At 33.0% G+C, this 72,089-nt stretch overlaps 2 protein-coding genes and 3 pseudogenes across 3 annotated transcripts; 2 read left to right on the top strand and 3 right to left on the bottom strand.

Annotated features, from left to right (window-relative positions):
• The first annotated feature begins 13,362 nt into the window (after positions 1-13,362).
• On the top strand, positions 13,363-13,911 carry LOC114383930. The gene has a single exon (XM_028343629.1). The coding sequence runs from the start codon at positions 13,363-13,365 to the stop codon at positions 13,909-13,911; it is 549 nt and encodes a 182-aa protein (XP_028199430.1).
• Positions 13,912-37,195: 23,284 nt separating this feature from the next.
• On the top strand, positions 37,196-40,967 carry LOC114383929 (annotated as a pseudogene).
• On the bottom strand, positions 38,070-38,850 carry LOC114384683 (annotated as a pseudogene).
• A 1,620-nt stretch (positions 40,968-42,587) lies between the features above and the next one.
• LOC114383192 (sulfite exporter TauE/SafE family protein 3-like) lies at positions 42,588-59,964 on the bottom strand. Of its 2 annotated transcripts, XM_028342807.1 has the most exons (13): positions 59,800-59,964; positions 59,442-59,653; positions 56,577-56,736; positions 52,733-52,933; positions 51,200-51,264; positions 50,521-50,548; positions 50,336-50,415; positions 50,080-50,166; positions 49,900-49,950; positions 48,645-48,866; positions 46,360-46,453; positions 46,076-46,216; positions 42,588-43,022 (listed from the first exon to the last, which is right to left on the bottom strand). In XM_028342807.1, the coding sequence occupies exons 2-13, from the start codon at positions 59,634-59,636 to the stop codon at positions 42,937-42,939; spliced, it is 1,410 nt and encodes a 469-aa protein (XP_028198608.1). In that variant the 5' UTR covers positions 59,637-59,653; positions 59,800-59,964; the 3' UTR covers positions 42,588-42,936. The 2 variants fall into 2 exon arrangements, with proteins under 2 accessions (XP_028198608.1, XP_028198609.1); XM_028342808.1 differs by lacking the exons at positions 42,588-43,022; positions 46,076-46,216; positions 46,360-46,453 and adding an exon at positions 46,737-46,864 and having other exon boundaries at positions 59,442-59,962.
• Positions 59,965-64,086: 4,122 nt separating this feature from the next.
• LOC114383928 lies at positions 64,087-70,152 on the bottom strand (annotated as a pseudogene).
• Between the last annotated feature and the right edge of the window lie 1,937 nt (positions 70,153-72,089).

Here is a 72,089-nt window from a genome sequence, read left to right as displayed (position 1 = left end):
TGATTACATTCATGCTGACTGTTGGGGGCCTGCAAGAGTACCCCCACTAGGAGGTGGAAGGTATTTCCTCTCCATAATTGATGACTACTCAAGAATGACATGGATCTACATCATGAGTCAGAAGAGTCAAGCTTTCAAATGCTTCAAAGAATGGAAGGCACTGATTGAAAAACAAACTGAAAGGAAAGTTAAAAGACTCAGAACTGATAATGGCCTAGAGTTCTGCTCAACAGAATTTAACAAATTTTGCAAGGCTGAAGGAATTGCTAGGCAATTTACTGTTAGGAACACTCCTCAGCAAAATGGAGTTGCTTAATGAATGAACAGAACACTTCTGGAAAGAACAAGATGCCTATTGTCTAATGTTGGTCTCAATAAAAGTTTTTGGGGAGAAGCTATCAATACAACTTGTTTTCTGATCAATAAAACACCTTTTATTGCTATAGGACTTAAAACTCCTATTGAAATCTAGAATGGCAAAACAACAAACTACTCAAATCTAAGAGTATTTGGTTGCAATGCCTATTATCATGTCAATGAAGGAAAGCTGGTACCTAGATCAAGAAAGGGTCTGTTCATGGGTTATGGTGATAGGGCGAAAGGTTATAGGATCTGGTCACCTTCTCAAAGGAAAGTTCTTCTCAACAAAGATGTAATTTTTTATGAATCACATTTGTTTCATCCAAAACTTGAGGTTCCAATCACTGAAACACGGAGCTGTCACTCTCCCAAGAAAAACATGTAGAATCTATAACCAAAGACTCAGAAAAAAGGGGTCATATAGATAAATCTCCTGTGGTTCTTCAAGAAGGTGAGCAATCAGAAGATTCCAGTGCAAATGAGTCTTATCAGAATGTTGAACCTGACTCTGCTCAACTCAATTCTGGAATTAGTCAGAGACCTAAGAGGGTCATTAAGCCTCCTGTGAGATATGGCTTTGAAGACATGGCTACCTATGCATTACATGCAGCTGAAGAAATAGATTCAAATGAACCTGCCACTTACAAGGAAGCTATCAATCATCCTGAAGCTGAAAATTGGTTGTTAGCTATGAAAGAGGAAATGGAATCTCTATATAAGAATCAAACCTGGAAACATATTGAACTACCTAAAAGAAGACATGTGGTAGGTTGCAAGTGGATATTCAAAAGGAAACCTGGTCTTTCAGAAAAGGAAGGGATAAGATACAAGGCTAGGTTAATTGCCAAGGGATTCAACCAGAAAGAAGGAGTAGATTTCAATGAAATCTTTTCACCTGTTATTAGACATACATCCATCAGGGTTTTGCTTGCTATAGTGGCAAACCAAGATTTGGAACTTGAACAACTTGATGTCAAGACTACTTTTCTCTATGGAAGATTGGAAGAAAATATTCTAATGAAACAACCTGGAGGGTTTGAAGTTCAAGGAAAAGAAAGGTATGTTTGTCAACTGCAGAGGTCCTTGTATGGATTGAAACAATTTCCAAGGCAATGGTACATGAGGTTTGGAAGCTTTATCACCAGCCAAGGATTCAAGAGAAGTCTCTATGGTTGTTGTGTTTATCACAACAAGGTGGAGGATGGATCAATGATCTATCTTCTACTCTATGTAGATGACATGCTTATTGCAGCTAAAAACATGTGTGATATACAAAATCTGAAGATCCTCCTGAGTGGTGAGTTTGATATGAAAGATCTAGGGGCTGCAAAGACAATCTTAGGAATGGAGATCTATAGGGATAAAACTCAGAAAAGGTTATTTTTGTCTCAAAAGGATTACATTCAGAAGATACTTGTGAGGTTTGGAATGGATGATTCTAAACCTATCAGCACTCCCCTTTCAGAAAGAGAGAAGTTTTCTGCTACAATAAATGTTCAAGCTCAGGCTGATTAAGATTATATGTCAAAAGTTCCATACTCAAGTGCTATTGACAGTCTCATGTATGCCATGGTATGCACCAGACCTGACCTTGCTTATGCTGTTAGCATGGTTAGTAGTTTCTTAAACCAACATCGGAAGGAACATTCGAAGGCTGTAAAGAGGATTTCCAGATATCTTAAAGGGATTGTAGATGTAGGTTTGATCTATGGATCTAACTCGGATTGTTGTCTCACTGGCTATTTTGATGCTGATTTTGCTGCTAATCTTATCAAGAGAAGGTCCCTAACTGGGTATGCTTACACTCTTGGTGGCTGTTTGGTGAGTTGGAAGGCAACCCTTCAACATTCTACTGCCCTCTCAACTACTAAGGCAGAATATATGGCTCTTACTGAAGCGACAAAGGAAGGAATTTGGCTAAGAGGTCTGATAAATGATCTCGAAATTAATCAAGAATATGCTAATATCTACTGTGATAGCCTTAGTTCTATATGTTTGGCCAAGGATCAGGTTCATCATGATAGAACCAAGCATATAGATGTTAGATATCACTTCATTCGATCAGAAAGAAGAATTAAGGTTCATAAGATCAGTACTCTGCACAATCATGTTGATATGTTCACAAAACCAGTCCCAAAGAGCAAGTTTGATCACTGTTTAAGCTTGCTCAATGTTGATTGTTGGGATTAAGTTCATGTGTGTTTAGAGGGTGCAGTTTGTGTTTTATATGGATGTTAGTTCAAGGTGGTGAATTGTTGGGTTGTGACTAAAAACCATATGGTAGTTAATTTTGTTATTTTACTTTGTTCTGTTTTTCTAATCATTTTCTTATATAAGGAAGGGTTGTTCTATATTGGGAAGCAGTTCCTTTTGAATTGCATCAGAAATAAAATATCTCTGCCCCTCCACGTGAATGTAGCCTGATTAAGGGTGAACCACGTAAATTTTGTGTGTTCTTTTCTCTCCTTACTCTCTTTCATTTTACTGCAATTCTATGTATGACATATTGTTCTGTTGCTATTGTTGTTCTTGTTTGTTCTTCATCACTTTCATAACAAGTGTCTATAGTTACACAAATTTTACCTTAGTTCTTACATTTAAAAATAATTTCTTTTAGTCTTAGTCTCTACACATGCAACTTTCAAATCTTTTTGTTTGTTCATACTGTTACATAAAATTTTATCTTTTAATCATTATCATTTTGTAATGGCATGGATCAAACGGAGTTCAAAAGTATCTATAGCAAAATGAATAAAAGTTTGTGCAAATTTAAAAACAAAATGATGATTTTTTCCCTTTATTTATTTTATGTTCTCTATTGCTTTACTTTTTTTTTTTTTAATTATACTCTCCAAACTACTCATACTTTTCAATCGCACTCTACTAATTATTCACCGCTTTTTAATCTTCATTATTATTTTTTTTATATAATATAGAGATATGCATCATGCATAGATTGCATAGTGTCTCTTTTCTCTTATTAATAAGAAACAAAATATTTGGATACTAAGAAGTGTTTACACTTTCGGCAAGATTGAAAGACACAACAAATGTACGTATAATTGATACAATTTATTAGTGAGATGTAAAAAAGAGAGATAAACAAATGAAGAGTGTGAATGCTATATTTGTTTTGTTTGAAAACAGTACTCATAACAAATAGTGTGTCAAAATGAAGAGAAACATAGGGGTGGGGGGAAGTTGAAAATGAACTGTAAGATAAATTAAATATAGAAACAAAATTTGCGGCGGAAAATGAACTGTTGCACCCTACTACTTTTAATATTTTGCTAAAGTAAATGTTAACTAATATTGAAATGTATAAAATTATATTATTCCTAATTTATATTAATTAAGGAACTAAGAAAATAAATTATATTGGAATGTATAAAATTGTATTATTCCTAACTTTTTTTTATACTTTTCTTGAATACTTATTCACTTCAATTCCCTAATCAATGCTCTAGGTAACACGTTATCAATACTCTTAATTTTAAAGTGTGTTTCACGTTCAGAATTGAGCATCAAATTAAAATTCAAAACTGGAATGCGGGATTTTAATCTAATTTTATTCATGTTTGAAAATTGTTTTAGTATTTAAATTATGTTAAATTAATATTCAGATTCCTAAATTATTTGACAATTTTAATTAGGTTCTTAAATTATTATTTTTTTCAATTGGGTCTTGAACTCGTATTTCTTTTTAATTACAAGGACCTATTTAAAAATGATAAATAATTCAATGACCTAATTAAATTCTTTCCAGTAAAAAAAAAATAAAATTTTTCATTTTTTTTAAATTAAAGTGATTTTTTGTATCTTTAATTTGCAGGACAGTCACTATTAGAAAGTACACTTTTAACATCGGTTGTAAAACGGATGTTGAAAGTGTCGATGTTGAATGTATCAATGTTAACATCGGTTTTGTGAAACCGATGTTAACATATATATGACAACATCGGTTCTCTAAATACCCGATGTTAAACACAATGAACAACAGCAAAAAAAGTGTACGTATGATGAACGTTGACATCGGTTTTGCAGTAAAACCAATGTTAATATGTTATATTAACATCGGTTGTTTAGAAAAATTGATGTTAATGTAATACATTAACATCGGTTTCCTACGATAACCGATGTTAATATATTCCATTAACATCAGTTTTGCTAGAAAACCGATGTCAACGTTGATGATGCATACACTTATTTGATGTAGTTCTTTGTGTATAACATCGGTTATGTGTACATAACCGATGTTAATTATCAAATGTTGGCATCGGTTATTTATAACTAACCGATGTTAATGTAAAAGAGTTGACATCGGTTATCTACAGATGACCGATGTTAAAATACAAACGGTGACATCGGTTATACACAAATAACCGATGTTAATATACAAACGTTAACATCGGTTTTCTACTACAAAAACCGATGTTAAGGTTCATATCGATATCGGTTTTTGTAAATAACTGATGTTGTTTATGATATTAACATTGGTTTTTGTTAATAACCGGTGTTGTTTTCAAGTATTTTTTTATATATATACTTTCTGTTTTTACAGTAAACCTAAAATTGTACCTGTCAAATGCAATTTCAGACCCAATTCACAGCAAATAAACATTTTATTCTGCTTTCAAGCTGTTTTAATGATAATAAACATCAAATAATTGATTTATCATAAAGAACAATCATCAAATGAATTCAATGTTCATGTTACATAGAAAATGTCAAAAATGTTAAACCAAAGTAAACTAAAGCTAAAGATAATATCCCTAAATCCTAGGCCTGATCTCTAACTCGGAGATAAAATTGTGCCCACTGGATCCACAATGCTTTTAATCTCTCTGGCTCCAATGGTCTAGGATAGTTAAAATACTACATGATGAAATAAATCATAATAAGTTAATAATGTAATACAAATTATAAATAAATCAATTTTGTTTGAAATAAACTTACCGCTTCCCAATTATTCCTAAAAGTTCCTAAAATGATGGTGGACATTCAGTGCATGACATAGTAGCCGCACTCAGTACTTCCTTTTTGTCTATTACACTAAATACATAATGAAATTTGGATATTAATTAAACAACTAGTGTACAGACACATAAAGAAATATATATAAGTGGAAGTTTTATGTAAATGACGTGCCTTGACGACAATCCACCTAGCAGAAGCCTTTGATTTAGGCTGTGAAGCATCATCAAGACCTTTGATAGCACTGTTCCATATGAGTAACAATTAAAAACTGGTGTTGTACATTGAGGTATTACAATGCAAATGTATTGAAAAGAACACTAACCTATTAATAATCCCCTTAAGGTAGTTGTCTGGCCTGTTATGCAATGAACAAAACCAGACAACTAGGTGTTCCTTGGGCAGGATGACCACCATCTGCCAGTGTCCGCTGCAGTGGAACCTAAAATGGGTTAGTACATTAGTAAACATTAATTAAATTTATTTATTTTGTGACTTACCCATTTAGGTAGGCTCCAAGATAGACATCGCGTTGTGAACTCTGCATCCAACTCTTTATGTAACTTTCAGACTCAAACTGCGATTGCCCAGACCTCTGAATGGACTGTGGCTCAAGGAATCCATAGATATCATAATTCCCCACTCGCATACATGTTTCAGTGAGATGCCTGTTTATGTTAAGTCAAAGTTAAATATTTATGAATTGAAAGCAATAACTTAGGTAATTAATAGTAATATAAAATGACTTATAGAATCCACAACTGTAACACTGATATGCTGAGACATTGACCACTGTGTGCGATTTCGGAGAGGTATTCGTGCTTTATGTAGAGGGGGAAATCTGGATTAAAGACCCCGAACACGGTGGCATCCCATCTAACCTGATAAGGACTCAAGAAAAGCTCTGGGATGGTCAATGTCATCAGATAAAGCGGATCATCGACCTCTGGATCGAGCTTCGGAGGTGGTTTTGCCCGAGACACAGCTACCTGTTCATGAAACAAAGTTAAATAGCCTAATTTGAGGCACACTTAATGAATTAATTTAAAAAGAAGAAACATATAGTAAGGACAATAAGTACCTGCTGTGATAAAGACTTGACCAGATGTGTCGGCCAAGCAAGGAAGGTGTGAAGTGTCTACCCCACTAAGGAAACCTCATCAGTGGGTACAGGAACTGGAGCATCTGCATCTGTAACCTCATCCACACTCACCTTTACTTGGACAGGCAACAAAGGAGTGTTATGAACAACAGTGGATCCCTCAAAAACTCTCCCCATGGCAACCAGGTGGGCAGGATCTGCTTCTATGTACAAGCCACACCTGTCAGAGTCACCGGTCTCAGGATCGTTTCCTGAGGGATCAACACAACTCCCCTTTGTGCTCACTCGAGGACCGGAGGGACCAACCAGAGGCTCAGGAGGCACTGCAAGTCCCTGAGATTGCATCTGCGACTAAAGCTGGGACTGCATGTGGCTAAAGGATGCCATGACCTGCCTCGTCACTTTCTCTATGATGGACTCCTCTAGCTGGTCCCTAATCTGCTAGGTCAGCTGCTGTAATTCGTCAGGAGGCAGGGAGGAAGCGCTGCGGGACGTCCGTGGAGCCGATCCAAAGTATTGCTTGATGGTGATACCGGCTCCAGCAGCACGGACATGTCCAGGGTGCTCTAAACGTCCAATAGCAGTGGCAAGAACATCCTGACGTCCATCGGGGACGAACGATCCCTGTGTGGCCTGCTCCTCAAACGAATCCTGCACAGAAAACACATAGTGGTACATGGTATTCTCAAAATATTTAAACATAATTGTAATGGTTAGTTGAAAATGACTTACAATCTTCTCAGCGATTTCCTTTGCGGCCTCAGTCGTCATCTCCCCTGTCTTCTTCGTGTGGGCCATCTTCCACTTCATGTGGCGTCTGACCGGGGATGGAGGGTCGATGATGCCATCAACGCTTCCTAACTGTGCAGCTTCCTCCAGCTTCTTCTTCATCTTCTCAGCCAGGAGCTTTTGCTCCAAATAACCATAACCCCCACGAGACAAAACGTGGGGGGCAGTATTCTGCTTCTGGATGGTCTGTGCCTTCTTGCACACATCCTGAAAAAATTAAACAATAATGTTTGAAATGGGTAGAATGAAGTATAACAACATCATGTTTAATATGAAAAACAAGTTAAATGGCAAGGAACATACCTCCCAAGAAGGGTCTCTGCGAGTCTGGCAAAACTGGGTCCGCTTTTCCTTGCTGATGTCGTATTTCTAACAGACAGTGTCCTCGACACCATCCTGATCGGCTGCAAGGGCCCATTTCCTTGCGAGGTCTGGTTTAAACTACCTCCATCTCTCCCCCATGGTCTATAATAACTTCCTTTTCGTCCTACTTTCAGAAGCCTCTGGGATATCAAATTCTGCCTGACAACATCAAATAAAGTTTATTTGTTACAATAATGTATTTTTTGGCTATTAATTAAACAAAATCAAATAAGAAAAGAGAAATACTTGAATATCCTCCCAAATCAGGTCCTTCTAAGCAGTAGGGACCTCCTTTCAGTTCTCGTAGGTGACGTCCACCTTATCACCCGCCACAATCCCCAAATATGTTCTTAATTTCTTCCTGTGGGGATCGTCGGCCTTCCCGGTAGCAGGATCAACATGCACCACTGGCCTCTCAGCACCAGGTGGTCTAGTGGACAACGATCGTAGATGTGAGGCTTTGTGTGTCCGCTTCACGGCAGACGGCGAAGCCGATGCGTCCGAAGGAGGAGGAGAAGGAGGAGGAGGATGAGGAGGAGGAGTGGAGGCAGGTGGAGAACCCATGATCTTTTATACAATAACATACAACAACATACAATATAGAATTAAAGAAAAGAGGATCAGTCATAAGTTTTTTTTGGAAGGCAAAAGTATAATATTATTAAACAAAACCCCACCACAGAAGGAGGCAAGAGAAATTAACCAAAGGACTCTGAAAGACTGGTAGTTGTGCTTTTTAATTGTGATTTCGGGCAACCATGTTATAAAAAGTTTATTACATGTAATGAACAGTCACCTACGGTATGCTTGATGGAATATAAATACTATATCTTCATAAATACACATGTACATGGCATCCTTAGGACTTCATCCAGCTAATGTTTGTCGCCAGTTTCATCATCCACCACCATTTTCTTCTCTGCCTTCTCACGTTTGTTGTTGTTAAATCCATATTTATGCCTTCTTCCCTTCATGTCTTGTTTTATCACAACTTTACCCGAATTTCCTATCTTCAGCACAGCTGAATCTCCTGTCTTATTCTCCAATGACACACTTTGATGGCCTGTATCTCTTTTCTTCGTATGTTCAAGTGGTTCAGCTTCAGAATGCATTGAGCAATCGAAATTTTCCAGTGATCACCAAAGGCTTCTGCATCATCATTGACACTCTCTACCTTCTTTGGTTTATGCTTCTGTGTTGCATTCCGTGCTTCCTCCTTATAATTCTCAGATTTATTGGAGGTCTCACTAGAAGGATCAGCACCAATCTGTGCCTGTTCCTCCTCTACCAGCTCAATATCTTTCGTTTCACCTTTGCTTTTGTAAACTACTCTGTAATTTACAAAACAAAAGTTGAAAGGAAAGATATTGAGCTGGTAGACGAGGAAGAAGCACAGATTGGTGCTAATCGTTCTAGTGCAACCTCTAATAAATCTGAGATTTATAACGAGGAAGCACAAAATGCAGCACAAAAGCATAAACCAAAGAGGGTGGAGAGTGTCAATGCTGATGCAGAAGCCTTTGGTGATCACTGGAAAATTCAGATTGCTTTATGCATTCTAAAGCTAAAGCACTAGAACATACGAAGAAAAGAGATACAGGCCATCAAAGTGTGTCATTGGAGAATAAGACAGGAGATTCAACTGTGCTAAAGATAGGAGATTCAGCTAAAGTTGTGATAAAACAAGACATGAAGGGAAGAAAGCATAAATATGGGTTTAACAACAATAAACGTGAGAAGACAGAGAAGAAAAGGGTGGTGGATGATGAAAATGGCAACAAACATGAGTTGTATGAAGTCCTAAGGATACCATCTAAAACAAAAAACCAATGCCTCAATCAGAGAAAAATGTAGCTGTCACATACTTGCTTTGGTGACCTCTATCTCTACAGAAAATTACATTAGATGATGTTAATTAATTCTCCTTCATCATGATCATTTCGATTAGCATGAACGTCGTCAGCTTCTTCTTCTCCGACAACGTTAGGAGTGATTTGAGCGGTCAAAGGACTAACATAGGTGTCCATGTATAAATCATCATCTTCTACATTAACACCAATTGTTTTGCCCTGCAGAACCACGCACCACCTTTCATCACAAGGGTCTTGCACGTAAAATACTTGTCTAGCTTGTTCTGCCATGATGAAAGGGTCATTGTGGTAACCAAGTTTCTTTAGGTCTACCAACGTAAATCCTATATCATCAGTGCACACACCGGTGTTGCTGTCAACCCATTTACATTTGAAAACACATACCGTAAATTTCACATAGTTAAGCTCCCAAATTTCATCAATGAACCCAAAGTAAGGGATGGAAGCTACACAGGGATTGACGTCATTGACACTTGCAAAGTGTTGAGATTCAGCCCTTAGGGTGACCCCGCTGTTCTGCATTGTACTTTTGTCATCTTGTGCTTTTGTGTAAAATGAATACCTGTTTATGTCGTATCCTTGCCAGGTTATAACATTTCTTTTTGGCCCATCTGCTAGCTTTCTTAATGTTTTTGAAGCATTCTCATCTGCAAAGATTGTATCTTTAAACCAATCACAGAAAGTCTTGTTATGCTTTTTCAACACCCAATTCTTTGACATTTCCGGATTATTCTGTTTGACTAAAGCTTCATGCTTAACTATGAATGGAAAAATTTCATTACTGTTGTTCAAGACATACAAGTAAGCTTGTAACAAATCTTCTACACTTGGAGTGATCACATGAAGTCCTCTTGAACCCTTACCACCCACTCTGTCATCATGCCGAGACTCAGGAAGCCCAACGGGTTTAGCCTTCTCTAAGTATTCTGAACAAAATTCAATGGCTTCTTCTACAATGTACCTCTCAACAATAGATGCTTCTGGACGATATAGATTCTCTGTATACCCTTTTAAGATCTTCATGTATCACTCAACCGGGTACATCCACCATAGATAAACAGGACCACAACATTTGATTTCTCTGACCAGATGCACAATCAAGTGAATCATGATGTCAAAGAAAGCAGGGGGAAAATACATCTCCAACTAGCACAGTATAATTGCGGCCTCATTTTCCAACTCATCAAACTTGACTGGATCAATGACTTTGCTACATATAGCATGGAAGAAAAAGCACAGGCGAGTTATCGCTAACCTGACTTTGTTTGGCAAGATGTCTCGTATAGCCACGACTAACAATTATTCCATGAGCACGTGACAATCGTGAGACTTTAACCCTACCAGCTTGAGCTCCTTCAACTGCACAAGGCTCTTAATATTTGAAGAGTATCCTTGTGGAACCTTCACCCGACGAAGACACTGACAAAAACTTATCTTCTCCTTCTTGGACAAAGTATGGCAGGCTGGGGGCAGGTAAATTTTCTTCCCATCAGACCTTGGATGCAACTATGATCGTATACCCATATCAGCTAGATCTTGACGGATATTCAAGCCATCCTTCGTCTTGCCTTGAATGTTAAGGAGTGTCCCAATCACACTGTCACAAACATTTTTCTCCACATGCATAACATCAATACAATGTCTAACGTCAAGATCACACCAGTACGGAAGATCAAAGAAAATGGACCTCTTCTTCCATATGCAACTCTGACTTTTATCCTTCTTTTGGGTCTTCCCAAATACAGTATTCAGGTTTCGAACCCGCTGATATACCTGCTCACCAGTCAACGGTATCGACGCAATATCATGCTCTTGATTTCCATTAAAAGCTTTTTTCAATCGTCTGTAAGGATGATTGGGTGTTAGAAAGCGGCGATGCCTACTGTGGACTGTTTTTCTGCCATGTTTAAGTTGTATGTAACTTGTGTTTTCTTCACAGATGGGGCATGCATGATGACCCTTAACATTGTAACCGTTGAGATTCCCATATGCTGAAAAGTCATTAATGGTACAAAAAAGCATTGCACGCATTTCAAATGTCTCCTTGCGAAACGCATCAAACACTACAACCCCCTCGTCCCACAACTTTCTCAGATTTTCAACCAACAGACTTAGATAAACATCAATGTCATTTCCTGCTTGTCTTGGGCCCGATATCATCATAGACAACATCATGTATTTTCGCTTCATGCACAACCAAGGAGGCAAATTGTAAATTACTAGCAGAATTGGCCATGAACTGTGTTGAGTGCTTAAGGTGCCATATGGATTCATTCCATCACTGGCTTGTCCAAGTCTAAGATTTCTAGGCTCTTTCCCGAAATCTGGATACAAACCATCAATCTTCTTCCACTGCGAGCAATCAGCCGGATGACGGACCATTCCATCAGAAACCCTTCCATTTGCATGCCATGTAAGGTCTTTTGCGTCATCCTCATTAGAAAAAAGACGCGTAAACCTTGGAATGATTGGAAGATACCACAAAACCTTCGCTGGGGGGCCCTTGTTCGAGTTTTCATCAGAACTGCTTTTTTCTTCATCCTTCACTTTGTACCGTGAAGTCCCACAGATAGGGCATTTCGACATTTCTTGGAATTCATGCCTGTACAGTATGCAATCATTGGGGCAAGCATGAATCTTCCGATACTCCATACCCATCGGACACAATATCTTTTTTGCCTTATAGTAAATTTTAGGCAATGTGTTGTCCTCTGGAAGCAGATTGTGCACTACCTCAAGCAGTGAGGTGAAACTTTTGTCACTCCACCCATACCTGGCCTTCACATTAACCAGACTTAACACAACAGACAATAGGGTTAAGGAATTCTTGCACCCTGCATACAAGGGCTTCTTAGAATCACTCTGCAATCCTTCATACACAGGGGCGTGTGCTTGCTGGAAAGACTCTTGTCCAAGGTCACGAATCATGTCCTCTAACCATCTCCCATTTCTACATCAAACGGTTCAGATTGGGACTCACTCAAAGTGTCTGTGACTTCACCATGTCATATCCACGTCGTGTAATTCTTCTTAATCCCATCACACAATAGATGGTCCCGTATGTCATCGAGTAATTGTCGTCTTCCATTCAAACAGTTGATGCAAGGACAATAATATTTTCCTTCTTCATTTGATCGACCTCTTTCTGATGCAAATTGCAAGAACTGTTCGACGCCATCCTCATATTCTGGGCTCATGCGACTTTCATTCATCCAACTTCGATCCATCTAAGCAATGCCATGCATGAAAATCTCACTTTTTATTTATAGGTGTGGCCCTATCCCATTTAGGAAAACTGTCTTTTATGTTAGCTTCAAACGTCAGGGTTACCATTATTTACAAAATTTTGACTAAATTTCGGCAGCATTTCACATTGGTCTCCAAGTACACGACATGACATCGGTCAAATGAATTTCCCGATAATCAAGTATGCACTCAGAGAACAACTTGAAATCCATTGAACCGAAATTTAATCAAATTAATGAAAATAATAATAACCATCACGAATGAATGTAACATAAAAATACCAATCTCCCCAAACTGTCCAAACGGACAATTCAAGACTAAATACAATGACTAATGAAAACTGTCCGCAAGAATCATTGCATTCAGTCTCAAACGGGAATCTAAGGTTCACTCACCATGAACAACAGTTGTTTATATAGCAAATTACACTGATCACATACAAGAACATACAAAAGGTCAAATTCAATTACAGACAAATATAGACATCAGCAGTTGTTTATGTAACTAATTTCAAATGCTGGGTTTCAAGGGTGCTTATGCTTTATTATTGTAGTTGGGTATATGTGTGTATGTGTGTGTGTATCATGAGGGTTGAGACAAGGAGACCCTTTGGCTCCATTACTCTTTGACTTAGTGGCTGAAGGATTGATAGGGCTAATGAGGGAAGCAGTATCTCAAAACTGCTTCAGAAGCCTCCTGGTGGGGAAGAACAAGGTTCCTGTGGATGTTCTACAGTATGTTGATGATACTGTGTTCTTTGGAGAAGCTTCCATGGAGAATGTCAGAGCTGTGAAGGTCATTCTCAGAAGATTTGAGATGGTCTCTGGATTGAGAATTAATTTCGCAAAGAGTCAGTTTGGTGCTATAGGTCAACCTGAGGAATGGTGCAATTCTGCTGTTGTCTACCTTAATTGTGCACTGTTACAGCTTCCTTTCTGTTACTTAGGAATTCCAATTGGTGTTAATCCAAGAAGAAGGGTGGTCTGGGATCCAATTATAAGCAAGTTTGAGGCTAAGCTGAGCAAATGGAACCAGAGAAATATCTCCATGGCTGGTAGAACCACTCTTATTAATGCAATTTTAACAGCATTACCTCTGTTTTATATGTCTTTTTCCAGGATCCCCTCAACTATCATTAATAGGATCTCTGCCATCCAAAGGCACTCTAGAACAGGATTCTGGTCTCTAAATACAATGGTTGGGTGATTATCATGTTTGTACAAATTTTTTATAAGTAACTCCCTTAGTTAGTTAGTAGAATGGTTAAAGAGTGAGTAGTTAGTTAGTTGGGGGCTGGGATGATTTAGAGAAATAAAGCATGTTGCCTATGAATAAGAGGGAAGGGAAGAGACAAATCATCTCATCATTTGTTAGAGGAATGTGGCCTTAGGGCATTGGGAGATGCAAATCCTCGAAGTTCTGCATGGTAATCATTTTTCTTTCTGTAATTCTGATACAGTTTCTATCAGTTTTGTATTTTCTCTTTGAGCACTGAAGATCTGATAGATTTGTGAGCTCTAATATTGAGACTAGTGTAGAGAGTAGGCAGAAAATTGTTGAGTGTGGAGAGTAGTGTGGAGAGTAGGCAGAAAATTGTTAAGTGTGTATAGAGAGCTAGGCTCAGGACTGGTGTCAGCTTTTTTTCCTTGTAAGAGGTATGAGCTCCTCATAGTGGAATAACACTCGATTTCCAGAATTGTTTCTTGGGTTCCTGTCAAAGCTTAAACTGAACAGTTTATAATATTTAGTTATGTACGAGTAATGTGCTCTCTAATTTGTAATGCTTCTATCATGAGGAGTTGATTGTAATGCTTCTATCACGAGGAGTTAATTTCTAATGCTTCTATCACACAGAAACCCAATGTGGGTGTGTGAGTGTTTCTGTGTGTGTGTGTGTGTGTCTGTGTGTGTTTCTGTGTGTGTGTGTCTGTGTCTGTGTCTGTGTGTTTGTGTGTGTGTGTGTGTGTGTGTGTGTGTGTTTCTGTGTGTGTGTGTGTGTGTTTGTTTCTGTGTGTGTGGCTGTGTGTGTTTCTCTGTGTATGTGTGTGTGTGTGTGTGTGTGTGTGTGTCTTTATGTGTGTGTGTCTATGTGTGTGTGTGTGTGTTTCTGTGTGTGTGTGTGTGTGTATGTGTGTGTGTGTTTATGTGTGTGTGTGTGTCTGTGTGTGTGTTTGTTTGTTTCTGTGTGTGTGGCTGTGTGTGTGTGTGTTTCTGTGCGTGTTGAAGATGCACACGAAGCGATGCACTGTTAAAAGGGTCCAAAAGTTAGAAGTTAAGCTTAACAAGCTTGAATCTATAGCTGAACACAGGCAGCTGACTTCCCAAGAAAATATGAAAAGGAAGAAGCTGCAGCAAGATCTTTGGTCAGCAGCCCAAGCTCACGAGTCTTTAATGAGGCAGAAGGCGAGATCGCGTTGGATTAAGGAGGGGGACTGCAATTCTCGATATTTTCACCTGGTGATTAACTCCCATCGAAGTTTGTAGCTTTTTCCAGCAGAGATTTGAAGAAACTATGAGCAGCAGACCAGTTTTGAATGGCACCTCTTTCAAGAAACTATGTGGTTTGGGGAGGCTACTATGAAAAATGTCAAGACTATCAAATCGATTTTGAGGGCTTTTGAATTGTCATCAGGACTTAAAATAAATTATGGGAAGAGCAGCTTTGGGGTGTTGGGCTAATCTGAACAATGGAAATTACAGGCTGCCAGTTATCTGAATTGCAGAATCATGCCTCTGCCTTTCTCTTATTTGGGAATACCAATCGGGGCTAATCCAAGGCGTTGTGGGTTATGGGATCCAATCCTAAGAAAGACTAAATCTAAATTGTCTAGGTGGAAGCAGAGACATCTATCTTATGAGGGAAGAGTGACCCTCATAAAAGCAACTCTAACCTCTATTCCTATTTTCTATCTCTCTTTTTTCAGAATTCCTAACAGGGTAGCGGAAAAACTGACCCAAATCCAGAGGAGGTTCCTATGGGGGGTGGCCTTGATCAGAAGAAAATTGCATGGGTTAAATGGGATACTATCTGCCTTCCAAAGGATAAGGGTGGTCTGGGGATAAAGGATATCAGAACTTTTAATAGAGCTCTGCTGGGTAAATGGAGATGGAACCTGATGCAGCAGCATGATGATCTTTGGGTTAAGATTCTCATCTCGAAGTATGGAGGTTGGAGGGCTCTAGAGGAGGGAACATCAGTCACCAATGAATCCATGTGGTGACAGGATTTAAGGTCAGTCATCCATGAACAAGTTGTGCATGGTCTGTTTCAATCTACAATAGATTGGAAAGTGGGGTGTGGGGACAAAATTAGGTTTTGGGAGGACTACTGGCTCATGGAACAGGAACCTTTAAAGGCGAAATATCCTAGATTGTATAACATATCCTGTCAATAGCAGAAGCTTATTCAAGATATGGGATGTCACTCTGCAAATGTTTGGGAATGGAAGCTTGAATGGAGAACACACCTTTTTGACAATGAGGTGCAAGCGGCAACCAGTTTCTTGGATGATATCTTGCGGGGTCATATTGATCGTTGGACATCAGACTGCTGGGTTTGGAAACCAGAACCTAATGGCCAGTTGTCTACAAGGAGCGCATACTGTATGCTACTAGAAGGAGCAGCAGATCAGACTGTGGATGAGGCTTTAGAGGACCTATGGCAGCTCAAAATCCCTTTAAAACCAACAACATTTGCTTGGCGATTGATCAAAGATAGAATCCCAACTAAAGGGAATTTATGGAGAACACAGCTGGAGAAAGGCTTTGCCCAGCCCTACAACTATTGGTCTAGTAATTTATCAACAACATTTTTTTATTAGGGTAGCAGTGCAGGGTTATTGTATTCTATTTAGATTGGCACCTGATTCGTAGGACCTATGGTTATGCTAGTCTGTTGGTTTCTACCTTGTATATTTAGTACCTCTGGTACTCACAGTTATTAATACAAACTATAATTTTGCTGATAAAAAAAAGATAATACAAGAGAGAGAGAAGGGCAGTGGCAGTCACAACATATATATAGAGAAGGGCAGCAGATAAAATTACAAAAACATTGAACACTAACAATGAACAAGTTCTGAGAGTTTAAATCATAGTAAATACTTCAAACATATCAGTCCAATGAAAGAAAGGTCATGTAGAGAGGCATGATCATATCAGTCCAATGAAAGAAAGGTCATGTAGACAGGCATAGCATAAGTTACAAATATACCAGTAATGCATACAACAACAATTTCAAATTAGTTTTCGAATCAAAGATATAAATACCTGAGTTCGAGGCTTCAAAGATATAATCAAAGCGCTTCCACAGCAACGCCAATAAGCAATAGTAAATGATAGCCCTAAAAAAAACCATAGAGAAATTAGCCACAGTGTATTTAAAGCCTTTTATCAACAATATGACTCTCACTTTATGGTGATACATTGACTCTCAAAAGACATTATACTGAGAGTGTATTTAAAGCCTTTTTCAGCAATGTGCACCTTTTGCCACAAAATGAGGAAAAGACCCCTCTCAATGCACAGTGTTATGGTGAAGTAGTTAAAGTCTGATGCACAGGTCAGGAACCACTAATGACCTGTTATAGGAGGTAACAGTCAGTTACATGAAAATTATAAAATTTGCAAATGAGGATCTCCTATGTTCATCCTATACTGTTCATTTGTCTTCTTCCAAAGACATTACCTTTGAATACTTTCTATCACATTCAACACAAACTACACTGATTTCAAAGTACCAAGTTTGATTTGTAAGAAAAATAAGTTCAGAATACAACTTTGCAAGAAAATTTCAATTCATTCTCAGTCATTCTATCAAACAGTTCAAGGACAATTTTTTAAGAATACATATCATACTTCTATCAAGTCAAACTAAAGCAATAACTAATTAATTTAATTAAACAGGGACCAATTTAGATGTGAATCATTAAAGGTAGATGATGACATTCAAAGAATGATATCGCCGGTTCAAATTTTAAGAAGAAGAAAAAAAACAATTATACTATATTTCAATTATAGACAATAACAGAGTAGAAAACAAGAAAGAGGTGTTACTGGATATGGGACTCATGATTTAAATGGGAACACATAACCACAAGGACCAGAGAGAGTGAATTATTATGCACAGAAAGACTTTCTCTGGGATAAGCAATTTCTCTTCTTGGTGGTCTGACTTTCTCTGGGATAAGCAATTTCTCCTCATGGAGAGGCTTGGAAGAGGGTCCTCCTAAGCAAACTTTCACCTCTTGGTGGTCTGACTTAAGATCAATTATTCAACACAGTAGTATGGCTGCTGTCAATAAACAATTTTTCTGGAAACTGGGCAGTGGTGATCAAATTTTATTTTGGGAAGACTAATGAGTGGGAGATGGAACTATTCTTAGAGACAAATACCCAGAACTATATCAAATATCATCTCAAAAACTTCAGACAGTGGCAAGCATGGGGATTTTTGGAGAAACTGGCTGGGAGTGGAAATTCTCCTGGAGAAGATATCTTTTTGACAATGAATTGGGGGGAGCCTCAGCTTTTATTGACCAGACTGCAGCAATAAGTACCAATGCAGCCTTGATGGATTCTTGGGTGTGGGGAGCTGAACCAACAGGGATCTTGTCTACAAATTCTGCTTATAATTGTATCAGACCTGATCAGCTATTCTATCAGCCAAATAGTGGCTTCAGACAGCTATGGGAAATCAAAATCCCCCCCCCCCCCCACAGCTTTATCCTTTGCTTGGAGATTACTCTAGGATAGGCTTCCTTCTTAGGAAAACCTAATCAGGAGGCAGATTGTCCTTCAAAATGACCTTTGCCCCTTCTGCCAAAGCCAAGTCGAATCTGCTTCCCACCTATTTTTCACTTGTCATAAAGTTATGCCTTTGTGGTGGGAATTCAACTCATGGGTGAAGGAAGAGAGAGTTCTGCACAGTAAGCCTATGGACAACTTTCTTCAACACTGCTCATTGGCTGGCTCGAGGAATTCCAACAGAAGGATGAAGATATGGTGGATAGCAGCTACAAGATCCATATGGAATCTCAGAAATGACATGATTTTTAATAATCAGCCTTTTGACATCTCTGAATTGGTGGACAAAACAATCTTTCTCACTTGGTCTTGGTTGAGGGGATGGGAAAAGGATTTCACTGTTCCTTTTCACCAATGGTCCTCAAATATGTCTTTGTCTTTTATCTAGTCTGTGATTTGTAGGGCTGGGTATTGTTGTTCTTTGGTGGCTTGTTATTTGTTGGTTATATTCTTGTGTTTTAGGGGATATTATTCCATGTACCTTATTGTAGTACTTCTGGTACTACGCTTATCATATATATAATATTATCTTTGGCCGTTCAAAAAAAAATTATGCGCAAAAAGACAGGGAAAAGTTAGTAAAAGTTGCTAGATTCTCTGAAGTGGAAATGAAATCAGCAGTGTGGAGAGTGTCCCCTCTGTTCAGCCAGCTAGTGGTTTACTTTCTTTATGGAACAATTCAGCTTTTCATGTGGAAAGGAGAATTAAAGGCCATAGCCTTTTATTTTTAGATGGGAGATGGGTTAGTGAAGACCACAGACTTTTCATAGTCAATGTCTATGCCCCTTGTGATCTAGCTGGGAAAAGAATTCTATGGGAGGAGTTAAGACAGCTGAATCAAACAGAGGGGATCACTTCCCCTTTTTCTGACCAAGAGATTAAAGAGGCTGTTTGGAATTGTGGTGGAGACAAATGCCCGGCACCCGATGGATTTAATTTCAATTTTATTAAGGCTTTTTGGAGGGTTTTGAAACCTGAATTCAGGAGATTTGTAGATGAAATCGACTTTCATGGAAGGTTTCGTAGAGGCAGCAATGCTTCCTTCATGGCCCTTATTCCTAACTAAGCATATCAGAGGGTTAGGTAAGATCAGTAGTTTTAAATTGGCTATTGGGAAGCAACCACAACAATTCAAATAATGGCTTAATATCTGAATTCAATGATTGGCTTGCTGCAATAGAGGTTGATGATATTCCTTGTGTGGGTAAACCCTTTACTTGGGTTAGGCCTAATGGTTCCTGCAAAAGCAAACTGGACAGAGTGTGTGTTTCTGATGGTTGGTTGTCCAAATGGCCTGACAGCTCCCAATTTAACCTTGAGAGGAATTACTCTGACCACTGTCCTATTATCATGCACTCTAAATGCATTGATTGGGGCCCTAAACCTTTTAAGGTTTATGATGGATGGCTAATGAACAAGAAATTTCAGAAGTTAGTGAGGGATTGTTGGTTAGATTATCAACCTATGGGGTGGGGTGGTTATGCTTTAAAATGCAAGCTTCAACATCTTAAACAGAGGCTGAAAATCTGAAGTAAAGACAACATAGGAGACCTGTGTAGCAAAGTCAAATAGCTTCAACAGAAACTAAATGACTTGGAGAATTCTATGCCAGTTCAACCTTCTGAATAACAAGTGAAGGAGCTCAAGAAAACCCAAGCTGACCTTTGGGAAAAGCTACTATGTTGGAGTCTATTGTGAGGCAGAAATCAAGATGCAGATGGATCAAAGAGGGGGACAGCAACACATCCTATTTTCATAGAGTTATTAATTTGAGGAGGAGGAGAAATGCTTTGAGGGGGTTGCAGATTGGTGACACCTGCGTGGAAAATCCTAACATTATAAAGGTTGAAACCCTTCATCATTTTCAGAACAGGTTCAATGAGCCTCACTTGAGTAAACCTAACTTGGATGGGGTTTCATTTAAAATTTTGACTTCTACTCAGAGAGAAATTATGATTGAACCTTTTAAAGAGGAAGAGATAAGGTGTGTTGTGTGGGCCTGTGACAATGACAAAAGCCCAGGGCCACATGGTTTTAATTTCAGATTTATTAAGCACTTTTGGAAGGAATTGAAGCCTGAATTCCTAAGATTTATAGCAGAATTCCATGTGAATGCTTCCTTCCCCAAGGGTCCCAACTCCTCTTTCATTGCTCTTATCCCTAAGATTAAGGACCCCCAATCCTTCAATGATTTCAGACCCATCTCCCTCATTGGATGTGTTTACAAAATCATTGCTAAACTACTGGCTAACAGGCTCAGCAAGGTCATGAACCACCTCATTGATGAAAGGCAAACAACCTTTGTGAAGGGTAGACAGCTGCTCCATGGTGTTTTAATTGCCAATGAGGTGGTTGAGGAGGCTATGAGGTCTAAGAGGCCTTGCAGGTTTTTTTCTGTTTGTGGATTCAATCCAAAAGAAAACTTAGGAGAATAATTGTTGCAGGTTTCTACAATTCAGAAGATTGTCTAGGTTTCAAGAGGACTGTTGTGATAGTCTTAGATTAGTACTGAGTATAATGAGAGGATAATTAGAAATCATCATGTTTACAACTGGTCAGGTTTCAACTTTTAAGTTAGCAAAATCAATGTGCATTATATAATTTTCTAAACTTTAAAGTATTGAAATTTCTAAGTCCAAAACTATATCTAGATTCTAGATTATCTTATGAATGATGAGATGTTTGCATTTGTTTTTGTAAGCTCAAGTGTAGATTATGAAGATAAGCTAAAAAAAATCGCAAACACATAAGCAGTTCACTTCAGGATATGTTATTGTAAAACAGTTACAAGCATAGTTTATTTGAAAGCACACTTACATATGAGAACTTTTAGAAACTGTCAATACGAGGCAAGTGAATAGTTTATAAACAGTCTGGAAGCATTCAACAATTAAGCGAATAAAATAGAAAAGAGAGCAAGCAACCCAGTTCCTTAAATCTAGTTGGGTAAAAGCATTATCTATACTTAAGCATTACTTGCTCAAGAAACAAAAAATATGTTAAAACAACAACAGTCAAGCCCCCTCTGTTGGACAGTAAAATGTTAAAGCAATTGCAGGCAATTTCAAGACCCCTGTGGATCCATCTACAGAAATCATGGTTGATTCTCTGTTATAGTGCAAACAGAATAACACCTTACTAAAAATCATGCAACATTACTTATTACTACCCAGAAAAAATAAAATAGGTCAAATGAAGTATAGAAGTTAGTGTTACCTTGATCAAGAGAACCTAGCAACACACGCACGTGAGCGAAGCCTGTACAATCGGAAACAAAAACCTTTTCTTTATTATCCGATGCAACTCTCAATTCGGGTCAAACCACTCACAAGGAAACTTAGCATACACGAATTTGACCTACGTACCTCGCGGAGAAAGCTTTGACCTTTGAGCACCGACGAGTGTTTCAGCACCCTAGTAGCAACAATGTATGTTGGGTTTTCTTCGAGCCAGGACAATGTGGGTTCTGTGGGGTTTGAGCGACGACAATATGGGTTTTCCGGTAGTGTAGGGGGTTCTGCGGGTTCCAGCAAGGACAATGTGGGTTTTCCGGCAGTGTAGGGGGTTCTGTGGGTTCCAACGAGGACAATGTGGGTGTCGAGGGAGCAATTTCCGGCAGATTTCAGGCGGGAGGAGAAAGAGAACAGCGATTTCAGGCAGGAGGATGACAAAGAGAAGAGGGAGGGCAAGGTTTTCGAGCGTGCGCGGCTTGTGAAATTTCAATTTTTTTTTAACTTATAAACACAACAACATCGATTTTTTATGGATAACCGATGTTAACTGAATATAGTTAACATCGGTTTTGTAAAAAACAATGTTAACATCAAATACATTACATCGGTTTTTTAACAAACCGATGTTAAAATCAACTCCTTAACATCGGCTTCCTCAAAATCGATGTTAACTCTATGAAGTTAACATCGGTTTTTCCCAAACCGATGTTACCATATTCATTTTAACATCATGTTAACATCGGTTTTTTAAATAACCGATGTTAACATCAATTAGTTAACATTGGTTTTGCTAAAACCGATGTTAAGTAACTCTATTTAATTACAAAAATGCCACCGCGCTTTCGCTAACATCGATTTTAGCTATAACCGATGTTAATAAGACGATGTAGAAAGCTTTTTTTTTAGTAGTGAGTATTCTTAAATTTACAGGTTGATAATTAGTTTAGAACCTAAAGAGCTGTAGAGGAACCTAATTTAAAAATCAAAAAATAAGTTTAGGATCTAATTTTAAAAAATTAAAAAATCTAATTAGAAATTAGCAAATAGTTATTTTTACTGAAAAAATAGCAAATAGTTAAGAGACTTGCTGAATGTTGAATAATTTAACCTCAAGTTATAGCTTCTTATGTTAATTTTATAATCAACAGGTGCTTGAGATATTTGCTTGATATAAATACATCAGACTTGTTTTACGATAAAATATCTAGATATAAATGGTTTGACTTCAAAATCAATTTTGATCTAAATACACCATCATTCAATGTTTTTTATAGATAAAAAAAATCAGATATGTTAATGCATAATGCGTGGCTCACCACGTGGAAATAATAAATGTATCAATGAATATTGTTGATTTCTTACAATATCCCCATATATGACAAAACAATTAGTTCAACCAAATACATAATTCATAAATAATAGTTGCATAAATTTCAAAACAAAGAGGAAACAATCACAAAAAAGAAAAAGAAAAAGAGGAAATCGAATTCTTTCCATTTCTTCAATGTCAAACGTCTCTCTCATGAGAGATAGCATTCGAAATTTCGGATAGAGTTACGTAGAGGCTGATATAACCTGAAGAGAGGAAGCTTGAGTATTTTATTTATCCACAATCTGGAGACAACTACCTAGCTCATGTTTTCCTGGTTATTAAAAAATTCCCAAAGGCCTCCTGGATGGGCCTCTTACTAAATTTCAAGAATGAAAAACTACAAATTGCTATGGAATATTGATGTGACCAAATGAATCATTACATAGAGATCGAGTTAACTATCTTTGATCAATCATTTTAATTGGGGAGACTTCGAAGAAAAGAAACAAACTACACAATATATTATCATCTTTATTTGTTATCAACGTTTTTCTCGCCACTTGCATCCTATTCATTTCCATAAACGAAAGAACAAAACTATATATTTAAATATAAATATTTTTAATCATTTTACACTTATTTTTTAAAAATATATATAAAGATAATTATTTTATTAATATATAAATATAATTTATAAAATGAAGAGATAAACTATTGTTTATGTATTTCATGATAAAACTATTACAATTTATATTTATACTATAATATTTTTTTTATTTTTGAAATCTACTATAATATTTTTTTTTATTTCATCAGGATATTTTTAAGGAAGCTAAAATTGTTGCTTGGAAATGGCTCCTGACAAGGTCTAAAGGATTTGTACATTCCCTGGACTGTTGGATGATAACCCCATTCATCAAGATTATGCAATGCATACATATTATTTTGTTTCTGGAGCAAACAAAGTTTGTATGCAGTAGTGAATAAAGCCGAGTTGGATGGTTTTATCAGTTTTTTTTATCTTTGAGACGGTGTTGGTGATATTTGTATCTTGGAGAAGGATTATTGTTTGTTATTGAATGTTTCTTTGGGAAGAAGTTTTGATATATGTGAATTGGAGTCATCCATCGTTGAAATTTTTTTAATGTGGTAATAAAAGGTTACAAAGATGCATAACAATAACTTTTTAATATGTTATCTACAAGGATAATCTGTTTTGGATGAACTTTGCAACAATAAAAGGACATTTATATAATTAAATGAAGAGTTTAAACCACAAAATTTTTTGCACTTATTCCTTTACACAATCATTATCTTGGTAGCAAGGACTATTTGATTAATGACTTTCTATGCATACAAGTTTGTTAGTTTCTTTTAAAACATGTTGAAGAATAGAAGTTCAAAAGTTATTTTTAATGAAAATGCAAGGTAGACAGTTGCTATGTAAAAACATAGGAAAGTAATAATGCTTATTTGGATTATTTTTTTTATTTTGACTTATGTTAGTTTGATTCTTCAAGGTTTTTGTTGCCAAAGGATTATTTTCATATCATAACATAAAGAATTTAGAGTGCAAGCTTTCTCAAGAGACTTTCGTTGAATTCACAAATGCTAAAGATCTTGGGTGTACTACTACTTTGTTCGGTGGTTTTTTTTTATTCGGGGGTTGTTGTTCCATGATTACTTATGTTAAGATTTTGATTTTATTGATCAAATATACTTATTGTTTGATTTGTTAATTTAAAAATGTGTCATTTTTTTTCAAAATATAATTATATGTAAACCTTAAAAACTTAATGGATCGATAAAAAAAATTGTTTTTTTTGTTAAACTCACTTTTAAAATCTCATTAAATACAAGAGATAAACACATTTTATAGACAGGTATATCTGACAGGTATATCTACCATGAAATGTATTGAGATTAAGAGATAAATACTCATCTCACTTATAAATGAAAATGTACACTTATGAATGCTAATATATTAGTTGTAGAAGAATATTACTATTCAATTTTTACTTATTACCTTTTTATTTATTATCAATTTTTATTGTCTTAGTACGGTAATTCAAAGTGTACATGTATCGATATTTTTTTTACTGTCACATTGACAAGTATTTTTAATATATTAAAATAAAATATTATATATAAAATATAACACATAGGGGTGTATTTTTTTTTTTATAAATACAAGTAAAAAATTTCACTTAATTTACCGGAAGAACAATTAAACTGAAGTTGCATTAATATTTAAGTTATTATGGTGAAATTATATTCTTTTTTATTATTATAATTTTAATTTAAATGTATTTTTTGTGACTATCTCTTTCTTCATCAGAAGATTTTATTGAGTATTTTATTTTACAAACACGGTATGAAAAAAATTGTAACAAATATGGATGATTATTTTAAATGAAATTGTAAAGAAAAATTTAGACTTAAATTATCATATAAAATATAACATATGGGGATAAATATTTTTATAAAAATAAGTAGTAAAATTCACTATTATAAAAAAGTTTTCTAAGACGGTAAAAAACAAGATATAATGATGGTCGTTGACCGTCGTAGAATCCCACACCGTAGAAACTTAAAACTTCTTTCAATGACAGGTCAAAAAATATTATCTTAGAAAGCGAGGAACTTTCACAGACGATGCTTATGGCAGCACCGTCCTTTAATTAAATATTATTTTTAATTTTTGACATTTTTTCTGCTTGATATCTCATTAGAAAAAATATAAATAATTAAAAATAATTAATATTAGCATGATTATAATTAATATTAATAGTAAAATTTATTTTTTAAATAAATATTTAAATGATAGATCAAATCAAAATAAGAGGTTTATGTATTATTTATATTTAATCTATCATTTAAATATTAATTTTATAAATAAATTTTAATATTAATTACAAGAGATTAAGAAAATAAAAATTCCTAAGACAATTTCATACAAAATACAAGTTATTATAATTTTTTATATAAAGTTATTATAATTCCTAAGATAAATTTCTAAAATTAAATAATTATTTTTCAGAAAAATTCAAAGGACCAAGTACCTTGTCTTTGACAAGATCGATGATATTATCTCTTACAGCATACACAAAGAGAAGCTAAAAAAACAAAAAAAAAACACTAGCTGAAAAAATATTTAAAAATTCCACAAATTCATATTTATAGATTTTTAACTTAAATTTTTTTTAAAAAAAAAGACTACATGAAACTAACTAATGTAAGTCATGAAATATTTGTTAAACAAGTAAGAATGGGAGCAAATAGCACTGACAAATCATACCGAAGAAATGTAAAATGGTAAAATGCAGCTAATTAAGAACCTTGATGTAGTTGCATCAGAGGAGGGGTTTGTTGGGTTCTTATCTTCCCTGATCACCACACCATGATTCCCTTTGTAATTTCAGTTTGTTCACCAAGAGCTGTCAGGAGTCTCCAAAGCTGACATTCGAAAATTTTAAGCATGCTAATGAAGAAAAACAAAGTTATTGGCTTACTAAGAATTTTTGTTCCTAATATTAAACAAAGAACATAAGGAAATAAAACTTATGCATATTATTTCAAACATACTACACAAGGTCATATTCATCTATATGCATAGATGGATAGACCTCAATATGCTACACAATAAATTTATATCTATATATTATATTATAAGAATTGGCATCACCTCCTCAGCAAGTTCCTTTTTTGGCATTTTCTTAACAATCTCAGGAGGATAACCATAAAATGTATTATACCTAAGCAGTGGGAAGTCAAAATGTACCAAGATCATTAGAAACAACTACAAGGTGAACATAAAGCAATAAAATTGAAACTAGCTTAATGTATCATAAGCAGAGGCAAAAAAGGATGTCTTCATATAGTATAGAACTTGTAAAGTATATATCATAGTCAAACAAATCTAGTGTCACAGTGAAACGGGAAAACAAAAAAAAAATAGAAACCTATTATTCTGGTACTTAAAAGATAAAATGTCGGCCCAATTTGCTTCTCGTGTTAGATATTTCACTTGAGTACTTGATTGATTCTACTCGTCTCAATTTGGTCTATCCATAATTCCATACACCCTATGTATATGGCAAGACTTAAAAAAAACAAAAAGAACAAACTCAGACCAATCAAATAAGACTTACTGAAAATTAAACACTCACAAGCAAGTCATATGAATTGACTAGAGACATTGTCGTAGATATGAATGAGACAACATGCAAGTTACATTATTTGATGGTACACGCCAATGTAGTAATAAAATGAAATGAGGATTACCCAATTGCTCCCTCATGGTATAGTCGTGTTTGTTCTTCCCGACTCCCTTCATCAATTGACCACCAACCTAATAATCCAATTGCATGAATTGTCAGAATTCAGATGTGGTTGCAGTATAGTACATGCATATGGTAATTCAACAAGATCACAACTTCCCTTTTTGAAAACATTGACCCAAATTAGATTTTTCACCTATGACCAAACAAAATTTTGTAACAAATATAAATGATATACTGTTCTATGCTTAAAAACTAAAAGGAATATAATTCCATGATATAGAAGTAACGTTGTTAGCGTGTATAGTAACTTCATAGTTGCTAAATTATGTGGAGTGCTGCACCTCCAAAGTTATGGGGTTGAACTAATGTTTCCTATAAATTTTGACAACAGCTGACCTCAGGCTCACTAAGCTTGGTGGTGGGAACTTTAACTTATATGGTGGAGGCCAATGGTGCAGAATGTTAGGAACATTAATCGGGGTTTGAAAGGTTACTACTTAGTGGTTAGAGGTAGTCCTATTTCTAAGGAGCACCTAGCTGACAAATTAAGCTAGATTCAAAGGCTGGATGTTTTATTTGCTATTTATTTCAGCTCTACGATACAAATTAGTACCTTTAATCTTTCCAACTTTTGTAAGCAAAGTGTATCCAACCACCTATTTAAAGATTCAAAGGTATCTAGCTTTCTATGCATATAATGGTTTATACCCTTATATTTTTAATAGAATTGGATGAAGCTGTAGAGTTGTTTGAAGAACTCAACATCAACAACAGTGTTCCATGTGTATAGCCTTATAATACCATGATATGGGTTATGGTTCAGAGGGGAATTTTAATGAAGCATGCAACTTACTTGAGAGGCAAAACAAAAAGAGATGTATACCTAATCCAATTGCATATAATTGCATCCTGACTTGCCTTGGAAGAAAGGGAAAAGTTGAGGAAGCATTCACAATCCTTGAAGCAATGAAAATGGATGCAGCTGCCAATCTTACATCCTACAATATTTTAATTCACAGGCTATAGAATGCAAGAGAACCTTCTTCTTTTAGGTTAAATAGTTTTGGCTATTTGTTTTTTGACCCAAGAAAACAAAAATTAGAGAGAGAGCCTTTTTTACCAAGTTGAAAAAAAGTGATTGATGCTAATTCTGCACTTTCAATTTAAACTATAGTTTCAGCATAAGGGTTGAATGTGTTAGTGGTTTGTGCACATTTCAAGACCAAAGAGCGTTTAAGTGAGGGAGCTTGCTCTAGATTTTACTAAAATCCATTATTTGGTCTTCTCAAGTACATTATTCTTACTTTAAATGTGTCAAACTAACATATTTTTACCCTCAACTTTGCCATTTAGACAATATAAGTTAACATTTTTTTTACTTACAACTGCATAGTTTTTGTTCATATTTCTATTTCTATTAATCTATCAATTTGTTCCACCTTTGTTTTTGGATTGTCACCATGATGGAACAAATATCTATGATTAAATATGATGCAAGCTGTGACACCCTCTACCCCTCACATATATATTAATAAAGGAATAAAAAATCAAATATTAATTAAAAGTATTTTTAAAACATTTTAAAATACAAGTCTTTCAAATGGGTAAAAGGCTCACATTCACTTTCTTCTACATCATATTCAAACTTGTCCAAATAAATAATAAAGTCATCTCGGCTCAAAGAAGGTCATCTAAGTTTCATACAATTAATATAGAACCTATATCCTAATGTCACATCCTATCAGAGCGTGGTGTTCCCGTGTCCTTTAGCATGAGATTCTTCATAGTCATCCATCTATTCATCTGCTCCCCCGAACACAAAGTTCAAGATCATCACAGGATCCAAACACAAACAGCAAATCGGGAGTGAGTTATCACATTTCTAACTACTAGAGAGAAACAACACAACATATAATAGCCAAATACAATTTACTTAGCATATCTCACACTATTTCATCACTTTGTCATTCATCAATCACACTTTTCAATCATCAATCACAATACACAGGAATCACACACTCCGATCAAGACATAATAACACATCAATTTCATAATAAACAATTAGCAAGCGTATGCAACAGTTATGCTAAGACTCAAGCCTATATGAAATGTGGTACCATGTCAGTGAAAAACCTCGTCGGGCGCCTAAGAGTACATGACAAGACAAACCGCACAATAGTGAGTCAAGTCACTCTCACTAGGTAATATCATAGGGAGACCAGTCAGGGTCACAGTGTTTTGCGAGAATGCTCCAACCATATGGGATCAACATAGGCTTAAAGGAGCACTCAAACCGTGTGACCCCCAAGGCCTACACTCCGAAGAGTCCGTCAGGGCCTCTCCCTCCTGATTCAGGTCCAACCCAGAAAACATTTTAGCACACAGACTCTATCTATGAATTGTACAAAACACATGACTCCTCAATTGTTCTCAAAATAATTTTAACTCGTCGCCCTTTAAGGGTCTTATCATTAACTCGTCGCCCTTAAAGGGACTTAACATTAACTGGTCGCCCTAAAAGGGACTTAGCATTAACTCGCCGCCCTAAAAGGGTCTTACAATTGTGTGTTTGCACAGTTCATAGTTCACAACTCAATATACACATCTCATCTCAATACACATGTATTTCATCATCCGTCACATGTTCAATTTATCACATACTCACAGTTTGAATCATCATTTCATAACCTCAACATAACAATTTATACAAAAGATTTTATCACAACATGGAATGTAAAATCTCTGAAATAGTTTCTCACAATTGTATCAAAATCAATTAATCAAAATCATGGGTTAACACAAAGACATCAAGAGCACTCAAGTTTATCAATCAATTCTCATCAGGACATCAATTGGTACATAGAACATAATAATATTGTATTCATAATCATAAAGAAAAATTATAATTCAATAAACATCCCCAAACAAACCCATATTTAGTTCTCTAAGGATCATGTTCTCACTAATCCCCAATTGTGAATAACTCATTCCTTACCTCTAAGCGGGCTCAAGTGTCTTCAGCCAGCGATAGTAACATCTCCAGCGGTTCCCGGAAATTCTTTCAATTATTCATCCGACTGCTCCGATAGAATTCTTAAACGTCAGAGAGATGGAGAAGAGATTGAAACCTCCACTTGTACTGTCTTCATACGATTCCCTTTTCTCCCTCCACGAATATTATCTCGCAAATCCCAACGGTGGAAGCGTGCGGAATTGAATTTCGAACAACATATCCAAATTTCATGAAAATCCAACGGCTAACGAAACCGGGAGTATAGTTTTACCGAGACAGTTTTGGGTTTCTGCGGGAAATTAAAATGCTACAATGCGAAGGGCTTTCCTCTAATCTCAGATATGACTTTGAAATTCCCAACGGTGAGAACTTTCGGAATTGGGTTGCGAACATGATACTCAAATTTCACGACGATCCAACAGTGAACGGGTTCGAGATCGTCGTTTTTCTGAGACTGGTTTGGTGGGCTGCGGGAAAAAGAAAGGGTTTTGAGAGGAGAAGGGGAAAAACGAAAATGAGGCCAAAAGGAGGCAGCTGACTTAACATAACTATTTATACCTAGGGTACTCAGCCTATTATTTGCTCTATATTTATTTATTTATTTATTTATTTATTTTTACTAAAAAACTTTTTAAATTTATTTACGAAAAATTGAGATGTTACACAAGCCATTATTTCTATTCTTATTTTTAGGGTTTGTATTTAATTAAAAATTTTTTTTTTCTGATTCCATAGTTTTTTGTACAGTCTCACAATTCCTGTGTAGTACTATTTGAAAGTTGTTTTTGGTTTTAACAAAAATCAATTCTCAGAACTTCTGATGATGGTGGGAATTGGTTCAATCTTTTCTCAGGTATAATATTTCCCAAAGGAATTTTCTTCCTTTAATTCCTCCATACCTAAAATTAAAGATATCTAGTTAGTAGTAACTTCATATAATTTGTAAATAAAGCTATTGGTGTTATGATTATTCTCTCCCAAGTAAAGAGTGCATAACATAATTTTCTTTTAATTAATATAGGCTTCTCAAATGTAAGTAGAATGGAGAAATTCTTTTAAACTTGTACAAACCTGTCTTAATAATTTGACTACTTAAAGTTTCAGTCTAAAAACAATTTTCGTTTCTAATAGTGAAACAGCTTGCCAAAGCTGTAAGGTGTTAGAATTGAGTGTAAGACATTATTAAGGAAGTTTTGTTTAGAGAATATGAGATAATGTAAATACAAGAAAACAATAGCCTTTTGTCACTGAGTGAGGTCGACTACATGGATCATTGAACTAATGTAATTGTAAATATTACTTTATAATATTCTGAACCTGCATCCTATTACTTAATGCACATGTGAAATTTGCCTGTGCTTCAAATAAGATAGCTTAAGTTCATGTCACCATTGCCACCCCAAGAATCCTAAGTTTTTGTACCTTTTTGACTGTTAACTCATTACATTTTGCCTTTAGCTCTTTAATCATCTAGGTCTTTTTTCTTTTTCTTTCTGAATTGTTTCCTTTTGTTTACTTATGAATCGATAACTTGCTTTCTCATTCTCATTATATACTTTCCCATTGAATTCAGAAACCTATGTACTTTTTGTAGAAGCAAGCTTCATTGCTTCATGATGATAAATCAAGATTGATTCAAGGTGTTTTGATGATAACAAAGATGATGACAAAAAGCCCATGAAAATGATTTCAAGATTGAGTCAAGAACAATTCAAGAATCAAGAGAAAGATTCAAGAGAAGTTTCAAGTTTCAAGTTTTCAAGAATCAATAATAATCAAGATCAAGATTCAAGAATCAAGAAAAGGCTCAATCAAGATAAGTACAAAAAAGTTTTTCAAAACATTGAGTAGCACATGAAGTTTTCACAAAAGTCTTTACCAAAGAGTTTTTACTCTCTAGTAATCGATTACCAGTTCACTGTAATCGATTACCAGTGGCAAGTTTTGTTTTCAAAAAGCTTTCAACTGAATTTACAACATTCCAATCAATTTCAAAATGGTGTAATCGATAACAATATATTGGTAATCGATTACCAATGTGTTTGAACGTTGAAATTAAAATTCAAATGTGAAGAGTCACATCCTTTCACAAAAATGTTTTGTGTAATCAATTACAATGATTTGATACTCGATTACCAGTGATAAGTTTTGAATAAAAATCAAAAGATGTAACTCTTCCAATGGTTTTCAAGTTTTTCTAAAAGTTATAACTCTTCTAATGGTTTTCTTGACCATCTTCATTACATTCTTTTGAATCTCTTTGAACATCTTCTTCTTCTTCGTTTATCAAAAGCTTTCTTAAGTTTTCTGGTTTTCCAAACCTTGAAAACAAAACTTGTGCTATTCATCTTTTTCATTCCCTTCTCCCTTTGCCAAAAAGAATTTGTCAAGGACTAACCGCCTGAATTCTTTTTGTGTCTCTCTTCTCCCTTTTCCAAAAGAACGAAGGACTAACCGCCTGAATTCTTTTGTGTCTCCCTTCTCCCTTGTCAAAGAATTCAAAATGACACAGTCTGAGAATTCTTTTGATTCTTCCCTTTCCCATAAACAAAAGATTTCAAAGGACTAACTGCTTGAGAATTCTTTTGTTTCCCCATTCACAAAGTTTCAAAGGACTAACCACCTGAGAACTTTGTCTTAACACATTGGAGGGTACATCCTTTGTGGTACAAGTAGAGGGTATATCTGCTTGTGTTGTTGTAACTGAGAACAAGAGATGGTACATCTCTTGTGGATCAGTTCTAGTGGATCAATTCTAGTGGAGGGTGCATCCACTAGGTTGTTCATAGAGAACAAGGAAGGGTACATCCCTTGTGGATCTTTGCTTGTAAAGGAATTTACAAGGTTGAAAAGAAATCTCAAGGACCACAAGTCGCTTGGGGACTCGATGTAGGCATGGGTTGTTGCCGAACCAGTATAAATCTCTTGTGTTTGTCTTCTTCTTCCCTACTCTTTTAATTTCCGTTGTGCACTTTAATTATTGTTTTTACTTTTGGTAATATTAAGAAGGATAGATTTTTAATTAGTAAAGGTTCGTTAATAATTAATTCAACCCCCCCTTCTTAATTATTCCGAGGCCACTTGATCCAACACTTTTATTTGTGCAGTTAATATTATGCTTGTAAAAAATTGTTCTAACTTGGTGATATTCAATCAGGCTTCTATGAGTGTTTAATAAGTTTATTATCCATGGTTACTTACCCTCAGTTTGCTTCCAGATGTTGTTGCTTCTAATACTCAATCCATTGGTTGGAGAGAAAGTTATACTTTGCTCTGCCTTGCTTGCATCAATAGCATATGTAAGTTATCTTGTAGTAAAAAAAAAAATATTTTTGACTAAACAATCCAAGACCAAGAAAATACAGATAAGAGTGAAATTTAATTAGCACAACAAAAGTCGTACAACATCACATGTAAGAGGAAAATCTCTTTCTTCTTAGCCAACAAAAGAAGTCGTACAATACTAACAAAGACATTCAAATGAGTCTTACGGTACCACTGGTGCATATGCATAGAATTAGAAGGTATGATGAAATAAAACAACCAATCCATGATTTTCTTTTGATGTCCATACATCCAAACAAAAGAAATGAGTGAGACAAGACCACTTTTGACTCTGCCTCACTTTTCCTACTCTATGTTCCAATCCAAAACATGGGAAAGTAGAAACGATTATAAACTAATTTATGAAGTATGAATTGATTTGATACAAGTATAAAAACTGTGCGAACAACAATCAGTGAAGTAATGAGTTTTTCCATCTTCAGTGTTGAGCTTGGGAGTGGCTGTAGAAGCCAAGTGTGAGAGGCAAATCAATGAAGTGGAACCAAAGAGGAGTAAAAACAACATATTGGAGTATTCTAAGTTGGTGTCCATGAAAGTGTTTTGACCCTTTGGTTGTTCTAGTAGGAAGAAAATGATAGGGAGTGAGTCAGAGACTATTATATGCTATTAGATGAGGATAGACACTGGGTTGCATAAGTGGTGATGTTGGTAGCTTTTGTACTCTGCTTGGAAGCATGTGACAAAAAAAAATCTATGGGAAACCTAATATGAGTAGTTATAATGTGTATTGCATTTTTTTTGTCAAAAGATGTGTAAAATGCTCAGTTGCAACTTGATGGAACACAACTTCGTAAAGGATCCAGAGTTAATTCTGATCCTTCTAATGAAGGGTTAACGCCTCTTATATCTTGGTTAATTACCTTCCTCAAAAGGATCTCTTCACGTAGAAGTAGTTGAATAGTCTTGAATGAATCAATTAAATTATTTGTGGTCATATAGTAATAATTTTCCGGTGAGTTTATGCTAAGAGTCATTTAAAATGTAATTCACCCCCACCCAATTTTATTACTTGCTTTAAGGATAGACCACCCAAATGTAATTCATCTCTAGATGCATCATATTCTGACTTTTATGGATGGCCTTGAAGTTATGTCTTTCCTTTTAGAAATGCATCATATCCTTGCTTTCAATTTCTTTAGATTATGGTCTTTTACTCCAACTCATGGTAAGTTCTTTATATTATATGAGTGGTATGACTATAAGGAATATCATGAGGCATTTTAAAAAGCCCTTGTGTGTGTGTGGACTACTTATACTACTGTAGCATTTCAGATTTTCCTTAATCCTGGAAAAATCCTATACCAGCTAACCTTTGCTTGCAAGACCTATTAGCATTGGCCCTTATTATTCCTACTAGTATTTTAACATGTTATTATAACATATTTTATGCCCACATTCTTGCAAACACATATATCCATTCCATTAACAAAACAGGATAGGCTAAGCAGAGGAGCACTCAAATTAGGGGTCCCAGAATTTTGTCATTTTGAAGTCCTAAGCACATACAAATTTTTATGCATGCACAAACTCAAAGGTGAATGAATCAAAGATACAGAAGCAACCTCTTGCTTTATTTTCCTATAAGTGGTTACTAAGAAACCTCAATTGAATTTGGAAAACTTTGAACACAAATTAATTACAAGTAATGTACACACTAGCTGGTGGTAAAATTAAAAAATAAATACCTAATACTTATGACAAACCACAGTAAAACTTCAACAAACAAAGTAGAAAATGAAACACATAGCAAAGTGAAATAAAGACAAAAAAAAGAAAGCTTACAAGAAGACAAGGGTTCAGTTTGGGCAAATACAAGAAGGGGTGAGCTGAGTGACGAGAGGCTAGGGTTGGGCCGATGCGGAAGGGGTGACCTCAATGACGATGACCAGCGTAACTCAGGGTGAGGTGAGTGAAGATGACTTGAGTGATGAAGGGCTGAGCTAAGTGACGATGACCTGAGTGACGAAGGGGTCAACTTCACGTAGGGCAACTGAGTCTACTGAGGTCATGAGAGTCTTGTTCGAGTCACGTGACTATAATGCCATGCCAACGACGACGGTGTCCAGCAAAGCAAGGTCATCGAAGTAATTATACATCAATTCAAAGACAGGCTTGTACATCACCGTCTTCGTTTTCTAAGTTCATAATTATGAAATTGCCATCGCTTATTATACCACATCGGTTTAGGAGAACCGATGTGATTAGTGTGTCGTAAAAACAACTTTTTTTAGTAGTGATTTATTTTGAATTCATAGCGATAAACCTTTTCACTAAGCTTTTTTGTCCAATCAAAGTTAAAATTTATTTTATACAATTAATATGAAGATAAATTTAAATTTAACTTACCATATAAACTATATATATAAAATATAACACACCGAACTTCTTTTTATAAAAACAAATAAAAAATATATTGAGTTTACAAGAATAATATTTTTTACTAAAATTTTTTGTCTAATCAAAGTTAATGTTTCTTTTACATAATTTATATATATATATATATATATATATATATATATATATATATATATACATATTTAATTACATAAAAATAAAAATAAAAATCAACTTAATCACTACATAAATAAAAATCAGCACAATCACCACTATTTTTTGCCAAGTAAAATTAATGTCTAAAATTAACTTTTAAGCAAATAATTATCCATTTTTTATTTATATTATCTTTTCACTTAAATAAATTATTTATTATTTTGTTCTACTTGTATAAATTTTAATTTTTTATACATTTATATACATATGCCAATATGTTAAAATAAAATTTATATATAAAATATAATATATACAATTTTTTATTTACAAAAAATAGAAAATCTTTACTTATTTAGAGAGATGCACATGTTACATGATGTCATATTAATATCTAAATCATTGTGGTAAAATTATATATTTTATGAAAGCATGAAGATAAAATATAACACATTACATACCATATAAAATATAAATAAAAAAATATTAAATTGTTAACCCCAGGTGAAAATCTATTTCTTGTAAAGCTGATCGATCCTGTAGTTGCTTTCAAGTTGATGCCTCCTAACTACTTTTCCTTCCCTAAAAATAATATGACCAAAAATGAAGATATCATATTAAATGTGGTTGGTTTTAGATATTTCCCTAGAAATTAGTCATTTATAAAGTTAGTACGTGGATATATATATATATATATATATATATATATATATATATATATATATATATATATATATATATATATAGTGTATAGAGAGAGAGAGAGAGAGAGAGAGTCTTGGTCTCTATGCTGGTTTCATTTGTGAAGTTGTTGATTCTCCACTCAGCTTGTTATTCAACTTATAGCCGTTGTAGGGGTCTCGTTTCTTTCTTAGTTGTGTTTTTGGGACTTAAAGCCTCGTGTTGACTATAAGAAAAATATTACGCTGATTCACACCAAGAAATATAGATCACGTGAGGGATGTAATGGATTTCGAATAAATTCTATTAATTGATTTTTTTTAATAAAAACCATATCTGTATTGTTTGTAATGCATGAAAAATCGGAATAATATTATAAGATATTTATAAATTTTGTTCATAAATACAATATTAATAAAATATAAATATTAAATTGTTTGATAAGATCGTAAAGAAAAATTATTTATTTTTAATTTTATAATAATTTATCGAACAAATATTTAGGTAAAGTTTTTACTTAGCAGAATTTTATAAGCATGATCTATCTGCATATATTACAGCAATAATGATTTTTCTTTTAGTTTTCACTTGCAAATTGTTTATCAAACTTAAATAAGTTTTATGGTAGAATTTTATACATGCAACTACTGAATGTTGGACATCAAAGAGACAAGAGGCACAGGTAAAGAGTAGAGTATTTATTGGAAAAAATTATTGAGAGCAATTTTAGACTTAATAATATTTTTAACTATACTAAATGATGTTATGTGGTTTATGTAACTGATCTTATTTAGTGAGATAAAATTTTGTTATAGTCTCTCATTATATCTTTTTGTTAAGAGACCGTCTTATTTAAGGTACAATCGAATACTAAATATAAATATGTCTCTCAATTAATATTTAAACCTTGATTTTGTAAGTTGAGAGAGAAGTCATTTATGTTGGATCTAACTCCAGTTAGTATGTAATAATTAATTCTATTGATATTGATTTAAGGAAAGATACATGACAATTTAGTTAGGCCTGTGTCGAATGATTAAAAACAGTTTGCTATTATGCATATTACGTACACTACTAAAAAAAGGCTTTTCACAATGTAGTTTTTATGACGGTCATGATGCAAACGTCTTAAAAATATATATGGTGGTATTTTCATAATTTGAAGTTGTTATAGGAAGACGGTGTTACTCAAACTCGTCTTAAAATTACTTGTTCAACGACGGGTACTGCAACACCATTGTAGAAAGTGCAATGACATTTATTTTATAAAATAAATTATATTTATTTAAAATAATTTAAGACAATGCGGATATGCACCGTCTTTGAAGCCGAGAGAGACAACGACGATGATTTTAAAAATACCGTCTTTAATTGGTTTAATTAAAATTAAAAAATAATGCCCGCGTCTCTTTATCTGCTCTTACTTTACACTCCGAAGGTTCTAGATCGAGAGAAGTAGCTGTGAAGAAAGATGTTTGGTGCTCGTAGGTGAACGGCTTGAAGTTGCTCTACACTGGAATGACGCCATCGGCGATGGCGGAACTTTTCTGAGAACAAGTACTGAGACGAATTTAGATATGTCTTCAGATTATTTAGTAGCCAGGACGCGACCTCGGCCTCCTTGGTGCTGACATCAGCGTCGGTGTCGGAGAAGAAGCAGTGGTGGAAGTTGATCGATGAAGAGGCCTTGACTGAGTGTACGTACTCGAAGAACAGCGTGATGGGGATGCGCTCGTGGCGGCTGGCGAGGGGGTTGGTGGAGTGGATCTCAGAGTCACAGGTGAGGCAGAGAGCGGCAGCGCCGGCCTTGCAGGTCACATGCGTTGACGCCTGCTTGCACACCTCGCAGAGTGCAACGCGCGGGTGGCGCGACACGAGCTTGTTGGCGGCATGAACCTTAGAGTCACAGGTGCCGCAGAGGAACGTCGTGTCGATGCGGCAGTACAAGGTAGCAGTGGCTGATTTGCATGAGTCGAAGAGCTTGGCTTATAGCATTTCTTTGAAGTATATAATTTACTTGATTGACCATATTCAAGAAGTTTTTTTTTTTAGAAAATTGGTATTGAGTTGGAGATGCTTTATTACTTTTTTTTTAGGTGGGTAGTGTGGGAGGGGTTAATTTTGTGTCTTGTTATGAAAATGAACAAGAAGCTTGGATTTTTGAATAAATCATGGTTTAGTTTTTTCTCCATCAGTATGTGCATGTCTTTGTTCTCTGTTATGCTTCTTGCTCTTTAGGAAGGGTAGGAGATTGATCCTCATTCATGTTGCTAATGAATGAGTTGTTAAGTTTAGCTATAGTGGATTGTTTTTATATATGTCCATGTGGGCTTTATTCATGGTTTTGATAACTAAGCAAAAACATTCCTTTCAATGCATTTTAATGGTGTTATCAGGTCTTTGAGAAGCTTGGATCAAGCTTATTTGATTTTCTAAAGAGGAATAAATAATGCCTATTCCCTGTGGATCTTGTTTGGGAATTTGGACGTCAGCTTTTGGAACCTGTAGCATGTCTGTGGATTATTCTTGGCCTTCAGTTTATTTCTCATGTTTCATTAAGTCTCTTGCTTACAAATCAAACCATGCCTTTTTCCTTGGCTTGCTTTCTTTGTCCAGGGATGCAGTGTATCTTGGTTGTGTCTGCTTAATTTAACTTGTTTCTTGTTCTTTATCATATTCAAATATGCACGAACTACTCCTAATCCACACTGACCTGAAGCCAGAAAATATACTTCTTGTTTCCTCTGAATATGTAAAGCTCCCTAGCTATAAGGTATTTAGTATTTTTGGATCCAAACATAATAATGTTTGTAGACTCAGTTATAATATATGATAATCAGAATCATAGCTCCATTGTTTCTACAAGGCATTACAGAGCTTCTTATAGCATTGGCTGCCAAGAATGTTTACTTATTTTTCTATTGCCCTGTGTAAGTGTGTAACATAGAAAATATATGGTGCTTGGGAACAAAAAATTATGGATGATGACTAGGAGAAGTATTTCAACCTGCCAAAATTGTTATGAATAGCTTTCAGCACTTCTCTGGACAAACTTTTCAGGACTACATGTTTGCTTTTAACTTTGTATTATCATGGACTTTTGCTGTTCAATGTATTGGCATGTCTGAGTCCTAGCATTTTTCTTTTTTATTTCATCATGTTGCATACTTTATTATTTATTTTTTACACTATTTTATTTTGGTGCCCTTTTTGTTTCCCTTCTACTTTTATCATTTTCTACCTTTTCTTTAAGGAGATTGCTTGTTGTGACTTTTTTCTAATGTTGATATTATGAGGTGTACTAAGAAAATTAGAAGAGCCAAATCTAGTCATTTTTTTATGTAATGGTGTGCCATTTGTGAGACTGTTTGTCTATTATTTACTAGATTGAGCCTTGTCTGACTAGATGAAATTAGAGACTACTAGGTCTCTAGCATATACTGTGTACTCGTTAATGCATTGCTTGAATGTTTCAGGTCTAGGATGGTCATATCCATGTGATTTGTGGAGTGTTGGATGTATTCTCATCGAACTATGCTCGGTTTGTCTTCCATATCTATCAATATGTATTAGGCATGGCTTGAATATGGAACAACTCGTCTTAGTGTTCTAAATGTGGAAACTTTTGATAGGGTGAAATATTGTTTCAGACTCATGAAAACTTGAAGCATCTGGCAACGATGGAAAGAGTTTTGGGACCTATTCCAGAGCACATGATTTGCAGGTCTAAGTAAGTAGTGAATTTATAGAACGTTCTTTAAATTTTCCCTGCCAGTTTTGTTTGAGGTACATCAAGAGTCATAGCCTTCCAAGTTATGAGTCAATGACTGGGAAAGCCAAAAGCTGATTAGTTATCACTGAATATACTAAATGTAGTAACTTCTTTTTTATTCATTTGCTCTTCAATACATAGCAAGGGTGCAAAAAAATATATCAAGCGAGGATCGTGGCTAAGATGGCCTGAAGGAGTTGTTTCAAGGGAGAGCATTAGTGCTTTGACATTGATGTTGCTGTCAAAGCGGCACATGTTGCTTTCGACTATGGTCCATGGCCCCGTATACCCGGCGCTGTACATTATCATTTCTCCATTTGTTTCTCTATAACTGTTATGAGTTATTAGTATGACAATTAATTTGTGGGTCTCATCAATTTTTTATTGCATTTTTGGTAAGGAATAAAAGTACGTAAGAAAATTTTATTTAAAAATTGAATATAAAATGTCAAAGCATTAATTATTTAATTTATAAAATATTTTTCATTAACGTCAGTTTTAGAATGATATCACAGTGATAACAATTTAATGGAACTTGGTAATGTTGGTTAGATTTTTTCATAGGAATAGTTTTTGAGAAAAAAATAGCAATTAAGATAAATTTAATGATAAATAATATGCAACAATAATTTTTTTTCATTGGTGATAAATAATATGTAACAATATATGTTTATTTGAGTTTTTTCATTTAATTTTGGGGCAATAAGCAAACTTTTGTAACATACTTGTTGCCAATGGGAGTGATTCTTAACTCTCTCTCTCTCTCTCTCTCTCTATATATATATATATATATATATATATATATATAATTATCTGCAATTGAAAATAATTTATTTTGTACTATTGCTTTCACCTAGCTGTTTTAGTTTGATGTATATATATTCTATTTTTATTACTTGGATTTTGCAGGAGAAGTTTGCTACATCAACACCAACCCTTTTATTTAATCTTCAAATATACACACTGTGGTATATATTGTACACTTTTTTTTCCTCATTGAGTTTTCATGGATGCCTAATTGGTTGACTATTTCACATACTTATGCTTGACAAAATAATTATTGAATTTACAATGTTGATTTAGGCCTTTCGGGCTTCCGAGACAAGGATTTGCACTATAGCTTTCTTCCTCAATTCACTCTAGTGTTCTACATCCCAATCAGAGAGTATTCAAAGGTACCATTTCTTTATTGAATGTTCTCCAGATATTAATCATTTTATACAATAATTGACATTGATTCTTTTTTTTTTCTCTTAAAGACAGTTGCAATAGTAGTTTGTAATATTCTTGTGAACACTACAGAAACTGTTTGGGAATAACTTTAAATAACCCAATCATATTCTTAACTATTCTTTGTAATAACTTTAAATAACCCAAACATATACCAACTTGTATTTTGTATGAAATTTTCTTAGGAATTTTTATTTTGTTAATCTCTTATAATTAATATTAAAATTTATTTATAAAATTAATATTTAAGTGATAAATTAAATATAAATAATTTGTGAACGTCGTATTTTGATTTAATCTATCATTTAAATATTTATTTAATAAATAAATTTTACTATTAATATTAATTATAATCATGCTAATATGAATTAAATTATTTTTAATTATTTATATTTTTTATGGGATATCATTTAGAAAAAATATCAATAATTAAAAATAATATTTAATTCAAGGACGGTGCTGACGTAAGCACCGTCTTTGAAAGTTAGCCTTCAACACCGTCTTTGAAGGTTGCTCCCTTTCTAAGACGGTGTTTTTTGACCCGTCATTGAAAGGTTTAACTTTCCTTGACGTGGGTTTCTACGACGGTCAACAATCATCGTTGTATCCTGTTTTTTATCGTCTTAGAAAAGTTTTTTTATAGTAGTGATACAAGTAAATATTTAGACAAAGTTATCATAAAAGAAAGAAACTATAGGTAGCTTGTACGAAATTTAGGACATAAAGAATATTAAAATAACATGATTTCAGTTTCTCAATCTTCAACAGTGTCATCAATACATGTCTTAGCAGCAACAAAAATATAAATGTACATATCATACCTCTTAACAAGAGCCCAGGCACACACAGAGCACAAGTGAGTGTTTGAAATAGTGTCCAACATCTAACATTTTTTTCCTCACAAAAAACCCAGATAAATACATAGAAGCATGTATGCATTGCTTTCAAGTCCACTGTTTTTTACGGGAATCCAAGCATACCTTAAGTCAATTTTGGCGACCTAGGTTCTCTTGGCTCCTTTATTGGGAACTTGAGACAAAACAAAGCATAAAATAATTTAGTGAAATGGGCTATGAATCATATGTGCAGAGGTCATCAAATCCCATATACTCGTGATTTTCAATCTTTTTGACCATTGCTACAATGCCAACTCCACCTAAGGAAATAAATGAAAAACGTTTCATTATTGAAGTGCATGACAAGAGTTAAATATGTTTTAATCCTTTTAAATAGACAATGTTTTCCTCAAAAATTAATAGTCTTCTTTTAATCATTCATTTGTAAAAATATGTCTTACATAGTCCTTATTCGTATAAGTGAAGGACTAAAAGGATGCTATTTTTTGTGAAGAACAAGGACCACATCTTACACATTTCTAAAAACAAAAGATCAAAAGGAGAAAAGTTATTTTTGAGAGACTAAAACTAAAAGTTATTCTATTTACAGGGGACTAAAAAAACATATTTAATTTGCATAATCATATATATTATGCACCATAAAAATGTGAATATAATCTGTTGAACATGTATCAGCAGTTACTTCTTTTGATCAACTTTGTTATTTCCTATCAATTGTTTGATCAAGTTTTTAAGATTAGTTGTTTTGTTTTCTGTTAATTAGTAGATGTAATGTTAATGGTTGTTATTGATTGTTATGTTATTGGTCTGTTATTATTATGTTAGTGGTTGGTTATTACTTAGGAAGTCAATTATTATTGTTTTTTTGTTACAATAAATTTGTATTTAAACACATGATCATTTAGTAGAAAAGTGTGTATTCATCTCCCTTAATTTTGTGAGTTGCGTTGATTTTACAACAAATTGGTATCTAGAACCTTCTTCTTAAGAAGAATATATGAGTGAAATGAATGAAACTCATCACAAAAAAAAGCCTAAACACCTTGTTTCAATTCATCTGATAAATGGATTCTGAAACACCATACACAGCACTAGCACCACCTGTGTTTGATGGTGACAATTATCAAATTTTGGCAGCGAGAATGGAGGCACATTTGGAGGCAAATGATCTCTGGGAAGCTGTTGAAGAAGATTACAAAGTTCTTCCCTTACCAACTAATCGAACAATGACTCAAATAAAAAATCAAAAAGAAAGGAAAGCAAGAAAGTCAAAGGCAAGAGCTACTTTGTTTGCTACCGTCTCAAAAGAAATTTTCACTAGAATCATAACCATCAAATCAGCATATGACATCTGGAGTTTACTCTAGAATAAATATGAAGGAGATGAAAATATTAAAGGAATGCAAACCCTAAATCTGGTTAGAGATTTTGAGATGTAGAAAATGAAGGAGTTTGAAACAATTAAAGAGTATGTTAACAAGCTTCTTAGCATTGCTAACAAAGTAAGATTGCTTGGTTCAATTGTTTGTAGCAACATGTTTTACAAGAAAGAGCTCAAGTGAATGTTGGCTAGCGGATAGTGGTTGTACCAACCACATGACCCATGATCAAGAGCTTTTTAGAGAGTTGGACAAATCACAGGTATCAAAACTTAGAATTGGCAATGGTGATCTTATCACTGTGGAAGGAAATAGAACTATAGCCATTGAAAGTTATACAGGTACAAAATTAATTTATGATGTTTTGAATGTACCTAAGATTCATCAAAACTTGCTAAGTGTGGGACAATTGATTGAGAAGGGGATTAAAGTCATCTTTGAAAATGAGCATTGTTTGATTAAAGATATCAACAACAAAGAAATTTTCAATATCAAAATGAGAGACAAAAGTTTCTCATTTGATCAATTGAAGGAGGAGCAAACAACCTATCCAATTACTGTAAATAATACAAAAGTTTGACACAGAAGATTAGGCCATTTTCATCATACAGCTATTGAGGAACAATGCGCAATCTCACTCGGTCATTATGCAATGAATGCTTTAAATAATGCATATTCTGCTATGAAGAGAACATCGTCAGTGTATTCAAAAGAAATGAACCAATGACTTTCATCCTCTAAAGCCTTAGAGGTAAAAAAAAATAGAGTTGGAGATTGAATCACAATTTATGAATGAAACTCATTTAGAATTGAATAATAACATTGAACATTCAATCCAAAATGAAAAAAAAAAAAAAAGATCCATTGTAAAAGAAAGGATGTGTTAATGGGTGAATTGGAACAACTTCTTGCTTTAGTTAAACAAAAAGAAATGAAGATAGCAAACAATGACTCTAATTTAGAAGCTATAGAAATAAGATAAATAAAGTTGTCTCTGGATTTAAAGAGATACAATCAAGCATTGATGTCAAGTATGAAAAATTGCAATTTGTCCTTGCTCAAGTGAAATTAAAGATTGAAACTTTGGCTCTGAAGAAGGAGGAAATTGATAAGTTTCTCATTCTTAAAGAAGAAATGGGAGCAAGACTTAGGAAATTTGCTCGGATTTCTACAGAGAAAGTTGAAGGATATCGTGAAATTGTTAAACTAAGAAGTTTGATGTCATTTATATTGAAATCTAGGGAGGACAAACTGACACTTGTAAAGAATGAGAAAAATATTTTTGGAGATGTGAAATTGTTTCAACAGGAGGTTTTTGTCACAAAAGCTTCGTTGCAAGAACTATCTTCAAGGAAGTCCAGCATCCAACAAGGTATAACATCCTTCAAGCATAGGATTATTTTCATAGATACAAGAGTCCCAGAACTAGGAGCAGAAAAGAATGTTGCTACTGCTGCAAGAAATTTCAAGGAGGCTACACGAATAACTACGGAAGCAAAGTCACCATGTGTTGAAAAAGAGAACATTCAGATAGACATGGATACGACTATATTAAATCTTAAGCTAACGAGAGAGAAACTTGGACTTGTCGACCATTGATACAAGGAGGAGTGTTGAACGTATATCAACAGTTGCCTATTAGTTTGTTATTTTCTATTAATTGTTCAACCAAGTTTTTAGGATTAATTGTTCAACCAAGTTTTTAGGATTAATTGTTTTATTTTCTGTTACTTAGTAGTTGTTATGTTAATGTTTGTTATTGATTGCTATGTTAGTGGTTTGTTATTGTTATATTAGTAGTTGATTATTATTTAGGAAATTAGTTATTATTGTTTCTTTCTGTTACAATAAATCTATATTTAAACAGATGCACATTCAAAAAAAAAAGTGTGCATCCATCTCCCTTAATTTTGTGAATTAGGCTTACTTTACAACATAACCAAACCAAATTAAGAGAGAATCACAAGGCCTACCTAGTGAGACTGCGCTGACAAGTATTGTGAAGGCTAGAACAAAGATGATTAGAGATGCTCTCCCAAGCACATCGATCAGCTTTCTCACAATATGCTGCCCTACAATTGCTGAAATAGCAGCAACCGCAATAAAGTACAGAGCTGTGCAAAAATCCACATAATGCATTAGTGTTAGAGCAATAAATTGTACCATATATATCAATTTAGCCAGAATGTAATCCAATTTATAAAAGGCACAAGAATGAAAGTTACAAAGATGGAGGTAGAAGTTCAGAAGAACAAACCATAAGGAACTGGAAAACGTTTGAGCAGGTAGTATTCTACAACAGACATAGATGAGGAAAAGGTCATGGCAAAGGTGGCTGTGGCACTTGAAACCTACACACATGACATCAAATGTTGAAGCCAGTTGATAGAAAAAGTCCAACTCATATGGCTTGCTTCATAAATTGATTTTATTGTATCAAAGAGGGAGGTTGTTGTTGTATGGGAGGAATAAGGCAAAGAAATAGAAGAATAAAGTTTATAACAGCAAGCGTATCAAGCAAGTTGCAGCTTGATTCTAACAAAAATCTCTGCTGGCTCATTGTGTTTCATGTGTGAATGTGAATCAGCTAGTATTTTTCTAATCCAAATTGGTTGATCCACCATGGCATTTGTGCTACATATTCTTATGCTTTAGCAATACTTTGAGCCACGACTTCTTGCTTCTTTGAACACCAAGAGAACACTGTGGATCCAAAAATGACTTCTTGCTTCCTCATATGTTCAATGGATCCCACCCAATCACTAATAGAATAAACAAAAAGTTTAGTATTCCGACAAGTATACATAATACCATAATTTTCGGTCCCATTGATAGATCTCATGATTATTTTGACATATTGAAAATGTACTTCACTAGCACAATACTTAAATCTTGAAAGCAAACTTATAACAAACATTATGCTAGGTCTAGAGGCTGAAAGATACATCAAGCAATCAATCAAGCCCTTATATTGACTTTCATCAATCTTTTCAATCTTTGCCAAATTTCTTCTTTTTATTAACTGTATCAATACTTTTTGCAATCTTCTATGTGAAACATCTTAAGGATTTATTTTGCATACTTCCTTTGGTTTATGAAAATTCCATCACTTTAATCTTGCTTCACCTCCTGATGCAATCAAAGATAAAGTTCCTTTCGAGTAGGAGTGACTCCAGAAGAATTAAGGAAGAAGACAGGTAATTTTGAGTTTTCAAGTCTCTGCTTTTCTCATTTCATTCATCATATTTGTAAGCATTACATTTCCAGATTATTTGATCCAGTGTCACGTGGCAAGCTGATATCGCTAGATGCATAACAGAATTAGATTCTCCCCCTAACCGCATACAGTTGTAATTAAAACTATTATATGAATTCCTATGATTTATTTATTCAATATGTAAAAGCTGGATATCAACTGATATTTCTTATAATCCTTCCACCAAACAAGCCTAGTCTTCACTCGTTGAGATCTTACAAAATTGGGCTCATTGGCAGCTACAGGCCCACCTTCATCTTGATTCAGAGACTCACTCAGCCCATTTTCCTGCACTTGGACCGTTTCTTCTGAAATTGTCGTATCACCTCCATGCCCAAAATGTAAGACACGAAGCCAAGGTTTGTCATCTCAAATAGTTAGAGCATTTCAGCTTTGAATTCTCCCACCAAGATCTCATTAGTTACTGTCACAAACATGTCATCAAGATGAACAGAAACTACAAGTAAATTACCACATTCTTCTTTGACATATAAGATAGCTTCACTTGGAGAGTGTTAACAAATCCAAGCCCCTGAAGATACTCATCAAACATGTTGTACCAGGCCGTTGGAGCTTGATTAAGACCATTTAAGGCCTTCTTCAACTAATAGACCTTCTCCTCCTGTCCCTTAACTTTGCAACCCTCAGGCTACTCTACATACATTTATTCTTCAAGATATTCATCAGAAAAGTTGATTTTACATCCAATTGATATACCTTCCATGCATTTGGGCAACTAAAGCAAGAAACATCCTTATTGTGTCCAGCGTGTGCATAACTTTCTGAAAAGTCCACTCCAAATATTTGACTACATCCCTTTATCGCCAATTAATATTTACCTTCCTATCTTGAGATCTTCACCAGCTACCAAGTATAATTTTTCTGGATCATTCTAAACTCTTTTTCATTGCTTTAATCCTCTTGTTATCCTTCCTGGCTTCTTTAAATTCAGCTAATTTAATTACTTTTGGTTCTTATATCAACACAAACATTTTAATTCCTTCACTTCAGAACTACTTGCTATGGTCCCTACACATACTTTTTAATCCATTTTAGTCTCTGCCGTTCAAAATTATAAGAATTGAAAGTGTATGTGTAGAGACAAATATGAATTAGTGTATTTAGCAGGACTAACATGAATAATTTCCAGGTATAGGAACTAAAAAATGTAAAGATTGTGCAAGTAATTAAAATAAACAAAGAAAAAAGCAACATTTGTTTCCCAAACATTCCTTAGTCATATAAATGTACCATTTCTCATGTCATGAAGGATAATCATAACTAACCTGAGGTGGGACTCCCAGCTCCAAAAAGAGTGGCCCCATTACGAATCCTCCACCTATTCCCAGTAAGCCACCAACTATTCCAGCCAATACACCAAAGATACAATATATAGTTAGCTGCTGAGAAGTAAAAGTTTTCCCTTGATCTCCCACTGAAGAAATTTGTCTCCGTCCTTTATACAAGGAAGCTGCCTCATATCCAGATACCCCAACTGAAATTGGAATCTGCATGCATGACATGCATGGAAAGCATGCATTAAACAGAATCTATAACATGGAATCTGCATAAGTTGGGACTGATATCCCAATATATTTTCAAAACAAATAAGCATTATTTATAACATTCGAGTATCCAGATTAGCTGTGAAAAAAATATTTCAATAATCAAATTATAATAAATTATTATTATAATTAGTTATATAAATAAGTTTTATACTTAGAACTAATAGAAAAATATTTTAAAATGATCTAATATCTAAAAAATACTTGTAATAAACAAGTTAAGGAACGGAATTATCCATTGATAGTAGTCATTGATGTGAATTATTATTGATTTTTTTCAATAACTAATTTTTGTTCAAGAATCTGGCTAACCAACTAATTTTATTGGAGTCTTACATTCCAATCAGGTTTTTTATCTATAAAACTCGAAGTTGAGATTCAGACTTTACTCGAACCAACAAAATGTTAATAATTAACTTTATATTTTAAAATAATTCATAAAAAACTAAACAAATAATTTTCAATGATGGAATATGAAAAAAGTTTTTAAACAAATTTTTTTTATTATAAAAAAACACTATTTAGAGTATGTTTGGATTTTTTTTTTACAATTTACTTAAACTTATAGCATAAAATACTTGTGAAAGTATTTGAAAGAAAGTATAAAAATAACTTTTAATATGTTCATAAGTGATTTATGTGAAAACAATTTAATTTAATTTTCTATTTAATTATAAAAATAATTGATACATAAATACTTATATGATAAGCATTTTCCAATAAATCCTTAATTAAGTTGTTTTCTCAACTAAACCCTTAATTATAATCTCAAAAATTTTACACATAATTAAAAAATTATAATAATTTTTTATTATTATTTTTGATAAATTTGTTTAATATATCAGCTTCTCTAAGAATAACTGTAATCTTCAGAAAAAACAATTTCATCACAAAATTTTAATGTTACAAATAGACTAGATTTAAGAATCAAGAAAAAACAAAAAAACAAAAAGATATTAGCTTTGAGGCCAATTACCTGCAACATGTTCAGTACCCAATATATTGTTGAACATTTGCTTGTCTGGTTCTGTTGCCATTACCAATAGGAAATGTTTAGGAGTCAAATTAGAAAGATTCCAGGGTACAGACTGATCTTTTGTAGAACATGTTAATTACTGACATGGGAATTCAAGTAATTACTAAGAAAGTAACAAACCATGGCAATCTGTATTCCAAGGAATGAAACCCAAACAAAAACAAGAAGTCCAAACTCCTTCCAGTACACATTTTCAAGCATAGACACCTGCAATGTTTATAATTAATCAGATAAGAGTTATATAGTTGGTTTGTTAATAAAGGAAAGAAGAAGGGGACTCTTTCACTAACAAAAATTAAAAATTAACAACTAATATCATCAGATAAAAATAGTTGAACTACATCCTATCCATAGTTACAAACTAGAGTATAATGACCTCCTCGTTTCTGGTGTCCTTTGCAATGTCACTGCCAGGTCCACTGGGAATTGGTGTGTATTCTACTTCAGAACCAACACCTTCAAAGGGAAAAATTGTACGTAAATACTGACAACAAAAAGGAAAATGATCCTGGACAACTTCATTATGTTTGGTAAATTGTAATTATTAGTTTCTTTACTCACCATTTGTCGCTTGTTTCCTAGCATCTTCCTATAAAGAAACAAGAGAGGTTCAGACAATAAGCAATGAACTTCTTTAGTGTGTTACCACTTACCAGTAAAATTCCTGATTAAATTACTCACAATAATCAATGATCAATATATTAGAAAAAATGCATAAGTGAATTCTTGATAAATTTGATGTGTTCCTTCTTTTATTTGCATTTGTAATTTCAATTACAAGTAGAGTGTGTTTGGATGGAGAAATTTAAAATTCTGAGAAATTTTAAATTCTAAAAATTTCAAATACTTCAATTGAAATTCTTTTATTTTCAAAATTTTGTGTTTGGATAAAAAAAATTAAAATTATGAGGATGAAAAAAATGAATGAAAAAAAAGAGAAAATATAATTGGTGTGCTAGTTATACGTGTTCCTCTGTTTAGGAGGTCAGGAAGTGTTTCTTGAAGAAGACTCTAAAAAGAGAATTTCAATTTAGGAAATTGAAATTCTAGATTTTTAGTTGTTTAAAATTCTGTTTTAAAATTCCAAAATTTTAAATTTTTCATAAAAAACATCAAAACAAATGAATTCTAAATTACAGAAATTCAAATTCTCTAATAAATTACGTTCCTCAGTTAAAATTCTCTATCCAAACGCACTCGTAGGGAAAACTCATATATACATGTCTCAATTAAATGTCACCTCTTTCATTATGGTTTCCTTTTTCCATGTTTCAACACCCTTGAAGAATGCTTTTGTGGATGTTCCTGCAAACCAAAGGTGTATAAAAAAAAAAAAGCATGTTTGACTTAAAGTTTGGGTTAAACTTAAATTTTGTAAAAAAACAAAAATCAAGTCTTATTTCTTGAAAACTGAGTTTTCAGAAAAGAAATAAAATTACTCTCAAACATATTTTAGAATACTTCTGTTTAAAATCTAAATACACCCTTAATTATATATATATATATATATATATATATATATATATATATATATATATATATTAGGATAATCTATAATAATCTATTAAAAGAAAAGGTATTAATTAGAATGACTATTTTTATTTTAGAATTAGATGATAATATTTAACTATTATTTATCTCTTTCTAATTTTATTATTAAAAATTTTATTTTCTTTTTATATTTTTTCTTGTAAAGATAATGAACTTCTTTATTTTTAGATAGATATATTTTATTTCTCTTTTATAGTCTTTATATTACAAAATTAAGTAATATATTCTTTCTCTTTTTAGATAAAATATTTGAATATGATTTATTTTTCTTTTCAATAGTATTTGTTTATCATCCAATAGTGCTACAAAACTTTATTAGCCATCCTTTTATATTTATATTGTTTTGTTATAAATGATTTGAAAATTAAATATAAATATTTATTAATATTTTCGAATGTGGTAAAGCTAAATTATAAACATTATAAGGGTTTCACAGTTTGATATTTGAGATAGACTAATAACTATTTTCTTAGTTTCTTATGTTCTTTTGTGGTAATTAGGTATCGAGTTGCACTAAAGATTTATTAAGAATTGATTTTAGTGCGTGACTAGTATCATGACATGATATGAAAGCATATTCTTTTTAAATGGTTCTCCACTACTATTGTCTAGTGAGTAACAGTTCTTTTTTTATAACATAAACTAATAAAATATATTTTTTACGACTAAAAGTTTAAATAAATTAGATCTTTAAGACACATTAGAATTAGGGTAATCCTCAAAACTTAAAGAATACTTGACGGTGTCAACATATTACTCACAAATAAGAAATAAGGTCCTCTTATTAAGAGTGAGAATTGAAGTCTGAGATATGAGTCTATTCTTTACCCACTGTTGATCATTAATATTTATCATAAATCTAAAAGTTCTTCATGACATGCGAAACCATGATCATTATTTATAATATTAAATTTTATTTCGTTTAAATATATTTCAATTAATGTTTTTGAAAAATTACTAATAAAATTAATATTTGAATATTTCATAAAAAAATTATATATATATATATATATATATATATATATAAATTAAAATTGACCCCCCAAACATAAAGGTCCGTAGACAAAGAATAAAGAGATTAAAAATAATATTATTATTTTTAAGTTTTAAGTTTAGAAATTAAAAATAAAAAGTTTTTGTAACTATAAAAGACCAATTATGAATAATTACTTACACCAAACAAAAATCACTAAACAAAGTCACAGCTAAGCAAAACCATTACCTAAAAAGAGAACAAGAAGCAGCATTGTGACCATCCAGTCAGCAACTACGACATTGAAGGCCACTCCAATGCTAATGCCAAGCATGAGCATTGGTTGAATGAGCAGTGCCAAATCATAGTCGATGATGGGCAAATCCAGTGTGGGGTGCCTTAGATTAAGATTATAGTAAACAGTTGACAAAGCTGCACCCATTATCATACCTGATACAAACACAACACTGGTGATTCAAAGGTATATAGTGGGTGGCATCAATCTCTTTGATTCAAAAGTTTTTTTTTTTAATTAGTAAAGGTTAGTTTTTAGTTTGTTAATTTTTTATAGCAACAAGATTTGAATAGATGATTTCTTTCCTCTTGTAAACTCTTTTCACCACTAAATTAATCTTATATCTTTCTTATCACAGTTGATTTAAGAAATTTTAAAATAACTTCAAATATTAAATGATGTGAAATCATGTGTCAACAAAACATAGCATTATGATTTCTTTCAAATCAAGATATACACTAAATTTATAAAAAAGTTTAATGTTTATGTACTGAAAATAGTTTTATACCGTCATTCAATTATAAATTACTATTTAAATTACTTTAAAATAATTATTTTAAAAGTTAACAAATTTATCATACATAATTAGGTTGTGATCATGAGAATGAATGCGTAAAAAAATTTATAGACTCATTATATGATCTTTTTTCTCTTTATAAGATATATAGTAAACATTAAAACATATATTAACTTTTATGCAAAATAATCTATCAATAAACAGATGTCTATTGCATGGACATAGGTCCTCTTAAATAAGTTATGGGTCAGTTTGGTTAAGATTAAAAATATTGATAAAGGTTACAGATTATTTAATAAATAAAAATATTTTTTAAAGACCCAAATCAGATAGATTTATTACCTTTATATTTTATTAGGGAGTCTCTAAATTTTTAAATAATAAAAAAATATAAATTAAATAAAGTTAATAAAAAAATGAAATAATAAAAAATTAATAATATAAAATAGTGAAAAGTTAATATAAGTTACAAAAAAATTTAAAATTTAAGAAATAATTTAAAAGTAAAATTATCCAATAACATATAAATAATTCTCATTAATATATAAATACTATGCTCGGCCCTACTCACGTAATCACGTTGTATCTTTTATAGAAAATTGCTTTAGGCACCCTGCTTTTTTGTTGGGACACCAACATAGCACGTGAAATTCCAATTTTGTTCTTTTTGTAAAATTGATGAGTCGAATATGTGACTTTTACATTATTAGTACGACGCTCTAACCAATTGAGCTAATAGAATAATTATGTTATAAAAATAATTAATGTTTCTATATATAACACTAAAATTTCTAATGTATATTTAATGCACATGTAAATTTACATAATAAATTTTGTAATAATTAATTTTTATCTAATAATTAATTTTTGTACATATATAAATTGTAAATAAAAATCATAAGTTTAATAAAAATTTACATATGTAAAAAATACATTATTAACATAAATCTACTAATGTATTTTTTATCTTATTATAGTTAATTTTAATCTAATAATGTATCTATTTTACATATATAAACATCTAAATACATCATTCAATTAAATACCAAATTTTTTTAATTTTTAATCAATGTAATAAACATCAAAATATATCATTCAATTAAATATCATTTTTTTTAATTATCAATTGATGAAATAAAATTTGTTTAATTATCAATTGTTGTAATAAACATCTAAATACATCATTTAGTTAAATACCAAATTTGTTTAACTATTAATTACTGTAATAAATATCAAATTTTTTTAATTATCAAATTTTGTAAATAAATTAAATATGTAAAAAATTCTAATAAATTATAATTTTAAAAAATTCTAAATAAATTATAATTTTTAAAAAAATTCAAAACATACGAATTGACAATCCTTATGATTCATACGGATTAACATTTCATATTCGTATGAACCATATAGATTGCCAACTCGTATGTTTTGAAAAAAAATTATGCACCTCTTCTTTTCCGTCAATGAAAAACCACTGAACTTTATTGTTTGTTCGTAAATAACGTATGTACACCGCCAGAAACAACAAACACTCGGAAAAGAATGCTAACGGAAGGAAGTTACACTAAGAGAGTGCGGTTTTACGAAAAAAAGGCACTGCAAAAATGAAAAACCTATTTTGCTATTTATTACAAAAAATACCCATAAGGGCATTTTTGGTATTTTAGAAAACTACTGGGTGTACCAACAATTTGCTCTTTTATATAATTTGCAGGCAAGTCAAGAGCACCGGCTTGTTGGGGTTGGCCCACTCAATTTAAAAATCTTGCTATTTACATCCTCATTTTCTAAGCACACCCCATAGCTTTCTTTCTATCTCTCAATTATCCATTGTACATTTTTCTTAAAGAAGACATCTTTTGCTTTTAAAAAATGTCTTTCCATAATTATATATATCTGTTCTAAAAATATATCTCTAAAATTATGATTCATAATTCTAGAGATATTTTTGGAATAAGTATATAATTTTTTAATAAAACATCTCATAAGAATTAAGATGAAAAATAAATAAAAAATGATAAAAACTTATCTTATACTCATATTTGTTAGTCTCATTTTTAACCTAATATTAGTGTTTTTTAATCATATATAAAATCTTATTTATATCTTATCTTTATTATTCTTTAAATCCTAATTTTAAACTATTTTTTACCATATATTCATTATATAATATTGCATTTTATCCTTATTATACAATATTTTGCATTTTCCTTCATGTGACAATACGTTTCCAGGTACATTCATCACTAACTTCATGTGGCACTAAATTGTAGATGTACACTCAGATTATAAAATGAATGAACATGCTTAAAGGAAAGAAATCATTGCCAAAATCTTGGTTTTGTAATTAAGGTCTATAGTATATGAAGTTAGTGATAAATGTGGCTTGAAATGTAGTGTCACATGAAGGAAAACACAAAATATTGTATAGTAATGACGAAAACACAATATTATATGATAAATATATGATGAAGATAGTTTAAAATTAGGATTTAAAGAATAATAAAGATAAGATGAAAATAAGATTTTAGATAGTATTTAAAGAATATTAATGATAGGATGAAAATAAGACTAACAAACATAAGTATAAAATAAGCGTTTGTTTTTTTTTTTCATCAACCATCTTAGTTCTTAAGTATTTTATCAAAAAATATATACATATTCTGGAAGTATATCTCTGGAACTATGAATCATAGTTCTGGAGATACATTTCTGGAATAGGTTTATGTAATTCTTGAAAGACATTTCTAGAAAACAAAAGGGATGTACTTCTTTAAGAAAAAAAGGATATGATGGGTAATTGAGTGGTAGAAATGGGATACTCAGGTGTACTTAGGAAAAATAAGGATGAATATAGAAAGAGCCATAATTCACATACAAGTAACAAGTATCTGGATATGATAAAATAAAGGAAATAATTTTTGTATCTCCTGTTTTTGTTGCTGTACTTCTTTTATTTAGTTTAATTTTAATGTATTGTGAGTGTAAAAGTCAATGAAAATTCTATATATAATAGTTTGGTGTTAGATAAGCATAGAAATCTTTTATACTTTTGTAATTGAGTTCAAGCATTAAAGGTCGAATTTATAATAATTCACATACTATTCACAACATCTTGTATATTATTACTGAATATATTATTTACTATTTTTTATATTAGTTTTGCAATTTTGAAAATTAAACTATTGCAAAAATAAGAAAAAACTGTGAAGAAGGAAAAAGAAAGAAAATTGAAACAATTAGTGTAAGTTTAGGGGCAAATTATGTGGTTGAACTCTTACATTTTGAGATAGCTGTGGAGGATTTTGCATCAAAGCCAATAATAAGGCTGAGCATAGGAACGAATATGCCACCACCACCAACACCACCTACACTTCCAAATGCTGCTCCAAAGAATCCAACAATGGTACCCAAGATAATTTGCCACCCAAATTCCATGTCCTGCAAAAATAAGCTCCACTTTAAGCATGACTATTAAAAATATAAGGCATCACCTAATTTCATATTTGTTTTGATGAAAAGTTTCAAAGGTTAGCTAATTTGTCACCAATTTAATTTTAAGGAATAATTTGATAATAAAATACTTTGAAGACTGACATAACAATATCTAGATATCTAAAGCACTAATATATGCGTTAAGGGTATTCTCTAGTCAATGTTAAATAAGGCAAGTGACAGATCTAGAATCCTAAGTCAATGATTAATTATATTTTTGTTTCTCTATTTTTTTAACTTCAATTTAGTTTCTAAACCAAATTTTTTATCCTTATACTTTTTCTCTTTAATAATGTAACTTATCACACCATCGAAGCATCTGATGATACAATCTTTATAATTTTTGTTTGGAAAATTATATTTTTAATCCCTCATGTGTATCTAGTTATTTGTCAAACTCCTAAATGATAAATGATATCACAAGTCAATAAATTACCAACCTAACTATTACATAATCAATTAATATTATTACTTAATATCAGATACTAAAACCATGGGATCAACAATACTAAAATTTTGATATAGGGATTATAAGTAAAATTTGTGAAGTTAAGAGACAAAAACATCATTAACCCAAAACTTAATAATAATTATTATAAAAAAATAAAAATAAAATGTGAGATGCAATGAAATGTCTATTTGAATATAAAAGGTAAACATACCTAATGAGCTAAAAAAACAAAAGATAAGAAAAACTTGAAAGACAAAATTTGACAAGAGCTGAAACATTGAGACCAACGGGTTCTAATTATAAAAATAAGGAGTGGAAAAAATAATAATACTCTATGTTTTTTTTTTTTTGTCAAAGTTAGAGGATATATTTGCACCTAAAGTTGTGAAAGTCAGCCGAATTGAGTGAGCCAACCACAAGTTCGACCAAATCAGGTTCAAAAAAGTTTAAATTTTTATAAAACTAGCAAAATATGAACCCGACTCACTTAACAAATGCGGGGCAAACGGATTCAAACCAGATTAAGCCAACTTGGTTCATTTAACTAACTTAGAAATATAAAATATTTACTAAAATATAATAGAATAGTAAGAATAAGAAGTGTATAGTAAAATATAGTATTCTTGAACTATGACTAATGTTTAAATTTTATTTTAAGATTATGATCTTTTAAGATTTTTTGAATGATAATTATTTATGAGACATTGGAATGGTTATTTTAATGTTAATATTAGATGCTTGAATGGTTATTTGAGACATTTATCCATTAGTTGTATTTGTATTTCAATCATTTGAATATCTTTGATGGAAAGAATTACTTTCTTTATTTAAAAAAGGAAAAAATGTTTTAATTTTTTATTTATAATTTTTTTAACAATTTAGTGAGACAACCCACCAATTTGTGGTGGATCAGGTTGAGTTGGTATTTTCATTACTCACTTAAAGGTAAGTTGGATTGGCACTTATTAATAAGATTTTAAGTAAAAATTAGTGATTACCTAATAAATATTAATATATTATCCTATTTATAATTCTATATATGTTTTCACTATTTTTATCATTGTTATGAAAATCAAGAGCAATGAGTCAAAGGTCAAAGAAGTGATGAGTCACTTATTGGTCTAGTTGACCCAGTATATATATTAAAAAAATAAAAAATATATATAATATAACTAATAAAATATGATGAATCCATAGTCTATATTTCAATATTAGATACTTATTTATTACTATAAATTATTTTGTTAGGTATTATCATTAAATTACTTAGAAAACTCTTGTTATTTTCTATAGTTAAATACAAAAATTGTCAAATGATCATGAGCAAATATGATGAAGATGTATAAAATGCATTAATATTAAATTATATAAAGATCATGATAATTATTAGTTATTATATATTTTTATTAAGATTAAAATAGTATTATAAGAGCATATTATGCATTAGTATTTAATAATTAACTATTAATATTTTAACATGTTTTAGGAATGAATTGGAAAAAAAAAAGTTAAAAAATGATGGATCGGCCAATCCAATTTGGGTCTTTGGTTTTTTCAAACTGAATTGATCTGGCTCAACTGCATTCCCTGTCTCATGGCCTAATCAGACCGAACTAGCTATGCCACCGGTCAGATTTGCAAATTATGCTTTCCGGCGATTAATTATTTCAGAACTAATTATGCCACCACTGATAAACAATTGTAATATTAAAAATTGAAAACAAAATATAGTAAACAAATTTAATTACAATTATTTAATAAATAATTTGACACCCCTAAATATTTAAAAAATAAAATTCAAACAAAATTATTAGAATTTTATTAAATTATTTTTCATTCATTAATTAATTTTTCATCTTAAAATTTACTTTTCAGTCTAGATAAATAATTAAATATCAAGTATATCTTTCGTTTTTATGAGAGAATCAAGTACAATGTTTTGGTCACGCGTCTAAAAAAAAATAATCTTAATTCTCTTCAAATTGATACTTGAAGAATAAGGAGCTAAAATTTTTTATAATTATATCAAATTTCAAAGAATCGAACCTTAAACAGAAAACTCATAATTTATTTATTTTTTTAAAAAAACACCTTGATTTCTCTTTCATTTTCACTCAAGAAAGTTATTTTTTTTTAAAAAAAAAAGACAAAAATAATAGACAAAAACACATGAACTAGAAGAAGGAAATGACAAACTCACTGGCCAAACGTGTTGATAACCTGATTCCCCTGGTTGCCATAAGAAGTTCACTGCTTTGCTAATGAAACTGCCTTCATATCTCTGTGAATTATCCAACAACATAGGCCCTTCCACCTTCAAAATTGTTCTATCTCCCCAAACAAACACCAAAACCGATGCAAAGTGTAATATCAACCACATCCACTTCGACCCCATTTTTAGCTTTTTTTTTCCTGAAACAAATAATTTCTTTTAACTAAGAACTTCACTTGCAAGTGTTTTGGTTCTCCTTTCTCAAAAAGCCAACAAAAAAAAAAAAAAAGAGCCAATGAAACGATGAACCGAAGAAAAAGGTGGTACGAATTGGGGAAAGATCAACCTCGTGAGAAAACTTCACTCTTTTGGTATATGAAAAAATAAAAATAAAAATGAAAATAAGGAGATGATAATCGGAGAAAGAAAATATATGCAAACAACTATGGAAATATGGAAATAATATTTAAAAGGAAAAAAAGACAAGACGGAAAGGAGTGAATGGAGGAATGCCAAATAAGAAAGACCACGACCCAGGTAATAGCTATCACAAATTAATGCTTGGTGTTGACTGGTGCACCCAGCTCCCCATGAAAAGACAAAAATATCCCGTGTGTTTTTAAAAAAAATTTTACACACCATGTCATTGAAATTGATCCGCATAAAAAAAAATTAATCTGTCGGTGGCATAGATGATCCGTAGGAAAGAGTATTTATGGCACAAGGCCCATGAAGCCCAAATGCCGAAACCTTATTGCTTTAGATATCAATGGAGGAGTTGATGAGATGCTTTATCTTCTGGGTGTGACATAGATCGCCACAAATTGCCCCAAACATCATCATTGTGAGCATGCAAAGGGACACATTCTGAAACGCTGGTAGTCGCACCTCCCAAGAACATTTATTGCAACACAAATAAAAAGTTGTATCATTTTGAATCGTAACAATCACATCTTAACAGTAGGGAAATAGTTTCCCAAATAGTCTATTGCACAAACCCAACCGGGGAACTCATCAATGCCACCTTCATTTTACCAAAGAAAAAATTCTTCTTGGATGCCCATACTTACAAATACACGATCAACTATCTGTTTGACGTCAAAATTTGCATGTGAGATCCAAACTCGGGTTGCTTTAGATCAAACTAGATTTAGATTTCATTTGAAATAGAACCAATATAAATATTTTGAGTAATTTTCTCTAAACCCTTCATCTCTTTACTTTCTTGCTTATGGTTCTTTGTGGTTAAAGTTATAATTTGATTTCAATATGTTAATTGCATCTTAAAACTGAATTTGAGAACATAAGGCAATTTGATAAAGCTTTTCAACTTCTAAATCAACAAGGGATTACGATTAAAGGGGATCTTGCAAAAAGTGTAATCACATTTTTAGAAAAGCTTTTGAAAATCAATTCAACCCCTCTTGGTTATTTTCCTTAATTAAGCCATTATATCTAGCACTTATGTATGATAAACAATCTGGGCACTTATCATACCCCATCCCCAGCATTCATAACTTTAGCTATTAATTGTCCTCAACAAACTCGAGGCTTAGGGGATTATGTACTAGATTAATTGAATACCTCCCGGGCATCCCTCATATGTGAGTAAACCTCGACCCAACACACAAACATAAATAAGGAAAGTGGGAAAGTATGCTAAAAATAACAATGGCTATGTCAACATATCTCTATGATATGGTTGGATTCGCCCTAGATATTTACCCTTAAAGATCAGATAATCTTATCTTTCGCTAAATAAAGAGATCATCACCAAATATATAACGAGGTCTTCACATATATAGCTAGAGGTTAGACACACTTTTTAGTCACTCTTGCACACATGCTTAATTACTAGTACATCATCTTTACTTGAGCATAAGAGGATCATTGTAGGTACCCTTTCCGTCATCACCAAGGAACTAGGAAGTACACACGAAAGAAAAAAAGGAAGAGACTGTGCAACAACAAGAGAAAGAAGGTACTCGTACCTAATTGCATGTATAAATTGACAAAAAAAAGTTAATGGAAACATTTAAGTGCTTTTATGTGAAATTATTTTTTATTAATGTAAATTTGTATTCATATGATTCAAATAGAAATAGAAATCTTATTGCATTGTATAAAATCTTCAACTCCTATCATTTTTGTTTTTACTTTCCCCTGGTATTTATTTTAGAAGATCTTATTTTAAGTTTGATCATATAATAAACATGAGCACTTAACATATGAGATAGATTGTGATACAAATATTAATATGAGATATAATAATTTATATATTAATACATATTTTAAAAATTTAGTCAACAATTTTTTCACATTCAATTAAAGATAATTTTTAGTAAGGATAAAGATATTTAACTATATATTTTTTACTGCTACATAAGTATGATTATTAAGTTGTGTAAATTTATATTTAATAATGTATGTTTAAAGAGTTATATTACTATTAACTATATAATAACCTATAATTGTGATATTTAATATTTTAAAATATATTTATTATATATTTCATCATTTATTTAATGAATTTAGTACTTTCACTAAAAAAAATAAAAATATAACTAGATACGTTCTAACTTCTTTTTTTCTTTGTTAAATTACTTTTTTTATTCAATGTTCTAAATTCAACTGGATCAAATTGAATAATTATATGGTATAATTTTTCTCTTCAAAAACTGATCAAATCCTACAATCACCCCTAACTCACACCAATAGAACCAATTGAATCTGGGCATTCAAATTTAATAATGATAGGAGAAATAAATTAGAGGAAAAGATCAAAAGATGACGCAGAAACAAACAATCGCTTTACAACGACATGTGAATCTCACAGAATTAATGATAGGAGGGAAGAAAAGAGAGCCAATAATTTAGGATGTACAGAGAAATAACTAAGGACCACATCGTGAGTCGTGACTCATGACTGGGATGGGAGACATGAACGTGGTGATGCTTATCCAAGAAATATATTACTCATGTAACAAACTTAAAATATTTTTATAATATGATTTTATAACTTAAATTATTATTACATCTTCTTCCATATTTATTTTCGTCTTTCTATTTTTATCGTGTATTTTTTTTTTTACAAATTTATGTAAAAATATTATTTCTCTTAATTTATTGAAAATCGTATGAGAGTTTAGTAGCAGAGATTAGAATTAAGAATTTGAAATTAATATATGTGCACTATCAATATATAAAGTATCTTTACAATTGAATTTAACTTTTTTGGCATATGTCATTAGATCCATTAAACTTGTAATTAAGTTGATTTTCTTTTCTAAAAAACAACTAATTATTTCATGTCTCTCCATGTCTGATCAATTTATTTCCATTTTTCAACTCCTTTTTATCTTTCTCTCTTACAACTTACAATAATTTGGTTCATTCATACTGCATTGTACAAGTTGCAAGCTATGTAATTAAATATGAACGAAAGTGCACGAGCTTATAACCACCAATATTGTTGTTGTCTCTATATCACTACTACAAAAGACAACTAATTACTTCATATGTCTGATCAATCTATTTCCATTTTTCAACTCCTTTTTATCTTTCTCTCTTACAACTTACAACAATTTGGTTCATTCACACTGCATTGTACAAGTTGCAAGCTAAGTAATTAAATATGAACGAAAGTGCACGAGCTTATAACCACCAATATTGTTGTTGTCTCTATATCACTACTACAAAAGCATCACTCAACATCGGTTCTCGAGGGCATTCTACGTCGATTTTTGACCGTCTTTGTCTCCGACGACGTGAAAAGGTGCGACCCTATCGACGACGGTTGAGTAGGACCGTCGTAGAAATTTATTAAATCTACGTCAAGCATGTGGACATGCCCGCCCTAGAATGCAACGAAGTCTACGACGGGACCGTCCTAGAAAGCATAGGAGTCTAAGACGGGCACCTGGACAGGCCTGCCTTATAATGTCTTGCATTCTACGACGGGCGTGCCGACGCGACCGTCGTAGAATGAAATGGATTCTAAGACGGTTACCTGGACAGACTCATCTTAGAATGTCTCGCATTCTACGACGGGCGTGGCTACGCGATCTTCGTAGAATGCAACGGATTCTAAGATAGGTCTGTCCAGGTGCCTGTCTTAGAATGCCTTGCATTTTACCACGGTCGTGCGCGACCATCATAGAATGCGATCGATTCTAAGACGGGCCTGTCCAGGTGATCGTCTTAGAATTAAATGCATTCTACGACGGTCCTCGTTAGAATCGTCGTAGAATTAAGTTTTTTTTTAAATGGAGCATGCAGTGTGGAAACGTCGTCGTAGATACAGTTCTGGGCACAGCCACCACCCACATATAAATATCTACATGAAACTCTCAATCATTGAACAAAAACTTGAAAACAATCATTATTCTCTCTCGCTCTCTATCTACCTATCTCTCTCTATCTCTATCTATGTATAGGTGTGCATGTCATGAGTGGGCTTGAATGTTATGGCACTAGAAAAACAAACCTCTGATTTTGCAATCTCAATTGAAGAAGCAATGGCCTCAAATGTTGCTCGTCCATCAATGAACCACTGGGCTTGGCTTCCATCTTCGACTAGGCCTCTTGGAGGAGCAAATTAATGAACCATAACGGCGAGGATCACACCAGCTAGCTAGCCTTTAGGAGGCCTGAGTCCAACATCATTGCAGCAACCCAATCTTTTCACTCTAATTTTGATGCTCTTGATTCCACAAGTCACCTATAATACTCAGTTAAGTGTTAAGATTTAAAAAGGCATCTTTCTCTCTATGGTATTGTTGGATCAAGTGGCCTTAGAATAATTAAGAAGGGGGGTTGAATTAATTATTCCTAAACCTTTACTAATTAAAAATTTACTCTTCTAAGGCTTTTACTAAATTGTTAAGAGAATGAGGAGTAGAAGAGAAGCTTAACAGAAAGTAAAAGCGGAAATTAAATGCACAGCGGAAAGTAAAAGAGTAGGGAAGAAGGAGACAAATACACAAGAGTTTTTACACTGATTCGGCAACAACCCGTGCCTACATCCAGTCCCCAAGCGACCTGCGGTCCTTGAGATTTCTTTCAACCTTGTAAAAATCCTTTTACAAGCAAAGATCCACAAGGGATGTACCCTCCCTTGTTCTCTTTGAAACCCTAGTGGATGTACCCTCCACTAGAACTAATCCACAAGAGATGTACCCTCTCTTGTTCTCAGTCAAACCCAAGTAGATGTACCCTCTACTTGTACCACAAAGGATGTACCCTCCAATGCGTTAAGACAAAGATCTCAGGTTGTTAAACCTTTGATACTTTGTGAATGGGGATACAAAAGAATTCTCAGGCGGTTAGTCCTTTGAACACTTTTGTATAAGGGAATGGGAAGAATCAAAAGAATTATCAGACTGTGTCGTTTTGAATTCTTTGACAAGGGAGAAGGGAGACACAAAAGAATTTAGGCGGTTAGTCATTTGTTCTTTTGGAAAAGGGAGAAGAGAGACACAAAAAGAATTCAAGCGGTTAGTCCTTGGTGAATTCTTTTTGGCAAAGGGAGAAGAGAATGAAAAGATGAATAGCACAAGTTTTCATGGTTTGGAAAACCAGAAAACTTCAGAAAGCTTTTGGTACAAAGAAGAAGAAGAAGTTCAAAGAGATTCAAGGCTTGTATAGGATTGTAAGAGATTGATTGGAAAAGTATTCAAGATTGAATGAATGAATGAAAATGCAAAACAAAGCCTTGCTTTTATAGACTCTTCATGTCTGGTCAAGAAGACCTTTTAGAAGAGTTATAACTTTTTAGAAAAACTTAAAACCAATTTGAAAAAGTCAAAAACCTTTTGAAGAGTTACATCTTTTGATTTATTCAGAAACAATCACTGGTAATCGATTACCAAATCAGTGTAATCGATTACACAAGGCTTTTATGTGAAAGGATGTGACTCTTCACATTTGAATTTGAATTTCAACGTTCAAAGGCACTGATAATCGATTACCAAAACATTGTAATCGATTACAGCTTTTTGAAATTAATTGGAACATTGTAAATTCAATTTGAAAACTTTTTCAAAACAATTTTGCTACTGGTAATCGATTACAACAATCTGGTAATCGATTACCAGAGAGTAAAAACTCTTTGGTAAGCATGTTTTGAGAAAAATCATGTGCTACTCAATTTTTTAGAAAAACTTTTTATACTTATCTTGATTAAGCCTTCTCTTGATTCTTGAATCTTGAGTCTTGAATCTTGATCTTGATTTTTGAGATCTTGAACCTTGAATCTTGATTCTTAACTCTTAACTTTCTTCTTGAGTCTTGAATTCTTCTTGATTCTTATCTTGAACTCTTGAATTGTTCTTGATTCACTTGATTTGTTCTTTGATTGATCTTTGAGCTTTTTGTCATCTCCTTTGTCATCATCTTTTGTTATCATCATTGTTATCATCAAAACACCTTTGAATCACCTTGATTCACCATGAAGCTTTGCTTCTACAGGTATCAACATACATCTAATAAGAACCACAAATGTTGCATGATTGATATTTATCAATAACACTAATACCCTAGAGCGAGTTTAGATGCAATAGTAAAAGTTACTAGCTTGCAATGTAGTACTAATTAATTCAACTCATGAGGGGTTTGGATGAGTACATTTGACCCACGCCACCCCATTATGGTGAAATCATCATGCATCTGGCTTCCTTTTAATGAAACTAATATCCAAAATCAAGTTATCACATTGCCAGTGTAGTAAAGAAACACAACTACTTCTGCTTTTACTTAATAAATAACCCTACCCATAACATGAAAATATAACATTTTATGTATATCCGAAATATCTGACACATCAACTAATAAATAATTGATGAATGTTTTCTATAACAAGATAAACATATTTTTAAAAGCTGATGCACAAAGCATACCTCACGAGAGTTCACAATACTGATATTTTCCAGAAAGTGATTCAGATATCCTTGCATTGGTCTCTTTGCCCTGTCTGCAATAGAATGTTGTATTCCCAAGGTTGGTCGTATAATTGGCAGAGCAGCACTAGAAGGAACATCTCTGCACAAAAAATCAACTTATAGGATATTAAGACCATAGAGTAACATGCTAAAATCATTGAGTGCTCCACAAAAGTTGCAATTGGGGATCACCTGTCCTTGCCACTTTCATGAGTTTGTTCAGTATGCAACGAGACATATTCATCATCACCTTCATCGTCATCTTGCACCATAGCAGTGTGTTCTCCAATTCCTAGATTTTGAAGCCATTCTTTAACCTTTAATATAATGTTTCAGTGAACATTACATGAAAATCCAAAGTTAGCTATATAGAAATGATATGACCAAAAAATAATATAATAAATGCACAAAATCCATTCATATATAAGGCAATCAACCAAAAATCAATATAAACAACATTGCTCACCTTCTCTTTTTTCTTGTGGATTTCCTCAATAAAGGCAGGTTTCTTAAGCACAAAATGCAAAATAAATACTTGATGGGCTTTCTTTGTTAGCTCCCACTTCAACTAGAATGCAAAGGAGACATATAAGTACCCTCCAATAGGAAGGAAGCCATTAATCACAATGAGCTCTCTAATCCAAGCGAGTAAAGTGATAGGATACCAGAAATAGGCAACAAGTAAGCATGAACAGAGAAGGCAATGGCAACAATCAGAAGAGGTGCAAAAAGAAAAGTCCAAGAGAAGGATCACAAGGCCATCATACGTTCATGATTATGTCTGAAGCAGAAGGTAGTATGGGCAATACTGTAATTACAAAAATCTTGCTTGATTTGTGCTCCTCTCCTCCTCACCCGACAAGCATAACAAATTCTGTTATGATGTAATATTTCTTGAGCAGAATAGCACAAATTTGTTACGAGGAATGCTATATATATCCATGTAAATAACAAGCAAGAGGATGAATGAGAAATTACAGAATTCCATTTCCTTGTTCTCTTAGTTCTTGGAGGCAGGTTGGTCCTCGAATTCTAAGCTCTATCTCTTTTCATCTCTTCCTGTTCTGGAGGTGCTGGACCCTAGAAACCAGCTACCATTATTGTCGCACGTAACATAAAGCATGTTGAAGAAAAAACCCAAGCAGCCATTTTTATGTTGTGGGGACTGTTGAACTTCATATGTAAGTTCTCCCTTTTTGTTTCTTTCCCGATCAAAAATGTTTTTTTCCTACCACTTTGTTACTCATTTTTACAATCCTCTAGGTCATTTTGTACATCCTAATATTAACAATCAGAAACACAAAACCTGACAAGAAATTTCAAAAGAGGCAGACACATATTCTGATTGAATACTGAATAGTTCAATCAAATTCACAGATAACAACTGGTTTAGAAAAAGAGTAAAAAAATGACTCAACATAATGTTGACTGAAAATAGGAGATATAAGAGTAATGTCAAGTTGAAGGTTAAAGATCTTCACAAGTTCAGAGTGGGACAAAAAAAGATCATAAGTGGGGTGCATGATGCTAGCGTAATTAATTAGCCTAACAAGACATTATAGAAAAATCTATTACTCCAACACACACATCCACTTGACATCATCTGACCTTAGGATTAGAACTGGATGTTTCACCATGTCCATTACAAAACTGAACCAATTCCTCCTCTGTTTCAATATGTTCATTAGGAATTCTTCTGACAAAACCGTCTGAATTCTATTTAAGATAGTATAAGACAAACCATATAGATTATTTTCAAAACAGAAATAGACTAAAAATAAAAGTAGCTAGAAGGAGGAGAACACGAAGTGCATGATAGTAATGCTTGCATGAAAGACAACTAATTTTATCAAAGCTTCGTCTTCTTCTTCTAGCCTTTTCTCTTGAAAGCATTATATAGGTTAACTAAATTATGAAGGGGGGAAATTGATGATTAAAGAATGCTTCAAAATTACACACTGCAATTTTGCCATACCCCAAAAATAGAAATAATAGATAATCAATGTTGACACTAGTTGTCTAGAAATAATAAAAGTTCAGGGGTAGCAATTAAAGGGTGTGCATTCAAGTTTGCAACCCAAGTTCTTGTCAAGAGAAGCAGGATTTTGGTTCTAAAAGAACTACTGATATAGCGCTGTAAGAAAATACCAAACACCAAACCAAATAAGCTGCTTTTGTGATTATCAAAACAAGTTTTAAAGAGCAATTAAACCGAGTTGAACAAATACTAAGACGAGAGACTTTAGTATAGCTACACATAAATGAAGCTATAGTTATATGTCTAATACGACTACCAATAAATTACATTTCAAACAAAGTTTAAAAGTTTCAAATCGTATATATTCCTGCTCCTTTTGTAATGAAGAACTAACCTTTGCTTCAAACAGTAAATTTCTTGAGCAAAGCAAATATATTATATACCAACTTTTATCATACCTTATAAGCTATTGTGCGCTGCAGAGCCTCCACCATTTCATCAACATTGACAGTTCCATGGCTAGACTGGAAAATGAGTGAGTCGTGTTAGCAATTACCATAGGCAGACTTCACATTCATGCACACATGCAATTATTAGAACAACTCATGCAAAATATTAGTCATACTTTTACAGCAAAAATGTAGTATATTCTACAATTTTAATGCCCAAATCCATATAGAATCATTTATGCATAGGCTTAAAATTTAATACATCATTGTATGCAATGAAGTCACAGTAGCAAGTACCTTCATTGACTTCATCTCATCCAATGCAGCAAGGATGTCCATCTCCCTCTTAGAATCCAGGGTTTCTATTTTCCAACGATTTCATAGCATCTCCAATCTCTTCAGCTTCCTTCTTCTTATTCATTTTATCAGTTTCTTCATCTTTTGCACGCCAAGGTTCAAAATTTTTGGTCGCACCAGCACCCGCACCCGCAGTAAGCATATGCAGTGTATCTGTAAAAACCACAACAAGACTACCAACAAGAAAATGTATATCCATTGGTTAGTTGTTCGTATAGTCATATCACCCCTATGCTACATTAAGCTTCGTATAATTCCAATGTAGCTTACATAGAGACATTCAGTAGCTTATAAATAACTTTGGATATAAACACAATGAAACATGAATTAATGTATACTATTCAACTCAACCATAGGAAAAAAACCATGGAAGGGAACTCTTTAAAATAAATTGGTTCCATGATGTCAACTTTAATCATAACATAGGTACAAATAACAAACATGTCATAATGAGTAGAAAAATGTTTAGGATGAACAAAAAATGTTGTTATGTTATCTAGGACTTTCTAACTTCCGAGTTCTTAATTTGGCGAAAATATGCCGCCCATTTATGCCTGAGTGTTGTCATGGTCTCTTTTGTTAGAGGTGTTCCGTCCGAAAACCACTGCCAATTTGTCAATATGCAATTAGTAATTAACATAAATACAAGCAAATAAGAAAGAATTTAATGACATTAAGAAGTAACTAAATACTAGGTACATACCCTAATCCATTCATCCTTCAAGCCACTGCTTACTATGTTCCATATCTAGTGCATGACATAATATCCACACTCGTAGAGTCCCATTTGAACATGACTCTACATGCAAGATGCCCACATAAGGTAGTTATTTCATAGAATCACAAGGCATCGAAACATATATATCGATATATTAAATTATTATAATGACGTACCTTTGGTTCAATCCACTAGCACCATAATCGCCACCACTAGCGCCAGCCATGATCTCCCCAATCGCCATCAGCACAACTGCCATCAATGTGCTAATGACCACCACGTGCCATCGTCACTATGACTATCTATCATGGTCATTGCCATCACTATTGTATCAGTGCGGTGACGACGACAATGATGATGACAACAAAGGTCATTGTAGTGCCAATGACAATAATCATTACAATAGTGGCGGCGATCATGGTGGCAATAGTGGCGACAAGAGTCACAATGATGATAATGATGGGTTACTTGAGATATTTAATAATGTGATAATTGAAATCTTTTATAGATTTGATTGATGCATGTGGCTTTAATTCATTTTTTTATCTCAACTATATATATTTTTTCTAATCTTAAATTATTATTTGTTGTTCCCATCTCATTTAAGGTTTTTCTTATTTGAAGCATCATATATATATATATATATATATATATATATTGAGAGAAACAGAAAAAAATATTTGCTTAATTGATAGTTAATGAACTTTGAATTATAATAAAAAATTAAAATATATTAACATATTATTATTATTATACTTTAATTTCACTTTTAATCCTCCAAGAATTGTAATTGTGTAATTTTGATTTCTTTGGTTCCAATTAGGTGAATTAAGTCTTCTAGTATCACAATTGTAACAAGTGATATGTTGCCTAACACATGTTGATGTGACCAAATTATACTTTTGGTCTCTTTACTATTAAAATTGAGAGGAATCCCAAATGTGATTAAGTTATGTTGACTGTCACACAACATTTAAGTTATCACATAATCATTTAGTATCATGTAAGTAAAATTTGATAAATATTTAATGGAAAATTGATGAAGGGACTAATAAAATTACAAAATTGTAATACCTAAGTAAAATTAAAAAGTGCAAATTAGCCTAGTAAATGTTGTTGTTACAAAAGCTCATTTGGAAAAATCTTCATGAACCTACAAAGGCTTGGGTTTGGCTACTTGAAGCTAAGTATCTTAAAGGTGATTATATTCTTTATAGAAGACAGTATCAAGGTTGTTAATATACATTGGTTTCTCTTAAAAAAGCCTCCACAATTTTAGAGTTGGGGTAAAGGTTTACAGAGTAATTGGTCTAGGTAATATTTCACTTGGGTATGATACATGGTCATCCAAAAATATAATTAGGTCGTAGCTTGATTATGTGCTCATCTTTGAATACTCTATTGGAATATTTAGGGGATCCTTATAAAATACCAATAATCATCAGGAACACATTCTGTTAGATTATCAAGAAAAGTTTTAGGAATTCCCGGATCCATAAAGTAATTTTGATTGAGATGTAGCGGAAGTTGTAGTGATCAAGAACTATTGGTATAATGACCTTCCTCAACCAAATCTCTTTATTCCTTATGGGACCTTCATTTTCTCTTTAGATTAGGAGAGAAGAAACTATTTCTTGATTGAGTGTATTGGGGACCATAACCATGCTTTAGGTTTTAAACCTATTAGGGTTCCCATTATCCTCTAATGGGCCAAACTAGTTTTTGCTCATTAAGCTCATATCAATTTTATGATGGTAGTCTAATAGGGTCACTAAATTAGATCACTTATATTGAGCCCATAAAAATATAAATAACTAATATAAATGTTATAATATAATATGTAGCCACCTTAATTAATTAGGAATTATAAAATTCCTAACAATCTCACTCTTGGGCTTCATATTAACTTAAGACATTTATACCACATATACAACATAACACAAGTTTATAATAAGATGATAAACATCAACTTCATTTGTATAGGAAATCCAAACAACAAAATGTTTGTAAACCATAAGATATAGAATATAAGCAAGACTCCCACTAAACTAAAGTACTATCAGGAATTACACCCATATAAGCAGGGTGCTCATGAAAAACTTTACGTGTCAGACCTTTAGTAAATGGATCAGCTAGCATGGAATGAGTCCTTATATGTTCTATACAAATATGTATTTTCCGAGTTCTTTATTTAAC

The sequence above is a fragment of the Glycine soja genome, chromosome 14 (assembly GCF_004193775.1).
Source record: "Glycine soja cultivar W05 chromosome 14, ASM419377v2, whole genome shotgun sequence".
In the NCBI taxonomy this organism is placed as follows: Eukaryota; Viridiplantae; Streptophyta; class Magnoliopsida; order Fabales; family Fabaceae; genus Glycine; species Glycine soja.
Note: the sequence above shows the minus strand (reverse complement) of the source record. Positions and strands in the feature narration are given on the sequence as shown.

Coding starts and splice junctions, on each gene's coding strand:
- LOC114383930 (XM_028343629.1), top strand. CDS start 13,363: ATGAGGGAAGCAGTATCTCAAAACTGCTTCAGAAGCCTCCTGGTGGGG.
- LOC114383192 (XM_028342807.1), bottom strand. CDS start 59,636: ATGGGGTCGAAGTGGATGTGGTTGATATTACACTTTGCATCGGTTTTG. Junction 50,549..51,199: donor AGGAAACCATAATGAAAGAG/GTGACATTTAAT, acceptor GTTTCTTTATAG/GAAGATGCTAGGAAACAAGC. Junction 46,217..46,359: donor ACGTTTTCCAGTTCCTTATG/GTTTGTTCTTCT, acceptor ATTTTTGCACAG/CTCTGTACTTTATTGCGGTT.